Source organism: Balaenoptera physalus (genome assembly GCF_965194825.1).
Source record: "Balaenoptera physalus genome assembly, chromosome: 8".
Lineage (NCBI taxonomy): Eukaryota > Metazoa > Chordata > Mammalia > Artiodactyla > Balaenopteridae > Balaenoptera > Balaenoptera physalus.
The window spans coordinates 104265814-104337902 of record NC_138887.1 but is presented as its reverse complement, the minus strand read 5'-3'; the positions used below and the strand labels follow the sequence as shown (position 1 = coordinate 104337902).

Genomic DNA, 72089 nt, shown 5'->3' with positions numbered 1-72089 from the left:
GCCTGTGAGCCACAACTACTGAGCCTGTGCACCACAACTACTGAAGCCCGTGTACCTAGAGCCTGTGCTCCACAACAAGAGAAGCCACCGCAATGAGAAGCCCATGCACTGCAACAAAGAGTAGCCCCTGCTTGCTGCAACTAGAGAAAAGCCCACATGCAGCAACGAAGACCCAATGCAGCCAAAAATAAAATAAATTTTTTTAAAAAATCATATGATCATCTCAATTATGTAGGGAATAGATGTAGGGAAAGAAATTGACAAAATTCAGTATACTTCTATGATAAAAACTCTCAAGAAATTGGTTATAGAAAGAATGTACCTTAGCATAATAAAGACCATATATGACGAACCACAGCTAATATCACACTCAGTGGTGAAATGTTGAAAACTTTCCTTCTGAGATTAGGAACAAGACAAGAGTGCCCACTCTCACCACTCCTATTCAACATAGTACTAGAAGTCCTAGCCAGAGCAATTAGTCAAGAAAAAGAAGTAAAAGACATCCAAATCAGAAAGGAAGAAGTAAAACTGTCTCTGTAGATGATATGATCTTATATACCGAAAACCCTAAAGATCCACCAAAAAGCTGTTAGAACTAATACACAAATTCAGTAAAGTTGCAGGATACAAAATCAGCATACAAAAATCAGTTGTATTTCTATATACTAACAACGAACTAAAATAAAACAATCCCATTTACAATAACATCAAAAATAATAAAATTCGTAGGAATAAATTTAACCAAGGAAGTAAAAGATCTGTACACTGAAAACTATGAGACATTCATGAAAGAAATTGAAGACATAAATAAATGAAAAGATATCCCGTGCTCATGGATCAGAATTCCTGCTGTTAAAATGCCCATACTTCCCAAAGCCACCTATAGATTCAATGCAATCCCTATCCAAATTCCAATGTCATTTTTCACAGAAAAAGAAAAAAAAAACCAGTCCTAAAATTTGTATGGAACTACAAAAGACCTCCAGTAGCCAAAGCAATCCTGAGAAAGAAGAATAAAGCTGGAGGCATCACAACTCCAGATTTCAAACTTTTCTACAAAACTACAGTAGTGAAAAACTTATGATACTGGCATAAAAATAGATACACAGACCAATGGAACAGAATTCAGATCCCAGAAATAAACCCATGCAGGTACAATCAAATAATATTCGACAAGGGATCCAAGAAGGCTCAATGGGGGAAAGGATAGTCTCTTCAGTAACTTGTGCTGGGGAACCTGGATAACCACATGCAGAAGAATGAAATTGGACCCCTATCTTACATCACTCACAAAAATTAACTCAAAATGGATTATGGACTTAAATCTAAGACTTGAAACTGTAAAACTTCTAGAAGAAAATATCAGGAAAAACTCTTTGACACTGGTCTTGGCAACAATTTTTTGGATATGACACCTAAAGCACAAGCAGCAAAAACAAAAATAAACAAATGGGACCCTGTCAAACTAAAAAGCTTGTGCACAGCAAAAGAAACAATCAGCAAAATAAAAAGGCAACCTATGGAATGGGAGAAAATATTTACAAACCATTTACCTGACAAGGGGTCAGTATCCAAATACATAAGAAACTCATACAAAAGAAAAAAAGGATATGATTAAAAAACAGGCAAAGGACTTGAATAGACATTTTTCCAAAGAAGACAAACAAATGGCCAGCAGGTACATTAAAAGATGCTCAATGTAACTAATCATCAGAGTAATGAAAATCAAAACCACAAGGAGATATCACCTCACACCTGTTAGAATGGCTACTGTCAAAAAGACAAGAGACAATAAGTGTTGGCAAGGCTATGGAGAAAAGGGAACCCTGTGTACTATTGGTGGGAATGTAAATTGGTGCAACCGCTATGGAAAACAGTATGGAGGTTCCTCAGAAAATTAAAAATAGAGATGTCATATGATTCAGCAGTTTCACTTCTGGGTATACATGGGCAGGAAATGAAATCACTATCTCAAAGATAGTGTTCATCGCAACATTATTCACAACAGCCAAGCCATGGAAACAACTCAGGTGTTCATCAGTGGATGAATGGATAAAGAAAATGTGGTATATATATAGAATAGAATATTAGCCAAAAAAGAAGGAAATCCTGCCTTTTGTGAAAACATGGATGGACCTTGAAGGCATTATGCTAAATGAAATGTCAGAGAAAGACAAATACTATAAGTTCTCATTTATACGTGGAATTTTAAAAAAGCTGAATTAAAAGAAATAGAGACTAGAGTGGTGGTTGCTAGGGGCTAGGGGGTGGGAGAAATGGGAAGATGTTGGTCAAAGGGTACAAGTTTCCAGCTATAAGATGATTAAGTTCTGGGGATCTAATGTACAGCATGGTGACTATAATTAACAATAATCTATTATATCCTTTTTTTGGATTAAAACTTAAAATTATTGGTATCTACAGACCCTATTACTTCTGCATCCATGGAGGAAACTAATCTGCTTATGGAGATCCAGACATTGTATAAAGCTATCATCCCAAAGGTGCCTGGAGTCAAATCTGTTGTAAAAATTGCAGATTTTCCTGGTTTAATATGGATAAGAAAAGTTTTATATGTGTGACAATTTCCTGTAATGATTCATCTTTCAGATTATTATTATTTGCCTGTTTGCTTATGGAGACTGCTTAATAAAGGAAAAGCAAGACAGGAATGGGAACTATTTGTCACCAACCGCATTCCAGCTTCTATGTTGAATCCTTTACACTTGTTGTCCATTTACTATTCACAACAATCCTACCATGTGGGCCTTATTATCCTCTTTTTCAAACTTGCAAGTTGAAGCTCAGCAACATGAGTAAACACTCCTTGTGAGAGGATCAGAATTTTTTAAAAAAATTTATTCATTTATTTATTTATTTATGGCTGTGTTGGGTCTTCGTTTCTGTGCGAGGGCTTTCTCTAGTTGCGGCAAGTGGGGGCCACTCTTCATCGTGGTGCGCGGGCCTCTCACTATCGCAGCTTCTCTTGTTGTGGAGCACAGGCTCCAGACGTGCAGGCTCAGCAATTGTGGCTCACGGGCCTAGTTGCTCCGCGGCATGTGGGATCTTCCCAGACCAGGGCTCGAACCTGTGTCCCCTGCATTAGCAGGCAGACTCTCAACCACTGCGCCACCAGGGAAGCCCGAGGATCAGAATTTGAATCCAGGTCTCTTAGACTCCAAAACCTACGTTTTTCTACTCTTTCCTGGTATGTAGGACATAGGATACTGGGAGAGGTGTTAGAAGACAGTGTGGCCACTTACTAAATATGTGATCTTATCCCAGTGCTGCCCATTAGAAATAGGAGGCTGGTCACATAGGCAATTTAAAATTTTCTAGTAGTCACGTTTTAAAAGTTTGAAAAAAATCAGGTAAAATTCATTTAAATAATGATATTTTATTGACTTACCTCAGTAAAGCCAAGATATTATCATCTCAACATGTAATCAATGTTTTAAAATTATCCATGAGATAGTTTACATTCTTCTTTTCATACTAAGTCATCAAGATCCAGTGTGAATTTTACCCTATTAGCATGTTTCACTTTGAACTGGATGCATTTCAAGGGCTCAATAGCCACATGAAAAACAGTAGCTACCATATTGGACAGTTCAGCCTCAGCCTGTATAATTTCCTCTTTTGTAAAATAGAAATAATAACCTGCCTCTCAAGGATGTCTTAAGCATTACATGAGTTAATTTATCTAAAAATGTTCTTGAAAAAAACAGAATGAGTGTGGTAGCCTGAATAATGGGCACCCCGAAAGATTGTCTTAATTCCTGGAAGCTGTGAATATGTGACCTTATATAGCAAAAAGGCCTTTGAAGATGTGATTAAGTCAAGGATCTTGAGAATGGGAGATTGTCTTGTATTACATATGTGGGCCTGATATAGTCTCAAGTGTCCTCTGTAAGAGCTCTGGAGGCAGGAGATCAGAGCAAGCAGTGGGAGATGTGCTGACAGAAGCAAGAGGGTGGAGTGATTTGAGGAAGGCGTCTTGAGCCAAGCTGTGTAGGCAGCCTCTAGAAGCTAAAAAAGACAAGGAAATAATCCTCCCCTCAGAGCCTCTTGGGCAACCAGCCCTGCCAACACCTTGACCTTAGCTCAGTGAGACTGATTTTGGACTTCTGACCTCCAGAAATGTAAGATAATAAGTTGGTGTTGTTTTAAGCCACCAAGTCTGGGATAATTTGTTACAGCAGCAATATGAAAAAAACACAACGGGCGGCGTAAGTGAAGTGTATCGTTACCATCATGTGTTAATGTGTCATCGTGTAAAATACCATTTTAGGCTTGGCCAGAATTGGAACTTGACTGCGGGTGGTGCAGGGGTGTGGATTAAGTGCGGGTGTTGGGCCATTGCCAGATGGAGGTGTGATTCCCCACCCTCATCCTCCTCTATTTGCATTCAGAAACAAGAGGCGGTAGAGCTACTTGGGGAAAACATATTAGACCCTATCCCCTTCCTTCTGAGTATGAAAGACATAAAGCCACGTGTGGTAGATAGTCCTCCAGCCGAGGGCTAGACTGCAGAACATTTAGGTCCCTGAGAGGACACCACAAAAGGAGAGGAAATCTGGGCTGCTGGCTGGTCATAGCATGAGTGGACTGGCTGTCCGAGGACAGTGCTGGTTTGGAGCAGAGCCCGTGGACTTCTCGCCCAGCCCTCCCAGCACCTGAGACCTCCATGGTGAAACGGCTTCAGACACAAAGAGCTGTACCCCTCTGAGGCCCAGGCAGTCACGTGGCTGGCTGCCTTTCCCGGCAGTCCATTGGGCCTGATGGCAGGGGACAGAGATGGAGACTCCAGGCCAGCAGGAGACTCAACAGGTCCCATTGCTGTTGGCTGGCTGGCTGGCCTCCAGGGCAAATGACTTCTCTCTCTCCTGGCTGCCATCAGCAGGCGAGCAGTGAGGGGGCCTCCCAGGAGAAACTGCGGGGTTCCTGAGGTCCGCCAAGTGAGACTCGGTGGTGTGGCAATCCGGGGTGTTAACAAAAAAGGAAGCATCTTATCTTTTGTCATAAGATTGTGGGTTTGTGATACTTGGGTTAGTTTGGGGAGGTTTTCAGTCCTATGTTTGCATCAAGAGCTAAGAAATGACCATGTGTAAGTGATTTGATGGGATTAGTGTACCTAAAAAATAGAGATTTTACAGTATCCATCGACAGTGGTACTTAAAATGACAACCTTTCCAGGGGAGACTGTTCTTGCTTATCAAGGAAGGTTCACTTGAGCAGACCACCTGTATATTTAAGAGGGGACCCCCTGTGGCATGAGGAAGGTGGCGAGGCTGCTCATGGGCAATCCTGCTTAGTATAGGGATTGTCTCTGAGAAGGGGCAGAGAAGTTGACAGAGAAGCAAGATAGCTCTAGAAGGGAAACACAGGGGAAAGGTGGGAGAGAGGACCTCAAGGACTGTAGCGTGTGCTGGTAAGCTGGCCCCTTACTGCGGGCTGTCACCGCCATCTCCAACACCCTCTCCCCAGGTATTAAGCTTTTAGTGTCCATCGATAATTCGAAATATCAGGGTGAACCTCAAGAGTGAAATCCTGGACTTTCTGCCAATAAGCCTAGGGGAAAGTTTTGCCGTAGGGCAAATAATAATGGAGAAAGCAAAAGAACTGTGAACATCTTTGCACCGTCACCATGAGTTTGTGGAGCAGTTATACAATTGATACAAATAATGTTCTACTTTCCGAAGCACTCAACCCTCAGTGAGACAGTCAGTGTCACCATTTCACTCCTGGCTCAGGCACTGCACCGTCTCGTTGTCTAAAACCTCAGACAGGGTCATCTTAGGAGAAAAGGCTGGGAAATGCTCACATAACCCTTTTACTGCCGTCTTTTGCAAACAGGACTCCACACAAACATCACTGTGCTCGTCAGACATTTGCCAAATTTCTGCATAAATAACCATTACCTGAATCTCTAGCAGCTGGGAAAGAAATCAGATTTCATAGGTTCAGACTGATAAGGTGGTCAATCCAGGCTGACTTTGTTTTGAAACTACATCCTCTTATAGGAGCTGTGAGAGTGTAAAAGTGTGTTAAACGTGGCACCAAAAGCCTGTTAGACACAGCTCTGGGCTTCACAGAGGTGTGAGCGGAAAGAAATTTTCTCAGTGCACCGCCATAGAGCATTTTAACACCCTCCGTCTCTGTGGATGAAATACTGTCATCCTGTTTGGTCTAAAGCCTCTCTGTGTTCTTCCTTAATATTCAGTTTTATTCAGAGGAAATTATGCACGGTAATTTTAAGAGGGAGCTATCACTGGAAGAGGTCAGGTTGGAAAAATTAACTGCTCCAGGCTGCTGGCGCTCTTTATTAAGGAGACAAAGTGTATGCAGATGAAGACAAAGACAAGCTTCAAGTCTGAGGGAATGCTTAGAGCAGGTTGGTACAGAGACTCGAAAAATCTTTTCTGATAGGAGAATGACCATTATGGAGCTGCCACAGTGCCGACCTGCAGGCGGGGTGGGGTTATAAATCTCTCTTTGCAGCGGCCCCGACTTCAGTCCAGGACTCCTGGTGCAATTAAAGAAGCTCTGAATACACCCATTTGCATGAAATGAAGTGAAAGAAGATTAAGTAACTGGAGGAAGAAGGAGAGGGAAGGAGAAGGGAATTGGTGACAGACAAGGCCTACAGGAGAGTGGCTTTCCATCTACTTCCTCTACAGCTGTCTTCCAACTCTTCGCTGATATTCAGCGTTAATGATTCAAAGCAGCCCCAGAGTGCAAAAATCAAGTGAGGGTGGGGCTAAGCTCTGCCACCTGGTCCCAGTCACCTAGCTCGGTGGGTGCTTTCCACCTGCAGGCGAGGGTCTAGGCTTGCAGCAGAATGACTGGACTGGTGCTATAGCCTGCTGGTGGACACAGAGGCTGGGACATTGAGCCTACCCCATCAGGGCCACTTGTAATTCAGGTGGTCAAGTCACAGGTTTCAGGGACAAAGCTGAAGATGTCAGCAATGGAACAGTCAGGAAAGACATGAGGCACGAAGAGTATGCCGTGTAGCGAATACGGCCAAGTTCGTCCTGGTGCTGGTGACAAATGTGGGACATGGAAATAGTTCTTTGTTCAAGTGTGACATGATGCAACCCACCCCAGACCCTCTGAATTTTAACTTCCTTAAAACTCTAGATCCGATTTCTCAGTAAGAGCTAGGTGCTATATTGGGTTGGTTGATGAGCTGAGACCCATCAATTTCAATATCCCCAGATTATGGCAAAATCGTTGAGAGGCTCCTCTGACTGATGGGCTATTCTTTTTCTCTTCCATCATCACAGCATGTTGACTTGCCGTAATTAAGTAACTTAATGTTAACAGCAAACTTCAATGATGTATATCAGCCCTCAAACTCACTGAGATCTCACTGAGGAAAAAAGAAGACTAATGTTTTTTTTTTTCTTGCTTAACACAATCCCCCGGGGAAATCAGAAGCTAAGGAAAATTCCAACAATGAAATTAAAAACTATTCCCTCAGTGGATTAAGTCAAATAATAGGGAACAAAAATGGCTGTAATTTAACTGCAAGGGACATTTTAGTGTCATTTCAGAGTTGACAATGCTCGGACACAATTGGCCTTCAATAAATGTTGAAAGATAAAGGGAGAAAGAGAGAGAGAGAAAGAAATTGAGAAATGAGGGATGGATGTGGGACATGGAAAAATGGAATGATGACTCAAGTGTAGCTCTGAATTTTTAGGAAGGTAATGAAGAGAGAGACTAATATATATATATATATATAGGTATGTTGGAAAACTATCTAATTGCTCGCAAAAACTTTTGACATGTCAATAGTTACACTGACATAGACCTAAAAATCAAGGGGACCCTATAAATATTTTATTACTGTGGGAGGAGTCTCCCAATATTGCTTGCAGTTATGATACTGAGTGCCATCTGGAATGGGAATAAGTAAGGCTTATCTTAGGTAAAGATAAAACCTACTAAGAAAAGTGTTCTCCTGAAACTCTTGGATCAAAATGAGAAAACAACAGTACCCCATATTCTCAACCTTTAAAAAAAAATACATATATATATATATGTATATACAGTTTTAAATTAAAAGATTCAACTGTGGAAATCAGGGCTCACTTAAGACCCTTCCTGGTGATTAAATTAAAGCTGTCTATAACACTTGAGAAACCTATCTTTCTAACTTATATATGTATATGTTAAATAATGTTGACAGGTAATTGGTCCTAGTCCATAGTATTGTAGTTCAGGGGTTAGGATTATATACACTTTCATCACTCTGCCAGAAATTCTAAGTGAAGGGTGTGACCTCATTCCATAAATATTAATCAAAACCCAATTAAATATAAAATAATGAATGATGACAATCTCAAGTTCCTCTTTTGAACTCACCTGAAGAAGAGAAGAGTGAAAAAACTGTAAAAATAGAATATAAAGACATTGGACCAAAGGAAGGGGAAGGTGGGAAGAAGGAAATAATGGGAAAGGCCTTGAGAGGCGATGAAGACTAAAAGAAATTCTAAGGAAAGTCATTGATTAAATGGCCAGAGCACCAACCCAGAAGATGGCTGGCATGACGCCATCAGAAACATATATCGCCATACCCCAGAGAGGCAAAGCTCTTGCATCTGAAGCACGAAGTCTTATGTCCAAAGCCTTTACTCCCTCCAGTGCTCTTTCTCAGCCACATCTTCTACATAATACAGACTCTGCCCTCCAGAGTGTAGGGACCTGAACATTCAAACTGGGCAGGGAGTGAATACCAGGGCTCATTCAACCCAACCTGCTTCCACAAACCCATGAGGTTCAGACAGGGGCTTCCGGTTTTCTTTCCCAGCAACACCTTTCACTTGCCAGTTCTGGCGTATATATCCTTAGACACAATCTCTCTCTCCTTTTATTCTATACTAACCAAGACTACTTCTCTTGCTTCCTCTCTCTTAATTTTTAAGGGTTTATATTCTATCACATCTTAGATGATTAGCTGTGGATTATAATTTGAGTATAAAGAAAGAAACCAAGGTATTTTGATAGTTGTTGCAAGTGACAGACATCTAACTCAAACTGACTTTAGCACAAAAGGATCTTACTGGTTCTCATGTTGGAAAAGTGCAGACCTTCAGGTATGGCTGGATCCAGGGGCTCAAACCACATCAAATCATTAGAACTCAGTTTTCGTCTTCTTTCTCATCTGTATTAACATCATTTTCAAGATGTTCTCCATATGGGAGCTCCCAGCAACTTCAAGCATCTATCTTCCTTATATTAATAGCTAGAAATATCTGCAAGAGCTTACCTTTCCCAATAATTCCATTGAAAATCCCAGGATCGAATTGCATACCGGTCACTGAACTAATTAATCAGTGTCATCAGCAAATGGAAAATGACTGGCCATGCTTGGGTCACATGCAAATTTCTGGACCTGCTGGGGGCGGTCAATCCCACAGAACTATAGAGACTGGGAGTGGTGTTGTGACCAGAAGAAGGGGAAGGAGTTTGGGGTATGCACAAGCAATCAATGTCCACTATCTATCCTTTCCCTTCTTTTTCTTTTTCTGTTCATTTCTGGAAACGTAATAAGGTCCTTTCCTGCCCTTTTCAGGAACCACTTCTCCTACCTCCCGTTCCAATTGGAAGATGAATTTCTCAGCTACTTATCAACCTAAGCGGTATGCTCCTCATCCCCTGCCCCTCTTTTCCTTCTCCCAGAGCTTTCAAACCAAGTGAAAATATCCGGTCCCCCCGTCCCGCCCAGCACTTGCTGTCTGCTTTCAAGTTTCTCTAGATAACTTGCCTCTGCTCAGGTAATTTTTTCTTTTCTGAATACATCTGCTTTCCTCCAAATCATCTCACATCATTCTGCTGCCTGGTCCCATGCCTCATAATGCTTCCCTTTGCCCCGTTCTATCAGCATCTTTGAAGTTCTGTGCCTAGAGGGCTTTTAACCTGCTAAACTGTGCTGACCTTAACACATAGCAACACAACTATTTGTTGAACTATTGACCAAAAAGAAACAGTGTTTTTAAAATCCACAGGAAATTGGGGGATGGTGGGTAATTGACTACAATAAGTGATGGTAAAAATTGCAAGATTATTGCACGTGGATAAATGTATGAAATTATTTTGCTTGGAGTTCCAGGGTTTAGTAATTTGGTGGTGCGATAAGTATCCTGGGAGGTTATAGGGAAAATGCTGAATTTATCGGTTGGGCTTTCCCTCACAAAATATGTAATACTAAGGCTGCAAATTCAAAAGTCTACAGAAGCCTGACAGTTTGACATAAATGAGAACTGAACTGGATCTCAGACAGTAGAGAGTGATGGGGATGATTGGGTGAAGTGAAACGTGCACGACCCTTCTAACAGTGGTGTGTAGTGGTTTTAAGCACAGATTCTGGAACTAGACAGTCTGAATTCAAATCCTGGTTCCACCATTTTTCACCTATGTGATCATGGTCTGAATATCTGACCTCTCTGTGCCTCAGTTTCCTTATCTGTAAAATGGACTTTTTGGTTGTTTCCACTATGTGAGTACTATAAATAAGGCTGCAATGAATATTGATGCATAAATATCTGTCTTGAGTCCCTGTTTTCAATTTTTTTGGGTATAGACCTAGGAGTAGAATTGCCAGATCATATGGTAATTCTATGATTAACTTTTGGAAGAACCGCCAAACTGTTTTCCACAGCTGCTGCACCATTTTACATTCCCGTCAGCAATGGCAGCTCGGTCCAATTTCTCCAACGATATGTTCTTTAACTGAATTTCTGCCATTAATGGGCACACTCCATATCTGTACACCCTTACTTCACATCTCACGTTTCTGGGAGAGAAGATGTAATGGTCCCAGCTTAGGATGGGTCAGGGGCACCCCTGTATCAGTAGACAATGGGGGGAGGGGGAGGGATATGATATATATGTGGTCATATGGGGGAGACATTGTGTGAACAGTCAACCCAGGAGGTTTGTACAATACTCAGTTTTCTTTTTTCTGAAAAGGAGATAATACTACTTAATATGCTATACCTGTGAGGATTAAATAAGAATGCACATCAAATTTTTTGTAACTGCCTACCACTCAATGACTGAAGGATAGCAGCAGTGTCAAAGTATGCTTTGTGGACGTGCATAGCTATTCTCTGTCAAGTGTCAAGTAAACCCAGCTTTCCTATTACAAAGGAAACTCTCTGTTGTAGATTTATAAGTGAATTTATCCAGAGCAGTTTTCGAACCTATTTTTATTTTCAGCCTATATCACCTTCAGGGGAAACATGTTTCATTTCTTTACCATGTGCTTTGTAGAGTAGTAATTTGTTGTATTTGTCCGAAAACCTCCCCTTTTGAGCTCCTGAGACAGCTTCTTGGTTCTACCTCAGTGGCCCCCGAGACCTACTCCACAAGGACTTGTTCACATTTCTGTATCCAAGTGAACGGGAACGTTTGCACAGGCCTTGGGCTTTCTTCCGAGTTGCATTCCAAATCACCTGTTCTCTTTACGTATCTTCACAGATAAGCTGATAGCCTTTTTGGCTTTATTGAAGTGTCAGAGTAAAATCACTTTTTACAGCATTTGAGTAAGTTGCTGCCCATGAGAAGGACAGAGTTGCTGAACGGTTGCTTGGTGGGTCGGTGCCACCACCAGGTGTAGGCCTTCTTCCTGTTACTCGTCACCCAGCACAGGTGATCCAAACTCATGTCTCAGTGAAATGACAAATCACCTTACCTGCCTGTTGAGTTACTCTGATCGCAAAACACAACTCATGAATGCAAGAGTCTACTGATTCAGAATTTAGTGAATGCATGCACTTTTTACCCTCTTTGTTCCTTTTCAGATTAGGGGTACAATTAGGGACATCTGAAAAGAGATTTTTCTCTATATAAAACTACAGAGAGCCGACTCATGCTCTCCCTTGGGTCCCACCGAGTTAATCACATTAACCCAAACTCTGAGAACTACTACCGTGATGTGATCCAAGTGTGACAACCGTGTATCTTTCCCACATACAGCCGCCTCCCAATTATCTGCACAAACGCAGGGGTACGGTGGTGCAGATAATTCAAAACAGCAAACAGTCCAAAAGCCATTTCTGCTTGGCTTGAGAATATATTATGCAAATGTTGACAGCAAATTTACTTTCCTTATTACATTTTGCTTGGATTCATATTAAAAAATTGTTTGCATTCTCTATGAGTGTGTGTGTGTGTGTGTGTGTGTGTGTGTGTGTGTGTGGTGTATACGGAGGTGGTAGGAATGGCATCCCTGGAATTCAAGAGAATCATAAAACCTTGGCACTCAAAGGAGCCTTACAAATCACAATGCAACCTCTTCCTTCTTTTATTTAGAGGCAACCAAGACCCAGAGAGGTTATGTGACTTATGTGAGAACCGAAAGTAAGCTGGTGGCAGACCAGCAACCGGACTTACCTCTCTCACTCGCTCATTCCAAGGGGAGAAACACACACTGTTGAATCGAAGCCCGACTGAGCTTTCTGGCCTTGTCAGGAGGAGCCCAAACACAGAAGCAATCTTGTTAGCGCTTCCAAAGGGCGAAGCGATCTGCATTCTCACTTCCGGAGGCATAAAACTTCCTAAAAAGGCTGGATCGGGAGGCTCCACCTCCATGTGGACTAGATAACACCTGTTTTCCCAAGGCAGTTAATAGTCCCAGTGAGCTCTGGGCCTCCTTAGTACATGCTGTCGAGATTTGAATTTCTCGGCATCAGCCAAGAGCTCTCAAGGAGGATCACCTGTCTTCTGTGTGAGCTGGGCATAGGGAATTGCTGGGAGGCCACAAACATTGGAATAAGTGGATCTATACCTCCGAGAGTGTGGCGAGGGAGAGCAAAGCAAGCGCTGTGCTTTGACTCAGGACTCCAGCAGCATATGCCAGCCTGATGGGTAACCTGGGGCTTGGCTGCCAGTGAGTTAAGTTGACCTTGAAATAACAGCTAAAGAGCAAACATGAAGCAGATAGGCAGGGCTCCACCTCTGGCTAAGGTCCCCAAGAAGTACAGCAGTGAGTCTGGAGAAACGACATTCATAAGATCAGCCAGCCAGCAAACATCAGCTCAGGTGCCCCTGGGGAGGTGGGTGGCTGCAGGGGACCGTGCTGAGCTGTGCTGGGTTGCCACGAGCAGCACACTGATGTCCAAAGCGACTGGTGTCTGTTCCAAGGGTCATTATCAGCTAATGGCTCTTTGTAGCTTGGAGCAGACTGGCAGTAGCTCCTTGAGGTTCTCCTGTGTGGGCAGGTGTTCTTAGTGCCTTCGGTCCTCCTGGAGCAATTCAGCAGAAGGCACTGGAGCACCTGGAGGTGCTCAGAGGCTGGCATGACACTGGAGGCTGGCTTCCAATGGGAATGGAACCCAGAGACTGAGGAGAGGCTCTGGGCAGGGATACAGGCAGTGTTTGCTTGGGCTTCCGGGCTGACATGTCGGATCTATCAATACCACTTGCCTGTCCCGTGCGCTTTTATTTTCTGCCAAGAATGAAGACAAACATTTACCTTTGAATGAAGAATAATGTCTGAAGCTACTTACTGCGTGAAAATTCTTTCTTTTAATCAGAGATGGATTTTATTAATGTTTTATTTAATGTTTATTAATTCTTTCTGGGCAAAGCCTTTTTCTCTGCTCATGGTAACATCTGCTTCAAACTGCTAGGGTTATCAATAATAGCAATGTTATAATACAATAAGTTACTAACAATAATACACAGTAACAGTATAACTTTAGTTTATGAAATGTTAACATTGATGAAATCGTTTGCATAGAATTTCCCATTTAATTCTCACAATAGCCGTGTAAAGTAGGTAAGAGCATTTTATTACTCCAGGGCTTCAGCAAGGTAAACTGGCTTATCCAAGGACACAGTGGACTGGAGAGTGGAACCCAGATCTTATTCTTTTCCAGGTTCTATGGCTCTCCCTTTCACCCAGTAAGTAGCTTCTGCATTCAAAGGTAATACCAAATACCTGGAGAGAAGATTAAATGGCTTATGATAAGACAAGGTGAAATCTACAACCTCAACCCCAGTGCTGGGCAGAATGCTCAGTGCATGGTGGGCAGAGCAATGCTGCATTACACATGCTGCCCTAGATTACACCTGCCATTTGGATTGAGAATCTTCTATTACCAGCTCAGAGAGGACAAAGAATACGTACTAGCCTGCAAACAGTAATTTCAGGATCATTAGAAAGAATTGAAAATGCAAATTTTTAGGTCCTATCCAAACCTACAGAATCAGAAACTCTGGGGTAGACAAAGCAATCTATTTTAATAGGTCCTTCAGGTAATTCTGATGCACACTCAAGTTCAAGAGCCACTGGCTTAGACCAGGGGTTAGCAAATTTTTTCCATAAAGGACCAGATAATAAATATTTTAGGCTTTGGAATACACACAATCTCTATCTAGATTATTCAAGTCTGCCATTGTAGAGCAGCCGTAGAGAATATATAAATGAATGGTTGAGGCTATATTCTAATAAAACTTTATTTAGACTAATAAGGGCTCACTTGGTTAATGGTATTAATGCACACTAGTGTGAGTATACCTAAAGAATAAATTCCTATAGGTAAAATTGATTTTTTAAAGTGTAAAGTGTTATTTTAAAAATTTTAAGAAGTCTTATTTCAGTTCTCTGACTCATTTTTAGTCTAAGATACCTAGCATCTCAGTATTACAAGGACACCTAAATGTGTTGTTTTCCCTTTTTTAAACAAAATTATATATATATATATTTTGAATTTCTTTTTTTTTGAATTTTATTTATTTTTTTATACAGCGGTTCTTATTACTTATCTATTTTATACATATTAGTGTATATATGTCAATCTCTATCGCCCAATTCATCCCACCACCACTCCCACCCCCACCACGCTTTTCCCTGCTTGGTGTCCATATGTTTGTTCTCTACATCTGTGTCTCAATTTCTGCCTTGCAAACAGCTTCATCTGTACCATTTTTCTAGATTCCACATATATGCGTTAGTATACGATATTTATTTTTCTCTTTCTGACTTACTTCACTCTGTATGACACTCTCTAGGTCCATCCACGTCTCTACAAATGACCCAATTTCGTTCCTTTTTATCGCTGAGTAATATTCCATTGTATATATGTACCACATCTTCTTTATCCGTTCATCTGTAGATGGACACTTAGGTTGCTTCCATGTCCTGGCTATTGTAAATAGAGCTGCGATGAACATTGTGGTACATGACTCTTTTTGACTTATGGTTTTCTCAGGGTATATGCCCAGTAGTGGGATTGCTGGGTCATATGGTAGTTCTATTTTGAGGTTTTTGAGGAACCTCCATACTGCTCTCCATAGTGGCTGTATCAATTTACATTCCCACCAATAGTGCAAGAGGGTTCCCTTTTCTCCACACCTCTCCAGCATTTGTTGTTTGTAGATTTTCTGACGATGGCCATTTTAACCAGTGTGAGGTGATGCTTCATTGTAGTTTTGATTTGCATTTCTCTAATAATTAGTGATGTTGAGCAGCTATTCACGTGCCTCTTGGCCATCTGTATGTCTTCTTTGGAGAAATGTCTATTTAGGTCTTCTGCCCATTTTTTGTTTGGGTTGTTTGTTTTTTTTTAATATTGAGCTGCATGAGCTGTTTATATATTTTGGAGATTAATCCTTTGTCCATTGATTCGTTTGCAAGTATTTTCTCCCATTCTGAGGGTTGTCTTTTCGTCTAGCTTATAGTTTCCTTTGCTGTACAAAAGCTTTTAAGTTTCATTAGGTTCCATTTGTTTATTTTTGTTTTTATTTCCATTACTCTAGGAGGTGGGTCAAAAAAGATCTTGCTGTGGAAAATTATATGTATTTTTAATATTGTATCAGTTAGGTTTGCTGCCTAACAAACTACCCCAAAGCTCAGCGACTTAAAACAACAACCATTTGTTATAGTTCCTGATTCTATAGTTCAGCTGGATGATTCAGCTCATCTGGGCCAGGTGAGGCTGATCTTGACTGGGCTCGCTTATGTGTCTGGTCAGCCAATAGATTATCTGGAGATTTACTTGTCTAAGATGGCCTCACTCACGTGTTAGGAGGTTAGCAAGCTATTACCTGGGGTAATAATGGTGACTGGGCTGGAACAAGCCCCAGCTTGTTCACATGGTAAGTGGGTAAGAGAACTAGTGAAAGCCCACAAGGCCTCTTGAGGCCCATGCTCAGAACTGGCACAAGTCACCTCTGCTATATTCTATTGGTAATGCAATTCACAAGGTCAGCCCAGACTCAATGGGTGGAGAAGTAGACAAGTCCTCTTGATGGAAGGATCTGCAAAGGCACATTACAAAGTAATGTGGACTCAGGGGAGGAATAACTGTGGGCATTTTTGCAAACAATCTACCATAGAGATGTTTTTAATTTTTAATATTCTGCTTTTAGAAAGTTCTGAGAAAAACTGCGTTGATCATGAAACTAACATATGCATGACACTTTGGCTTTCTCTATCCCCACTGGTACATCTGAGAGAGAATTATGTTGAACTTCACACCTTATGGGACCTTAATGACCTACCCAGTGCAGTGAGGAGAAACCCAAGTGTGTGGGATTATTTTTAGTCTCATTTGACAGTATGTGAAGCTAAAACTATTTTGGAACCATTATCCATATCCTTTATTCTCTCTCTCTCTCTATCTCACACTGAGATACAGTGTATATGTAATAAATTTCACCCTTGTTAGTATGCACCTCTATGAGTTTTGACAAGTGCATACAGTTGTTCAAGCCCCAGCACAATTAAGATATAGACTTATTGCATCACCTCAAAAAAATCTCCCTGAAGATCAGCTTGGTGCTTTGTGTCCACCTAGAGGGGTGGGATAGGGAGGGTGGGAGGGAGGGAGACGCAAGAGGGAGGAGATATGGGGATATATGTATATGTATAACTGATTCACTTTGTTATACAGCAGAAACTAACACACCATTGTAAAGCAATTATACTCCAATAAAGATGTTTAAAAAAAGAAAACTCTCCCTGAGCACCTTTAGTCAACTGCACACTCTACCTCCAGCTCCTGGGAAACCCTGATCTGTTTCCTGTCCCCATAGTTTTACCTTTTCCAGAACATCACATAAAATAGAATCATACATGATCTAATCTTGTGGTTCTGGCTTCTTTTCCTTAGCATAATTCCATTAAGATTTATCCATGTTGTAGCATGTATCCGAAGTTTGTTCTCTTTTATTACTGAATAGTAGTCTTCAGGAAATTAACTCAGGCCAAGTTCAGAGGTAGGTTCTAAACATACAAACATGTTCTTTACTACTCTAAAGCCAATGGAATTAGTATAAGAGCAGAAATAAAAAGCCCATGCAGAAAAAAGTCTTTGCCTTGCTCTTTAACATGCTATTTTCATAGTTTTCTCCTCCAAGCGGTTTCTTTACTTTGAAGTTTTTATTAAGTGCCTTTTAAAACAAGATGTAATTTTAAAGATCACCTAATACAACCTAGTTATTATTTTTAAATAATTATTTACTTTTTATTAAATTATCACAGGTGGATAATTTTTAAAAATCAATTAGTGCTAAACGACATAACTAAAAACCACAATCCCCTGCCCCACCATTTCCTGACACCCCGCATGCCAGCTCCTTGACTTTCAATCTTTTTATTTGTTTCTTCTGGTTTTAACCTTCGTATTTCTAAATCATTTGCTTATACTAATAATGTTTCAATTATCCTTTCTGACATTTTCTATTGATTTCATATTATGTTAGGCAAAGATTTAGGTATCTTACATACTTTCTTTCCCCTCCATCCAGACTCGTAATGTAGTTACATCACAATTAAAGGTTCAATTGACTTTTGTATTTACATTACATTATTATGACTATACCACCAACTGTACTATGATTCGTTCCTTTCTTGGACATTTTTTTCCCTGATGTTAATGATTGCTTCATATTTTTCATTTCCTGTTTTCTTTGTAAATATCTAATTTTTCATCCAACAACCTCTCAATACAATTTTCCATGCTGACATACTAATCAGATGCTCTATCAATTACTTCTTTTTCCTGGAACTTTCTCTTCTTTTGCTCCAGTCTTGACTGGTTGCTCCCTGGACTTGCTGCTTTAATTCTAAGAATTCTCTTTATCTCTCTCTTGTGCTGGATCCCCAAACACCTGCTTCCCATATTTTCTTATGCTTGTTGTAATCCTTTTTGTGGAGTACATTTTTTAGTAGTGTCCTGAGAATGATTAATGAGAGGGAAAAAAATTTAGGTCATTTTACACCTGAAAATGTCTTTATTTTACCCTCACAGTTGATAGTCTGGCTGGATACAGGTGGAAAATAATTATCCTTCAAATTTTTAAGACATTTCCCCATTATCTTCTAATTTCCAACAATGCTGTTAAGAAATCCAATGCCATTCTGATTCCTGACTTTTTGTATGTGACTTAAAAACAAATCTCTAAAAGTCTTAGTCTCTTTATTCCTGATGTATTGAAATTTTACAATGATATCCTTTGGTGTGGGTCTTTTTTTATCTTTTGTAGTGATATTTTGGGGCTCTTTCAATCTGGAGACTCATGTCCTACAATTTTCTTGTATTATTTCTTTGATAATTCTGTCCCCATGACTTTCTTTGTTCTCTCTTTCTGTTACATCCAGATGTTGGATCTCTTAGTTTGAGCCTCTAGTTTCTAATTGTTTCTCCTATATTTATCACCTTCTCTTTTTGTTATACTCTCTGAGAGATTTCCTAAACTCTTTCTTCTACCCTCTTATTTAAAAAATTAAAAAATTTTTTGTTGTAATATTTTTAATTTTAAGAGCTCCTTTTCTCTGATTATTTCTTTCATTGTTCCTGTTCTTTTCCCATGGATGTATTGTTTCCACTATTTCTAATATTATCAGTTATATTTATTTTTTGAAAATAATTTTTTGCTACCTAACTTGTCTCTATTTCTTCTTGGTTTCCTTTTTTACCCGTGTGTGTGTGTGTGTGTGTGTGTGTGTGTGTGTGTGTGTGTGTGTTTTATTTAGTGTCTTTCATATTGGAGGATTTCTTCAAATGTCAAGAGATCCTTGGTTGTCAGTTTATATTTAAAAAGGAGCTATTAAAGAGCTGTTTGGAAATTCCATCTGTAGAGTTGAGCTTGCCAGCCTCATTGTAGGTTGGTGGAGTAGTAAGCTGCTAGATTTTCATTGGTGGAATTCACCACTATCTGTATCTCTAGGTATTATTTTCTGGGACATTCAGTTATTCCAGAGAAGAATTCTACAATTTATGTTGTTCCCAGTGTCCCGGCAGCTGAGTGTGGGGCAGGAGGTGAGGGTTTCACTGTGTGTTTAACTTCCTTTTTAGACTAGTGTCTATTCCAGACCTTCAACTGGGCTGGTGTCCCTGAGTTTGAAGGTACTCTGTTTCAATTTCTTCTTGGTCCAGGGTATGTGAGAGATAGTCACCTGGCTGTTCAGGATGGGATGAGGCTTTGAGGGGTTCCCTCTGCTCCTTATATAGACTTTTAATAAATTGCCCCATTTTAGCCCCTCCCCTCACTCCTACTTTCTGTGGTATTGTGTCTTTTTAAAATTATTTATTTATTTATTTTGGCTGTGCTGGGTCTTAGTTGTGGCATGCAGGATCTTTAGTTGCGGCATATGTGCGGGATCTAGTTCACTGACCAGGGATCGAACCGAGGCCCCCTGCATTGGGAGCGCAGAGTCTTACCCACTGGACCACAAGGGAAGTCCTGGTATTAAGTGTCTTAAAAATCCTATCATTAACCAACTATCTAGGCTTCCTCCACTCTGCTGCATCATTTAAACTCCTTCATTCATTTTCACATATTATAGTTTGAAGTTATAAATACTTCCTGATTTCATGGACTATGGAGTCTGTGTTTTGTTTCTCATCATCCTTGTTGGTTGTGGGTGATAGCTGAGGAAAAAGGCGGGGCAGAAAAAACTTTGCTCTGCCATCTTAAAATTGGAAATCTCTGATAGCACATTTTCATTTTGATAGATATTCTCAAATTGCCCTCCATACAGTTTGCACCAATTTATATATAAACTATATAAAAGTGTCCCTTCCCCATATCTTCACCATCTTCATATATTAGCTTTTTAATCGCAGTCAATCTTAGTGAAAAAATGGAGGTGGCACAATTTTAACAACATATTCTGTAAAGGGCACTGAGACTTCATTCATTCTAAATATAGTCATTCAGTAAAAACATGTCCTTGCATACAGATGTTTGTAGATAAATTACTATAAACCCCTCTTTAGAAAATATCTCAAAGCTCACTTTTCTGACAGTAGAAAGCCAGTAGGGTGTCTACTGTCAGTACTAGGAGAGTTATATTTATATATGAGAATTTGCACATGAGTGGGCTTATTCGTATATAATGAAGGGCCCAGGGATGTGGAATCTTAACTCTGGATCCTGTGCCATTATTCCCTAGTTTGCCTTCTTGGAGTTTCCTCCAGGGAGGCAAGTAGAGGTGGTGGAGAGGTGGGAGATTTTTCCTGCATTATGCTTTCTTTTCAGGCTTCTGCCTTCTTAGCTCTTAGTTTTACACAGTATGTGTCCTCTAAGCTGTTCAAGGTGATATAGAATCTCTTTGACAGGGAACATTTCATAAATAGCGCAATAGCCCAGCTGTTAGACACTAGGCTAAAGGGAAAAATTTGGCACAGAAGCTAATCCAAATCTCTGGACTGCCATCACCTAGGGTGGTGGAAGGTGCTGCTTAGAAGAGAAAGATCTGACTAAGAAGTTATCTATCTTCATGTCTGAGAAATGAGAGGGGATGGGATTTTCTATTTAATGGCCAGTGAGGGTCCTTGTCTATCTAGAAATGTAGAGATAAAATCATAAAGACACTAATGTAAGGTATATCAGAAAGATTTGTCACATTGTAGCAAAATGAGTACACCAAACTGTGAAAGCACTTTGCCAGTATGTGGAAGACCTGCTTCTTTCCCCTTTATTGACATTTTATGGCAACTTTTTTTTTATTGGGGTATATTTGCTTTACAATGTTAGTGTGTTAGTTTCAGCTGTACAACAAAATGAATCAGCTCTACGTATACGTATATCCCCATATCCCCTCCCTCTTGGACCTCCCCCACCCCACCCCCCCAAAATCCTACCCATCTAGGTCACCACAGAGCATCGAGCTGAGTTCCCTGTGCTATACAGCAGGTTCCCACTAGCTATCTGTTTTACACATGGTAGTATATATATGTCAATCCCAATCTCCCAATTCATCCCACCCCCTTTCCCTGCGTGTCCACACGTCCGTTCTCTACATCTGCATCTCTATTCCTGCCCTGCCAATAGGTTCATCTGTACCATTTTTTGAGCTGGAGGAATCAGGCTCCCTGACTTCAGACTATACTACAAATCTACAGTAATCAAGAAAGTATGGTACTGGCACAAAAACAGAAATATAGATCAATGGAACAGGATAGAAAGCCCAGAGATAAACCCATGTGCCTATGGTCACCTAATCTATGACAAAGGAGGCAAGAATATACAATGGAGAAAAGACAGTCTCTTCAATAAGTGGTGCTGGGAAAACTGGACAGCTACATGTAAAAGAATGAAATTAGAACACTCCCTAATACCATACACAAAAATAAACTCAAAATGGATTAAAGACCTAAATGTAAGACCAGACACTATAAAACTCTTAGAGGAAAACATAGGAAGAACATTCTTTGATATAAATCACAGCAAGATATTTTTTGACCCACCTCCTAGAGTAATGAAAATATGGCAACTTTTATACCTAATTCCCAATCCCTAGCTCATATCTGTGGCTGTGGTGGGGAAGTAATCTCAGTCCAGGGGAGGGGTTAAGGGAGTAGATATAGAGGGTTCCTGTTGAGTGCGGCAGGTTACCAACACAAACATCATGACATCATCTCTTATTTTAAAAATTTTTTGTTTTGTTTTGTATGAGTCTCACTGACTTATCTTCTAAGGTTTACTCTCTTCAAAGATTTAAATGGGTCTTTAATGTTCTAAAAAACTTTAAAAAAACAAGCAAATGATAAGGCTGGTTTCATTTAAAGGTGAGTTATGGTTCTGAATCTACTTCACTGCATTTCATCACCCTCATAAAAAGGCAAAATGGGAATAAACCTCTGGCTTCTTCAGAATTAGATGAGAAAACACAACCAGACATTCTGCCAGACTTTTCTAGGTGGGATATAGACAGGGATGTCTGCCTTACATTTCAGTGAAGTTTCTAAGCATGATTTTTAGTTTTCCTAGTGAATGCCTAACACCTGTGGGTTTCTAGTACCATACTGTATTTCTACCTTATTTAAAAGACACCCAGCAATTTCATCAATAAGAGTTTTTTGTTGTCACTTGACAAGGGAACAATACGTTGACAGACTAAGGCCACAATAGCTTCTATCAATCAAGCACTTTGGGAAATCAGAAATGACAGTGAAACCCACTGCATTAAATAACCCATCGTGCTGGGAATTAATCAGAAATCTGGTGCTGTTGAAAATAAATGAGTTTTTAACATATTAGATTTGAGAAGTACTTACAAACTGTGGATTAGGGGTCTGTGCAGAGGCGGCTTCTGCTTCATTGGGAAATCCACAGGGGGTAACTGCTGCTAAAGGAAACAGGAAAATCTGCTCCTTCCCCTGGGGAGAAGGGAGAGGAGGTTACTCAAGTATGTGCCAACTGTCTTGCCCATTCCCACTCTGGCCAGGCCAGGTCTTTGCTTGAGGCTCTTACCTTCTCTGAGTTGACTTTGATATCCAACAAAAAATATTTGTCCTACTTAATCTCTCACTCTCTGCATCTGCTTTTCATCTTAGACTTAAATTACCTGAAGGACTTCTCTGGTGGCACAGTGGTTGAGAATCCGCCTGACAATGCGTGGGACACAGATTCAATCCCTGGTCTGGGAAGATCCCACGTACCACAGAGCAACTAAGCCCGTGCACCACAACCACTGAGCCTGTGCTCTAGAGCCTGCCTGCCATAACTACTGAGCCCATGTGCCGCAACTACTGAGCCCGTGGGTCTACAGCCCATGTCCACAACAAGACAAACCACCGCAATGAGAAGCCCGCACACCACAGTGAAGAGTAGCCCCCGTTCGCCACAACTAGAGAAAGCCTGCATGTAGCAGCAAAGACCCAACACAGCCAAAAATAAATTTATAAAAATCAATAAATAAACAATCTGAAGTTATAGAGTAAATTATTTAAAATATGGTGACACTCAATTTCATAATTAAATTCATCCATTTATTTTGTTTGGGAGACATTCAATTAATGATCTACAACAGGCAGCAAGACCTGGTCTGCTAAACACTAACAATCAATTAGATTTCATTCAAGACAATATACCAATTAGTAATGGAGTGCCTACTATGTGTGAGATGCTAGGCTATCTATTAGGAATACAAAATTGCCAAAGCTCTCCCAAGGATCTTAGAATCTTGTGCACAAGCTGGATCTGAATACAAAGCAAGATGTCCTAAGTGCTCAGATGAAGTTTCAAATTGCTATCGAATGGCAGAAGAGGGGCAGGAAATTCTAGCTTGAGGTGTTTGGGAAGACTTCACAGATAAGGGAGCATTTGGAATGGGTGTTGGAGGACTGATCTAATCACAATAGGTGAAGGAAGGGTTAATAGCATTCTGAGCAGATGGAACAGTATGAACAGACACTATGATGGAGTTTTGAAAGTAGAGGACAAATATAGTTAACAACACAGTATCATGTACTTGAAATTTGCTAAGAGGGTAGATCTCGAGTGTTTTTGCCACCCGCAAAAAAAAGAAAAGGAAAGGAAAGGGAAGAAAGCAAAATACGTGAGGTGATGGATATGTTCATTAGTTTAATTGTAGTTATTATTTCACGACGTATGGGCATATCAAAACATCAAGTTGTATACCTTAAATAGATACAATTTTTATTTGTCAATTATACATCAATAAAGAAGGGGGGAAGAAAGTGCAGGACACTTGAAAATTGTAATTCATTCATTCATCCAACAAGCATTGAATGACTACTCTAGCTTAGCTACTGTATAATGCAGTTGAAGTGTGAGGTTGAGAGGCAGGAATATAGTAAGTGATGAGGCAAAGGAAAAGTTTGGGACTACAGTTTGAAGGACCAAGAGTTCATATGAAATGTTTAGTTTTATTTTGTTTAATATTGTTTTCATAAGTAGGGTTATACTGATCCTATTTTTCTGTCACTTGATTTTTTTTCACTTGACATGTCTTGGAGATACTTCCATGTCCATATCTGTAAGACCATCTTATTTTTTTCTATTTCTGTATCATATGTAGAAATGGACAATAATTTATTCAACCATTTTTCTTATTGATGAATATTTAGTTTGGGGAAAACTATCTTAAGTATTTTCTTTCATGAAAAGAAATCAGCCTAAATGCCATTACTATGTTATAGAAATTTTTAAAGGAAGGTATATCAGAACCAAGACTGGATAATATCAATCAACCAGTCAATCAGTCAACCAATCAATATTTGCAGAGGACTCTATCAGAGTCGTGTCAGGAAGTAGTACATTCAAACTAGGTAATTGGGAAGAGTTTAACAAAGTCTCATAAAGTTAATGATTCTTAATAAAGGCACTATTTACAAAAGTATAGGCATGATTTAGGGAAGCTAACAAAGAATGGTATTATAACCCACAGGCTAACATCAAGAAACTGTCACCACCTCTAGGCCAGACTGGCAAGAAGGGGGAGTGGTTATCAGAACCTAAGGCAAGTAACTGCACAGAGAGAGGCAGCTAGCTCCTCATGGCCAAAGAGAGATCCATGACATAAAGACACCTTGGTCTTACTTTCCTCCTGACATTGTTTCCCTGGGTCTTCCATTGGCCCAACAATTAAGCAGCCAGAGGGCAAGGTGATGCAGTCCACAGAAGTCAGCCTCTGGGTCACAGAGCAGGATGGAGAGAGAATCTGAATGTACATTCAGAAAATCTCTAGTATAAAGACCAATTAAGAGATATCAAAATTTTTGTATTAAATAATTAGAATATAATATTGTTGGGCTGCACCCTGCAGGCCTGCAAGCCCTGTACTTGCCAAGCTTCTTTTTTTTTTTATGGCTACGTTGGGTCTTAGTTGCAGCATGTGGGATCTTTCATTGCGGCGGTCGGGCTTCTCTCTAGTCGAGGCCTGCAAACTCGTTAGTTGTGGCGCAGGCTTAGTTGCCCCGCAGCATGTGGAATCTTAGTTCCCTGACCAGGGATCAAACCCACATCCCCTGCATTGGAAGGCAGATTCTTTACCATTGGAACACCAGGGGAGTCCCTTGCCTGGTGGATGGTGAGGGTGGGGTTATTTGTCTGAAGCAAGGTCCTGGAGCAACACCCCACCGTGTGCTGCTGTAGCACGCAGGACATCACAGCAGTCCTCGCTCTCCAGGGTTGGGGGGGAGGAGAAATTGCCAGTTATAGGGGTAATTGACCTCAGGTTGGCTCATTAGTTACCAGGGAAACCAGCAAAGTGCCACGCCCCTCACCACCCTTTTGATAAAAACAATCACTAGCTGAGGCCTGGGGTCAGTATATAGGAAGGTCAGTCATGAGAATAGGGTGTAGGTGAAGCAGTCATTGATCGGGCTGAGGATGTACAGAGAGCAAGAGAACAGCCGTCTTGAGTGGCTGACCATACAAAGATGGAGAGTGTTCACCGGGAGTTTTAGGATAAGTACTTGTTGGGGAAGAAATTAACTAGTTTTGAGGGTCAAAAACAGGAGTTCTAGGACATTCTACAGTCTACTTGACTAGTATCCCACAAAACAGGTCTTCTGAATTTTTATCTTTATTCTTGACTTTTCTCCTGAGTTCCAGACTCAGATTTGGGTTGATTGCTGGCTATGATTTCTGTGTCAAATTTAATACGTCTCATTCATGCCTCTCCAAACCTGTCCCTAACCGCAATCCTCTTCAACTATTCTCTCTGTCCCCTGACCTTGAACTCCTCTATTTCTCTCACCTTATTATATGAGCTATCACTTTAAGTTTCTTCCTCAACTAGATCATTAGATCATTGAACTCAGGACAAGGATGTGGCTCCTTTTTACCCTCTGTAATGTCCTGCGTTGAGCTTGTCTACCTCCATCTTGGGGAGAACTAGGAACTTTCTCTCCTAAAGCAGGCCTAGTCCGTGGGACTCACCCTAGTTTGTATGACCTCAGTTATTCCCAAACCATTCCGTTTTTTAGCCATTTCCTCACGATATTATTTGAGGGCAGGGACCATGTTTATTTGTGTTGATATGTCTCCGGGTGTCCCATTTTCCAAGGAAAGAACTTAACGCTCAGTAGGAGACCAGTGGCTGCTGTTGCTGTGTTTGCTCGCACTATTAATTGTGTCTGGAGTAAACCATGTCTCAGCTTGGGCACCATCTAAGCTTACTAGACAAACTTCAATGGAAGAACTAAGTTTGGAAGTGTTATATTAAAGATGGACGCCTGTTGTGTCAGGGCTCCCAGCTGGGAAAATTGCTTTCAGTTCAGCCAGTATTTAACTGCTTTGTCAGCTGACATGAATATGCAAAGGAAAAAAAGACCACTGACAAATCACAGGGTGGCTTGGTGATTGTGCATTAACAATCAAAGTTCGGATGTAACGAGTCTTCAAGTGCTGCAGGTATCAAGAAAAGCTCTTAAATTGTTCTGATCTCGTTGAAATGGCTGTTAGACAAGACTGAAAAATATATGATTGTAACTATCCCTTTGTGGGTCTTTTCTATACTCATTTGAAAGAGGAATGGCAGCTCATAAAGAACTGCAACTTCCTCAGGAGCCAGAAGGTTTAATGCAGAATTAAGGATATTGCAACCTTGTAGCTGAAATCATAGAAAGAAAATTGAATTATTCTTCCCATATTAAATGCATATATTCCTGAGTGTTTCTGCCAAAATGACTTTGCTAACCCATGGAGTGAAATACACTTCGTTTCACATGGGGGCATTAAACAAAGCTGTGGGCTCCACTGCAACTGCTTAGAAGGGAACAAAAAACATCAGAATGAAAAAGCACTCTCGATGTATGGTTATATCAGCCCTAAATTGTATCACAGCTGCTTCTGGCACCATTAGATAGAACACTGGGTAATTTATAGAAGTCATTTTTAACAATTTGATTGTTGGTATATATCTGCTGAATTGATTGGTTGCGGAGACAGATCTTTATTTTTATAATAGCAATAACATCCTTTGCAGATTACTGCTCAATTTATTCCTGATGCTAACATTACCAAGCAGTGCCTATCAATTTATGTTGGAAAAACATGTTCTTACTTCTTAATTATCTGTTTAATTGTAGAGAGACTAGAGTCCTGTGATACCCTGATTTGCCAGCACTGGGGAGCCTGCCAGAGTCTCTGAGAGTCTTGCTGTTTGGCTTCTAGAGGGCTCTTTGCAACCTCATGATATTAGCAACCTTTACCCCTGTGTATAAGGAGGCGCTTGTGCCCTGAGTCACAGCCGGCAGCACAGCCTGCTCTTCTGCTACTCAGATGAAGTCTCCAGAAGCTGGCAAGTGGCTCCTCCATTGATCTACTTTCCCGTTGATCTACTCTTGTCAGCTCTTGTCATCAGGAATCCTGGTGATGACACCCTCCATCAGGCCCCCCTTCAGCACCATGGGCCTTTCAGGAGAGAAATTGATGGGAGGGCAGGACTGCCCAAATTTTGTGACAGCTACCTGCAAAAAAATTATAGGCCTCATTTCTGACCAATGGATTCAGAATGGCAAAAATGGAAATTATACACATTTAACCAGTCTCCTCTTCACCCCAGCTGCCACCACCACTAAATAGAAGCATAAATCTATATAATAGATGTGCATTAGAAGGCAACTACTGTAATTAATTCACAGCATTGATATTTGCACACTATTGGTGACATTTATTTTTAAATTAAATTATTTTTACTATGGTAAAGTATATGTAACATAAAATTTACCGTTTTAATCATTTGTAAGTGTTCAGTGACATGAAGTACACTCACATTGTTGTACAGCCGTCACCACCATGCATCTCCAGAACTTTGCACAAACTGAAACTCTGCACCCATTCAACAGTAATTCTGCATTTCCCCCTTCCCCAGCCCCTGACAACCACCAGCCTACTTCTCTCTATGAATCTGACCACTCTAGGTACCCTGTGTAAGTGGAATCATACAGTATCTACCCTTTTGTGTCTGGTTTCTTTTATTTAGCACAATATCTTCAAGTTTTGCCCATGCTGTAGCATATATCAAAGTTTTATTCCTTTTAAAGGCTGTATAATATTCCACTGTGAAACAGCATGTAAGACATTGACCAGCTTAAACTGGTTTTGCCTCCTTAAATAGGTTGTTGATTCATCAAATTGAAACAGCACCAGCTTCAACTAGTTTTGTCACCTTAAATAGGTTGTCGATTAATCAAAACTTGAGTTATTTTACAGACACAGCACTGTGCATGTGCAAGACGGGAACCCACATCTCCAGAGTGACCCTGGAACCAAGAATCTTCAGTCTATGGAATTTAAGGAATAGAAATGTTGCCACCAGAGCTCTTTACGCAGTGAGAAGTCGTTCAATGCGGAAAAGCTGGCTTCCAGCAACACAAGTAGCTTAGGTGGACTCCTTCAAAACTAGCTAATCAGCTTCCAAGTTTGAAATTCCCCTAATCGCTTAAATTTCACCCCGAACCCTGGATCCAGGAGACAGGTTTGAGTCCTGTGTCCTTGGTAGTTGACCTTGCAATAAAGCTCTTTCTTTTCTCAAAAGTCAGTGCTGTAGTATTAGCTTCTATGCATGTCGGGCAGCAAGCCCTTGATGGGTAACAATTGTTTGAATAGGCCATATTTTGTTTACCCGTTCATTTGTTAATGGACATGTGAGTTGTTTCCCGCCTCTTGGCTATTGTAATTTTGTGTAGTGGTATGCTTTGATTCCTTTCTCTTTATCTTTTCTGTATCTACTAGAGGTTTTTTCTTTGTTACCATGAAGTTTACATAATACATCTTATAGTTATAACATTCTATTTTAAGTTGGCTATTGTGAATAATGCTACTGGGAACGTGGGCGTACAAATACCTGTTTGAGTCCCTGCTTGCATTTCTTTTGGTCTTTGCCTACTCTTCAGATGCACTGCTCATCTCCTCCACCATGTGACTCTACCCCGACTTTCATCTCCCTGTGATTCAGTGCCTGCCAATGCCTTTCACTGCAACTACCTGGATTTCACTCCTTCTCTTTATCTGCCCTCCCTGTGTCCCCTTCTTCAGCTCACAGATTCCAATTTCTCTCCCAAGCCTCCTTTTCACCATCAGCCTTCAATGGAAGAGGCATTAGCCCAGGGCTGGACTTTTGGAGGAGGGATACTCCCATTTTTTTCTCACTGATACCCAATAGCCTAGTTGGGTCCCAGTCCCAAGCCTTCCACAGCTAAAAGTTATAATCTCTGATTTCTACCCAGCAGCCATCATGAATACGTGAAATTCATCCCTGATTTTGAGACTGGCTGAAGATAAAGGCTGAGCACAGCCCAATCATCAAAAGCCAGAACCATGATAATGACCTCAGCAGCTTTGGACTCCAACAGCACTGTGGCAGGAGGAAACAATCTTTGTCCCAAGTGGGATCCAAACTCAGGTAAAGAAAGCCCTCTCTCTGGTAAGGGGGATAGTTTGCTTAGGTCCAGCAGCTTTTTCAGGGATTGTAATCACACCTTTTCTAAATCACTTTGGTTTTTTATTCTTTTCATCACAATCATCATAATTTTAGATCACTACCATTTGTTGTATGCTTACTATATACACGGCACATAATAAGAAATTTACTTGAATTTTTTCTCTTTCTATATTTTTAACAATCTCCCTGTTAATAGGAGGCAAAATACTCTTTGGAGCCAGACTGGCAAGTTCAAATCCCACTTACTAATGGCTTAAACCTCTCTCTCCTTCAGTTTCCTCATGCAAGAGGGGATAATAGTATGTACCTTAAAGAGTTGTGAGAATTGAATGAGATAATTCATGGGGAGCATTTAGAATCGTACCTAGCACATAGTACTTGATTAAGGTTAGTTATTATTTCTCCATCTTAAGGACCAAGAAACCAAGGCAGAGCAGGTTAAGAAACTTGCCCAAGGCCACACTTTCTAGGTCTGTTGATTCTTAGGTGTATGCTCATAATCTTTCTCAGGTTTATAGATGCTTACTCCATTGCTCATGGAAGAGAAAACAGAAACAAGCTGTATTTCAGCCTTTTATATATAAAGATATTGTGTTAATCAGCCTACCTCTACTTCAAGTTGCAAAGAGTAGATAACAGGGTTAAATAAAATTTCTGCATCTAATTTTTACTGACCTAAGGCAAGTAGATATCTAAAAGGCTGATATTTTGATAATACCTTCCTTGTACAAACACACATAAAGCATGGAGATTCCTTATCTCACCCTATGCTAAATATCTATTCTCAACATTCCCAGTCTTTGGAAAGCAGACTATTAATCCTTTCCCCTATCTCGCCACCCTCATCACTCTCCACAAATTGGTACATAAGAGATAGTGAATGTAGATGGCAGTTCAGAGCTGGAAATGATCTCTACAGGTATTCCTTATGCAGAAAGCTGCCCATTCTCCAAGAGAAAGGACCAGATGAGTCCTGCTCAAGTGCATTTCCAAGTCATCAGAGTAAAACCCTTTTAAAATCTGGACCATTTCAAAATCACTTTTAATAGACTTATTTAATTCGGGGGAGCTTTACTCAAGTCAGAAGCAGTTTTACTTCTTTTCCCCCTTTCATTAAACCTCATGCTGTGGTTGATATCAATTTGTTATTTACAAATGGGCATGGCCCGTCTGATCCTATGAAGGTAATATGGCAAATTTCTGAATGTAGATAGTTTTAAACTGAAGCATCATTCTGCTTCAGTGATGGGTCTCTGGACATAGATATCAATTCATCTTTGAAAGATAATGCCGAGTAATTGGGAAATTATGGAATGGAGGTGAACTTCTTTTCTTTGGAGATACATGTCTAGATTTTATGGAAACTTTTCTTGCAGAAAACAAGGTCTTAGACTAGAACGTGTCATGTAAAGTTTCTTTCAATGGCCACATTTTCTGATTCTATAGGAGAGATGCTGTGTGTGTATATTGGGGGAAAAGATTATGTCTAGGACAGGGATTGGTAAACATTTTCTGTAAAGGGATAGGTAGTAAATATTTTAGGTTTGCAGACCATATGGTCTCTATCACAACTACTCAAGTCTGCCATCATAGCAGGAAAGCAGCCATAGACAAAAATGAATGGGCATGGCTGTGTTCCAATAAAACCCTGTTTACAAAAATAGGTTGTAGGTCAATTTGGCCTATGGGCCATAGTTGGTGGGCCATAGTTGGTCAGCCCTGTACTAGATTCTATGCTGAGCACTTCATATGCAGTATCTCAATCACTCAGACTACTGAACATCAAGATAGAGTCTAGTTAAATGCTAACTAACCTAACCTAGTTAAATTATATGAACACAGATAGAGATTTTTCTCATGTATCCAGTAAGGAACAGTAAAAAAAAAAAAAAAAAGACTGGCCCCAGACTTTTCTACAAGAGTATTCAATGCCAGAAGAAAAGTAAAGGAGGAACATCATCAGAGTTCTAACAGAAAGTGACCTGTGAACATTTCATTATCCAAGAAGCCTTCAAGTATCTATAAAAAGCTACACATGAAATAATTCAAAGAATACAGACCCATGAGCACTTCTGAAAAAACTGCAGATAACAATTTCACATTGAGGGAAATCAAAATAAAGAACTCAGGAACGGACATTCCATGATAAAAGTGTAGTGAGCATTTAATACATTTGAATATAGGGTCAAATCTAGAGCCAAAAGTGGATTCCAAACAACTATGGGAATTATGCACAGAAATTAGAGTGAAAGCTACAAGTGTGGATAATATAGGAACACAGCTAACACAAACCAAAAAGTGGGCAAAGAGCATTGGAAGAAACTATGAGCGCTGATGTCTAAAATAGAAAAATGTAATGACTTTAACCTCCTAATATTTCTCATATTCTCTTTTTAGCTTTGGAGGGATCTTTTAGACAATTGTTTCTATTGTACTGAAGGAAATATTTATTTGAAGTTCAACAATTCTGTTTTACATCTACTAAAATAAAGTAAAATTAAGTTTAATTCTTTTTAAAGTAGCATCTATAGTATGAGCTCATTTTTTAAAATTCTATTTTTCTAGTTCCATATTTGCATTTTTAAAAGGTGCTGTGGGTAACAAAGTGTTTGGTTGAATAGAATTTCAAAGTGAAGGGATCTGAGTTCTCTGTAAATTTCTAATCCTTTTAAAATATCCATATTAATTTCATTTATATCATGTGCAAGTAAGTTCTTACAAAATGGAATGATTTTCATAAAGAGAAAAATAATAGAAAAGAGAAACATGTTAGTAGTAGTTAACTTTTGGTGATGATACAAAAGATTGATTTCTCTTTGTTCTTTTATATATATTAAAACAATTTTAAAGAAACCAATATGGATTTGTAAAAACATAGAATATATTGCTATAGAAGCCATAGAAAGAACATTTTTAAAGAGGAGAGAATGGTCAACAGTGCCAATTTTAAAAATGAAAAATATTAAGAGACAAACATTAGCAACAGGAAAGTCATACTTGACCTTAGTGAAAACAATTTCAAGGGAGTAGTAGAAGCAGAAGCCAGAAATTAGTGTGTTTAGAGTGAATGAGAAGTGAAAAAGTGAAGATTCCGTGTTTAGGTGACTCTTTCCAAAACAAGTCATTGTTCCTCGAAATCACCTCTTGGGATAGACGCTATTTCCTCTATGGAGAAATTGAAGTTTGTTTCTTAACCAAGGTCATATTGCTGGTCATTAGAGAGCCAGTATTTGAACCCAAGTCTGTCTGACTCCCAAACCTATTCTCTGTCAGTATACCATGATTGGTTTGAAGTTTTAGTTAGAAGAGAAGATGGAGGATATGATTAGAGAACAGAAGGGACGAGGATGCCTTTTGAGGTGCATGTGCAGCCCACAGTTCCCCCTCCTGAGAACTTCCTATAGTCCGAGGAATGGATGATGATGGCTATGGACGTACTGCATGGTCCTGCCATCCAGGTCATACCGAATGGGTTAGGTGGACAATCAATGAACAATCCTGATTGGACTGGAGTAGAGCACACACGAGCCTAAATCTTCTGGGAATTATTATCGGAGCTACAAAATACTAGTACTTTTTTCAGACAGCCACTTGAACTGGGGAGAGTTAAAAATGGGCCAAGGTAGCCGTATTTGTCCATGTGCACATGGCTAGGCAAAGAAAGCTGAGTAAGAGGCAGACCGAGAAGCCAGAGATGGGGAGAGAGATGGAGGGGAGGGGGGTAAAGAGAGAGAGAAATCATGTGAGGAAAGTGAAGGTGAGAGGCCAGTTGGCTCCAGAGAGAGAAAGGGACTGAGTGAGCTGGAAGAGGAGCTGCTTTGACTCAGATGGTTTTTCAGTTCTCCTTCTGGAAAGTTCTAGCTGCACTTTTTCTAATTGAGCTAGTTTGAGTGGGTTTCTGTTACTGCTAACCAAATAGTCTTGAAGAAGGCAGGAAGGTAAGAATTTAGTCCCATCAAGGGAAGACTGATGGAGGTATGAAAGCTAAAGGATTACCTGACATGGCCATGCCCCTGGGCCTGCTACTTATCAGCAAGTCATTGGATAGACTTATCCACTGGAGGGTTCCAACGCTACTTAATAAAAATATCTACTGAGAAATATAGCTCTGATCCCTCTTCACAGGTGCTTTCCTTCCTCTCTGACTGGGCCAAGAAAACCTCAGAGCACGGAATTTTTAAAAAGGATATAATAGGAAGTATCTGTAATCTAAAGGCAGCTATGCATTGAAGAGAATGAGGTGATGCCATTTGCAGCAACATTGATGGACCTGGAGATTGTTGTGCTGGGTGGGGTGAGTCAGACAGAGAGGGACAAGTATTGTGTGGTGTCAATTATGTGCAGAATCTAGAAAGAAGATAATACAAATGAACTTATTTGCAGGACAAAAACGGACTCACGGACTTAGGGAGTGAACTTATGGCTGCCAGAGGGGGTGGGGTGGGGGAAGTAAAGAGGGGAGGGATAGATTGGGGGTTTGGGATTGACACGTGCATGCTGCTATATATAAAATGGATAACCAACAGGGACCTACTGTAGAGCACAGGGAATTCTTCTCAGTACTCTGTAATAACCTAAATGGGAAAAGAATTTGAAAAAGAATAGATATACACGTATATACATGTATCTGTGTAACTGAATCACTTTGCTGTACACCTGAAACTGGCACAACATTGTTAATCAACTCTACTCCAATATAAAATAAAAAATTTTTTTAAAGTATAACTACTCTCATTCCTCCCAATCCTGGCCCTTTCTCTGCTTTATTTTTTTCTCTTTAGCACCTATTATTTTCAATCATACTATGCATTTCACTCATTTACTTAGTTCATTGTTTGTCTTCCTCACTCTAATATAAAATTTCTGACTATTTTGTTCACCATTCACTATCCACAACACCTGGCACACAGTAAAAGCTCAATGAATATTTGTTGAATGAAAAAAGAAAAGGCAGCTTCTTGAAGCCCTCCTGAAATGGCAGTGATGACTCCTTTCTTACAGGGAACCTGTGAGGATTCCCATCCTGCTGTGAAACTGACAGTGTGAGCCATACTCCAATGCTTCCCCGTCTTTGAGGTCTGTATGTTCCCTCCCAAGCTCCCTTACTGCTTCTTGAGTTGAGTTTGGAGAACATAGGTTTTCCATGACTACCCAGTCTCAGTCTTTCAGGCAGCAACTGGAGGAAGAAGAGACGATAGAATTCTGGTGCCAAATCTTTATAATGAAGAATTGGCTTTAGGGGCCCAGGTCGTTCATTCGTTAATCATCCGTCATCATAGTTCTCCTGAAAAGTCACATGTAATTAATCGATTGGTTAGAAGAGTAATGATAACAAGATCTTAAGTTTAAACTGCAACTAAGTCACTTAGCATTATTCTGGTTCAAGGTGACAGCTGTTAATCTAGTCATATGCTTTCTAAATTGCCTGCTATTAATCTATATATCAGCATCCATTGCATCCAATTATTCATCAGCATATTTGAAAATCTCCTCACAGGGCATGACCCATCCCACAGTAGGCTGTAGGCACCATCCTCTTACCAAAAGCTTGGAGTATTTTCTTTTGTCTGATCCTCTCTAATAAGGACCCAGTGGTGTGGAGTTTCCAGTGGAGAACTGATAATTCAGTGTAGTGGATGAACTTCAGCTCTCAGATGGAATGAGACACAGATGCTTTCCCTTGATGCATTTTATACCCTCAGCCAGCACTTTGCGCACATTAGATTGCATCCTCTGAATAACGAGCATCTAGTGTCCAAGCCAATGTGTGCAACTTGACGGATGTAGATTTAAATGCTACAATGCATTACAAAGTGCTACATGTCACCCCAGGTTGTGTTTGCCTCCATCATGGCTTAGGCTGATGGGTTGCAACATAACAGAATGTGGCAAGCTGGGTGATGTATAGTGCAATGTACGTGTCCTGCCTGCAAAGTAGTGTGTTCTCAGTGGGAGCAGCACATCACAACAGAAAGCCCTGCTCTCCACTGATCCTCCATCTGTCAGTGGGCTGGGGGGAGCTGCCTCGCTGGGGGTAATGGACTCTCTCAACACCGTAGAAACCAGTTTGAAGTTGCATTTTACCCAGTTAGATCAGCAAATGCTTTCAGAAAGCAAAGCCCATCAGCCTCAACCTAAAGCCACCTCAGGGAATGGATGAGCCTGGGATTGCATATCTGTGGTTAGAAACTAGGGGTGTGCTGGAGATCTTGCCCTTTGCCTCAACGTGTGAGGGCAACTTCCCAGATAGCCTCTGAGGTGTTTGCCAGGTAAACATTTCACTCTGAATATGACCGAGTCACTGATATCAAAGTGTGGACACAAGGCTACTGTTAGCCTAGAGGTCTCCGTTTTGTAAATTAGAAAAAGGTACCGCTTTTTCTGCCAGGTGCCTAAATAATGGGCTGCACGTTCTAACAGTAGCCACTTGCTAGAGCAAGCCTCAGTTCTTGGTCACTGGAGAGGATCTCTAGCCAGTCTCACCCTGGAAGACTTCCTCAATCAGGCTACCCTTGTGTCTTGCCCGTTGGCATTGCCTCTTGAACATGCCTAGTTCCAGGCAGGGCCCACTTCAGAGAAAACTTACATGGAAAGTGAAGGAGATGTTTAAAATCACAAGCTGTTCAGAACACTTGCCTCCTGAGGGCAGGACCAAAGCATGACAGTATAGTTCACCCCAGTGAAGAGAAGTCTGTGGGCTCTCACTGAATGCAAGTCATGATTAATGAATGAGGTTTTGGTGTTTAGAAATAATTGGCTTTCTTAATTATGAAAGTAATGTCTATTAAAGAAAAATAGAAAAGTATAAAGTAGAAAATGAAAGTCATCCATAATCCTACCATCAGAGCTAACAGCTGTTAATGTTTTGGTATGTTTTCTCCCAATTTTTATTATAGACATACAGGTGCATTAAAAAAAATTCTTGAGCTGGTATATATAAAATACATATTGTTATATATAATTATATAATGATTATGTTATTATGTATTATAATTATATAATATATAACAGATATATATTATTGTATATAAATATATATATAATTTGTGCCCTTCTTTTCTCCACTTAATATAATGTTATTAACATTTCCCCATGATTTACTTTGCATAAATTACTAGCACAGGAATTACTAGATAAGAGGGACATTTGTAAATCACGCAATACATGGGGTCAAATTACAAGAATATTGTCTGGCTTTGAAATCTTAACAACCTCGCTGACCTCGCTGGCCAGTGAAGAACAATCCACCCCCTTCCTCTGAGAAGGGCCCAGGTTCATTACTGGAAGCAGCCCACAGTGGCTATAGGCTGAGAGGGCTGCTTCCACCTCATCCACTGAGTCACTGGAACAATAAATATGTCCACACCCCAAGGCTCAGTTTCTACTTTGATGACATGAGCTTAAAAATGACTAACCCCAGGGCTTCCCTGGTGGCGCAGTGGTTGAGAATCTGCCTGCTAATGCAGGGGACACGGGTTCGAGCCCTGGTCTGGGAAGATCCCACATGCCGCGGAGCAACTAAGCCCGTGAGCCACAACTACTGAGCCTGCGCGTCTGGAGCCTGTGCTCCGCAACAAGAGAGGCCGCGACAGTGAGAGGCCCGCGCACCGCGATGAAGAGTGGCCCCCACTCGCCGCAACTAGAGAAAGCCCTCGCACAGAAACGAAGACCCAACACAGCCAAAAATTAATTAATTAATTAATTAAATTAAAAAAAAAAAAATGACTAACCCCAGAACTCCTAAGATCTCGTTGAGCGGATCGCCAGACACCCAGGATGGGCTCCCAGACTTCCTCACACTTACTTTCCACCATTCTTGGCTTTCCCCAGAAGTAGGTCTTTTCATACACTCAGTTGTACAGGTTGGGGAAGGAGGTTGGTGAGTGGAGGGTCAAGAGGAGGAGTGAGGGCTGAGCAACAGGGGGAAAATGTTCCGGAGGCCTCGTGCTCTGGTCCATTTCCTGAAGTCTTCCTCAGTTCCCAAAGACTTTTCACAGGAGAAGTCGGGAATAAAACATAAACTTTTTCATTAAACCTGTTCAATGCAGTAGCCGCTAGCCACATGTGGCTATTTAAATTTAAATCAATGAAACAAATTAAGATGGAATACAAGAAAATATCAGTTCCTCAGTCTCTCCAGCCACATTTCAAGTGCTTAATAGCACACGTGTCTGTATAGAACATTTCCATGATCCTAGAAAGTTTTATGGACAGTGCAGCTCTAAACAATTCTTAGAGGAGGGTAAATGCCTATCCTTGGGATTCTGGAGCCTCTACCAGAACTTTATCAGGGAGAAATTTCTTTAAAGACTCTCACTTTCTTCTAAAAGCTCAAGTGACTTTTTCATTCTATAATATAAAACACACACATTTGCTTTAATGTGAAAAAATGATTTTAAACACATTGAATACAATTGACAAACCAGAAAGGCATTTGATTTATCCTGTGGTTTTGCATATTGCAGCTGGAGGAACACAGCTCTTTTTTTTTTTCTGATGGTGATGTTTTTATTTTATTAAAAATTTTTTAAAAAAATTTTTATACAATTTTTAAAGCTTACTTCCCATTTATAGTTATTACAAAATATTGGCCTGTGTTGTACAATACCGCCTTGAGCGTATCTTACACCCAATAGTTTGTACCTCTGACTCCCCAACCCCTATATTGCCTCTCCCCGCCCTTCCACTGGTAACCACTAGTTAGTTCTCTGTATCTGTGAGTCTGCTTCTTTTTTGTTGTATTCACTAGTTTGTTGCATTTTTTAGATTCCACATATAAGTGATATCATACAGTATTGGTCTTTCTCTGTCTGACTTATTTCACTCAGCGTAATGCCTGCAGGAACACAGCTTTGGGGGCACTAAGGGTGTGGCTCCCCTTTGCTTGTCACCAGTGGTGAGCCTTCCTGCCTTCCAGAAGAGAAGGGGCTGTCACAACAAAGTGATTCGTAATTAGGCTCTGAGAGTGACGCCTGTGCCTATCTCTCACAGAACTTCTCCCCAACCCCCGACCCAGTGAGATACTGTGACACACCGGGAACAAGTAGGGTTATTTCAGAAGGTCTTACTCATTTTTTAACTATGCTGTGACAACCTGGCCAGCTGAGTAGACGCAGATTGAACTGGTTGACCAGATAACAGACTCCCTGTCTGATCACTAGCTTTCTGTCCTAGGATGCTGTTCTCAGAGAGATCACCTCAAGGCCAGTTGCTGAGATTCATTAGTCCTAGGCCAGGGGTTTTCAAAATCACTTGGAGAGGTTATTAAACATGTAAATTTCCTGATAAAAAGAACCTTGAGTAATTATATTGCATGTGGCCCCTTAACAATATTTACTGAGCACCTACTATGTTTTGGGCATAGTAGCAGGCAATGAAAATACAAGGCAAATGATCATTAATTTTTAGAATCCTAAGATTAGAAGCTACCTCCAAAGGATATATAATGCACATCTAAGGCTTAAGTGGCTTCAGTTTTAAGCTACAGACTGACCCCACTTTCCATGCATGAGATCAGGTCTTTTGTTAATGCTTTGGTCTATATTTTTTCCAAGGTAGTGCTTTCATCTAACAAAGGCTGCTTAATGATTTCCAACAAAGAAGATGTTCAGAATGATATGAAGAAAAATGAAAATTTGTGCAGAGCATGGAGGGGGTCTGTACTGGGATTCGTGGCCTCTCTGCAGTTCTAAAGGCTTCGAAAGAATTAGATCAAGTATCTGTGTAGCTTCCTGTTTTAGAATCTAAAACAACAAAAAATTTGTATGTAGTTCAAATTCCCCATTCTGTGGTTGAGGCTTATTTCTTCTTTGTGCTCAGAAGAAATGGAAATGCTGAATTTCCATCCTTGAAAAAAATTAAAAACTTCTCAGAGTTTTAAAAGTCTTTATTCATATATTATGCAGATTTACCACCCAGGGTAAATCATCTCTTTTTTTTTTTCACCTTCCCCCCAGGTGTTATTTTCTAACTCGAATCACTCCTTTTGTTTCTGGAACTCCTCCAATTTACCCAGGCCCACTCTGGGGTAAATATGCTGGACAAAATAAGGTCCCAATCCTAGCTACAGAGCTGGATTCCACCAAAACTACCTCAAGGCCATCCAATTTCAACTGGCCCATTGGTTTTTCTCTAACCTGGAGCCTAACACCTGTTTTTCTGTTATTGTCACCTCTGATCAAAACCCTCTATTAAGATTCTCTTAGCATTCAACTGTTGCAAATATATAGGAATTATTATTACAAATATTTGTTTCAATTAATTAGCGATGGCCTTATGATGAAGCCTGACTGTATTTTTCTATTGTAACCATGTGGTAGCTCTAGCCCCAGGGTGATGCACAGCCTAGCAACACTCCTTAACGATCCTCTTAATTACACAGTTGGGGTAACCATTCTGTCTAAAAAATCTGCTTCGTAATTACAAAATCACCAGCCCAGCCAGCCGTGTTGACCCATCAATCGCTTGCATTCCGCTGTGTCCTTAAATTGTGCTCTGTCTTCTCTCCAAATGACAGGGAAGCTTTGGAAGCTGGTGCATGTGGGGTGCAGGTGCTCCTGTAATAAACGTCTCTGCTTCTCTCTGCCCAGGGCTGCTCCACCGCTGGGCTTCTTCCTTTACCTCCTGCCATCTTTTCCTCGGCAATAACCTCAGAAACACAAAGGAATTCATCCCCTTTTTCAAATCCATCTACAGAAAGCTAGTTGCAGTAATTTAGCATAAGCCTGAAAAGGTAATGATGGCCCCATAGGTGGCCTGGCTTGGTTCCTTGGATGCGGAAGCTGTTGTTGAAATTGTCCCTTCATTTGTTCCTGTTTACTAACCAGGCTTGTGTCATCAGGTCCAAAATCAATGTGTATCCCTCTGTTATTCTGTGTGTTGCATTGAGTTGTGATGATCTGTGGACATGTTAGTCTCCTCCATTGTACTAGGAGTTCTGGGATGTAGCATCTAGTGCAGTGATTGGCCTGTAGCATAGGCTCCATGCATCACTGTGGTGAAGTGTTGGCAAATGAAAAACCTGGCAAGTTCTTAATTTCTCTATGTCCCATCTTTTCACTTCGCAGACTCCTACTGGTAAACTTGTCCTGACTGCAGTGTACATGAGGAAATCTTTGGGCCCAAGGTAACACACGTGCATCTTGAGGGTCTGGTGAGTGGAGGTCCTTTTGGATCTCATAGAACTACCCTTTGGCTGTATAGTGGGAATTCCTAGCATCTTCGGTATCCTCAACGTGTTCTTTTATTTCATCCAGGGAATCATCACTTCCTCATACTGTAAAAATATTGCTCGTCTAGGTGCCCTTTGGGAACTGGTGGCACCAAGAGCCACGGCATGGTGGATTCTGAGGACTTGTGCCCCCATCAGCACCTCTTCTTACTGAAACCCTGCCTTCTAGAGCAGTGGAGACTGGCTAGGAGTTTTTCTTCACGTTGTGTGTGACATGGTTTGAACTAAAAGGGAAGGCTTAGAGCAACAGGGACCCTCATTCATTGCTGGTGGGAATGCAAAGTGATACAGTCACTTTGGAAGACAGTTTGGCAGTTTCTTGCAAAGCTAAACATAGTCTTTCCATACAATCTAGGAATCGTGCTCGTGGGTATTTACCCACTTGATTTGAAAAGGTGCGTTCACAAAAAACCTGCACGTAAATGTTTAGAGCTGCTTTATTCATAATCGTCAAAAACTGGAAGGAACTAAGATGTCCTTCCATAGGTGAATGGATAAACTGTGGTACATCCATATTTTGCAGTAGTATTCAGTGAGGAAAAGAAATAAGCTATCAAGCTGCCAAAATGCCCAAAGGATCTTAAAGCTCCTAGGTGAAAGAAGCCAGCTTAGAAGGCCACACCTCGTATGATTTCGTGTTTATACAGTTCTGGAAAAGGCTAAACTATACAGCCAGTAAAAGGATCAGTGGTTTCTAGGAGCTCAGGTGAAAGAGGGGTGGGAGGGGTGAACAGATGAAGCACAGGGGATTTTTAAGGCAGTGAAATTATTCTATAAGCTTCTGTAATAGATACATGACATTATGCATTTGTCAAAACTCGTAGAACTTTGTATAGCACAAAGAGTGAAGCTTCATGTATGTAAATTAAAAAACTATTTAGGGGGTTGAAGGGTCCCAGGAAGAAATGCAGATTATGGCAAGAGAACCTAAATGTATGAAACTATCTCACTGAAGGGGGCAGGGGAAACGGTGCTGCCCTGAGTAACTTTGGCGATTGGTGGAATCTGTAAAACTAAAGAAGAAAGGCACTGCAAGTAGGCACTGTTTTCTCCAACATAATAAGAAATACGGTCTTTGGTCTCCATATTTGGTCTCCATCCCAATTCCTGGCACAGAACTCCTAAAACTCTTGGAATTTCCTAAAAGATAGAGTGAGAGGGACCTTTTTTCTTTTCTTTTTTTAAAATATTGATTGATTGATTGATTGATTGATTTAGGTGCTTCGAGTCCTAGTTGCGGCGCACAGGCTCTTCATTGTGGCGCATGGGCTTCTCTCTAGGTGAGGCACTCAGGCTCCAGAGCACGAAGGCTCAGTAGTTCGTTGCCCCGCAGCATGTAGGATCTTAGTTCCCCGACCAGGGATCAAACCTGCGTCCTCTGCATTGGAAGGTGGATTCTGTACCACTGGACCACCAGGGAAGTGAGGGACCTCTTTTCTTATTTATAATATGCCCTGTTCGACCATGCCTTAGTTTATGCTCACAAGGTCATTCTTGGAGGATGGGGGGCTGGTTGCCAGAGGAACCAACTATGTGATTAGAGAGTTGGAACTTTCAGCCCTACCTGCCCTCCGCCCTCCTTCCAGAGAAGGAAGAGGGGCTAAAGATGGAGTTAATCACCAGTGGCCAATGATTTATTCAATAATGCCTATGTAATGGAACCTTCATAAAACCCCTAAACCATGGAGTTTGGAGGGCTTCCAGGTTGGTGAACACATCGAGGTGCTGGGAGGCTGGTACCCAGAGAGGGCCTCGAAGCTCCACAGTTCTTCCTTCTACCTTGCCCTGTGCATCTCTCCCCTTTGGATGTTCCTGAGTTGTATCCTTTATAATAAACTAGTAAAGTAAGTACAGTGTTTCTGTAAGTTCTAAAGCCATTAAGGTAAATTATGGAACTGAGAAGAGAGTTGTGGGAACCTCCTATTTGTAGTCAAGTCAGACAGGAGTGCCAACGACCTGGAGACCCACTGCTTGTGACTGGCGTCTGAAGTGGAGGGCAGTCTTGTGGGACTGAGCCGTTAACCCCGTGGGGTGTTTGCTAACTCCAGGTAGTTAGTGTCAGAATTGCTTAATATAATGGAAAACCCTGGAATGGAAGAGAGTTCCAACTCCCTTCCAAACACATTTGGCAACAGAAATTTTCTGTGGGTAGAGGAAATAGTTTTTCTTTTAGCAGGAAATACACAAGATAAGCCTGGAGCATCTTATAGTGCCAGAAAGTAAGAAAATGCATACACACACACACACACACACACACACACACACACACACACACAAACTAAAACAGAACACACTCATGGAGCTGTGTCAAAGGGGAGCAAAACTCAACTGAAAAGCTCCCAATGGCCAAAGCTGGGACAGTTTGAGCAACGAGATAGATAAAGCTGTATTGGATTATAACCCAAAGTAGAAAATAAGTATCCATGATTCATACTGATATAATACATGATTGTATAAAATAAATGGGTGGGAAAGGGGAAATCTCCCATGCCAAAGAATTCCAAATAATTTATGTAGATACTCCACCTTCTAGGAAAGGGAACATACTTCCCCTATTTTTAGGTGTCACACATTGTAACTTCCTTCCAAAGAGAACCGTACGGAAAGGGGCAAAAATAACTTTACAGTGCAGAAAACTAACAAAAACACTACCTCAGCCAGGTGATCAAGCTCATCATAATTGTCATAAATCATGTTGATAGTGTGTACTCTTGATATGATGTGATAAAAATGGTACTTACTTCTGTGGTTTTCCTCCCCATAACCTATAACCCCAGTCTTACCCTGAGAAAAACATCCAATTCCAGTAGGGTGACATCCTACAAAATACCTGACCAGAAGCCCTCAAAAATGTTGAGGTCATCAAAAACAAAGTCTGAGAAACTGCCACGGCTAAAATGAGCCTAAGGAAACATGATGACTGAATGTAACGTGGTACCCTGGATGGGACTCTGGGTCAGAAAAAGGCATTAGAGAAAAACTAAGGAAATCTGAAAAAACTATGGACCTTAGTTAATAGTACTTATGTATCAATACGGGTCCATTAATCATAACAGATGAATCACACTAATTTAAGGTGTTCATCACGGGGAAACCGGGTGCAGGATACACAGAAACGCTGTATTATCTTTTCCATTGATCTCTAACTCCAAAAAGGTGCTAAAAAACAGTCTATTTAAAAAGGAGGAACAGGCTCTGTGGTCATCAGGGCTACCATCTTGGTCCTCTTTTCTTTCGCTTCCACTCTCTGGGAAGCTTACAGCCCCTCTGCTTTGCCCTCCTTTACCTTTGGATAGGATGGCAGGGCGAGGGTGGGTTTACTCTTTGCCTCTCCGTATCCACTCATCACCCTCTCTCTATGTCTCCAGAAGTTGCCCACTATGAATTGCACCAACTGCCCTCTGACTTCTGTTGCTTGATCCACTCCCTGACACCCTGCAGCCCCACCAGCCTGTAACCCACATGAGAACATGAGAAACTTTATCCTCTGGCACTCTGAAGCCCTCCCTAACTGCCCAGTGTGTGCAGACCAAGTTGAAGCAGGAGGATGAGAGATGTACTTAACCTCTGAGCATAAACTAATGGTGAATAGCCCTCTCACTACTTACCAGGGTCTCCATTTGAAAAATGGGGGGATTGCCATAGGCCTACCTCATTTCTCTCTGTAAGAATTGCTAGTGATAACAAAAGTGAAGTCATTAGTAAACCCAAAGAAACATACAATAACATTTTGGTAATCTTTTCTCCTCATTATAAAAGTAATATATCTTCCACAGTGTTAATTTTTTATAGTAAGCATGTCTTCATGCATTACTATGGTAATTACAAGACTATAAAAAGATAAAAATAAAAGTAATATATGCTTATTTTCAAAAATTTGAAAACTATTTTTAAAATTTAAAGAAGAAAATAAAAATGACCCACAATGCTGGCATGTTGAAAGCACATGAGAATCCTCAGTTCAAATACTGGCTCCATCATTTTGTCTGTAACTTTGCATAAGTCACTAAGCTCCTCTGAGCCTCATTTGTCACAGCTATAAAAGAGGAACACTAATACCTCCCTAGCAGGATTGTGTCAAGAATTAGGTGTAATATACGCACGGCCTGTGGCATAGTGCCTCATGCAGAGTATTTATTAGTAAGGACAGACCTGGGTTTGAATATCTGGCCTTGCCAGTTACCAGCTCTTTGACCTTGGGAAAGTTAGCTACCATCTAAGTCTGTGAAACAGGGAGATACAAATGATAACTATTTACTAGGGTTAAACAGGGTAATTCATGAAAAAAGAATTCATTGCTGTGACGAGCCCATGGCCAGTGCAGTGCATTACAGCTACTGTCTTCATCTTCATCATCATCATCATCTGTATAACTTTATCATCAACAACAGCAATCATCATCTTAGGAAAGGAAATCAACACTGAAGACACAACCCACCCCCCCCCCCCCCCCGCTCAGGTCTGGTTTTTACTACATTTTAAAAATGGGGTTTTTACATATTAAGTGAGACCTGGGAGTAGGGGGGAAGGGGCCAAACTGGGCCCATTCGCTATCCCCAAATTTACACTTTCAGAGATGTATTTCTTTAGTCCAAGGATAATGCAACAAGGATAATATAGGTGCTCACGGGTTGCTGAGCTTTTAAAAGGACTGCTCCCTAAGGGTATGGGGCCTGGGACACTTCCCATCCCTACATTCTCAGACCTGTGAAACCCGGTAAGAACAAACAGTAGCAATAATCTTACATTGAAGGGAAAAAAAGGAATTTGGTGTGAGTAAGAGAGAGGAGGGAAATGGGGGTGAAAGTTGAAAAAGAGGGGTGATGGGGGGATGTTAGGAGAGGCTGTCTTTTCTAATTTATCTCAGCGATGGGGGAAGGTTTGTCAGCTTTTTCTTTATTTTATTTATGTTTGTTTGCTTGCTGAAGAATCCCACATATTGTATCCTATGAGCCAGGCACTGTAAATAGCCCTTTACAGCTATTAAATTTGTTACAAACATACCAATTTACAAATATAATCACTTGATTATATGTAGGCTTAGGAGTCTCTGACCCTTTTTAAAGCAGCAGGCATACCTGTTCTCTCTCACCACCTCTTTTTTTCTTGGGGTCAGTGAGACAGCATTTGTGCAGCCAACTGCACACCACACGTTCATTAATTCTTTCAAGAAAGATTTACTGAGCACCTGTTCAGTCAGGGACATAGCTCACACTGACCTCTTAGAGCTTATATTCCAGTAGAAAGAGACAGACTACAAATAATTAGTTATAAATAATTATTCTAGGGAGCTCAGCATTTCAGTATGAATAAGTTCATCACATGGTCTTTCCGAGAGCAGCTTTTGATAGATGAGAGGGTGGCAGAGGGCCTGGATTTGGGGAAGAGGGTTATACGTGGACATGTCAATTAGAGGAAGATTCAGGTGGGGTGATCAGAGGTCTGGGCTGTTGTTCACATCACATCTTTGCCTGGGGTCAGCCCAGGGTCCCCCGCTGAAGACTGCAGGGGCTTTGGCATCTTTAGGAAAACAGGCTCTGCCCGACCTCACCACGTTTCTCCGGGAACTCTCAGATGTGGGAGTGTGGCCGCACAAGCTCCAAGAATCAGGGCAGTGCTGAGTCCAAAGGCTGGATGGTTTGGGGACTTCTTATCTCATTATCTCCTATGGGGATGGTTTCCACAAGCCAGGGGGGAACCCAGGATGATAAATTTTCTTAGGAAAATCATATTAAAGTTCAGTTTGTTAAATCAGCCTCCTGATATTATTGACGGTGGGCACTTGTTGTAGGCGCAGAACCAGGAGGTGATAAATCCTTTAGGCTGAGCCTACAGATGGTTATCCTGACTGAGGGTAAAATCCATGAGGAAGTCGTTTAAGGAATGGGCTTATATGATAGCAGGCTGGTAGTGTTGCTTGATCAGATTGCAATCATTATTTCCCCCTGGTCTGTGTGTCATTTCAATAACAAAGCTTTCGACATGGTTGAAATTTTCCTCATCTCCTGGCGAGAGCAGCAGAAACACCTGTTACCTATGTCCCTTCCTGCGTTCAACACCCAAATTCACCAGCTTATTGGGCCAAAGTGTTTCTGGGAAATTTGGGGGGAACAAGACTGGGGAAGAAGGTTTTATGATGCTGGAAATTAATACAAGCCCATATGATGTAAGTGCTTCTCAGAGAGCCTTTGGTGCTAAGGAAAGCATCCTAACAGCCTGAGGGGCATTAAATTGGGGGAACATCTTGCCTTTTGGGAGACTTCATGGCAGATGGGACATGAGGTTAAGCCAGTGAATGTTTTTTAGGAAGCAGTGTAAGGACTGGTATTTGCCCCATTTATTTAGTTACCCAGTAAGTAAGTGCTGAGCACATTCTGTGTGTCAGGAACTGTGTAAAATACAGAGGAGAGGCTGCTTGGACAATCATTTCCTCTCTCAAGGAGCTTAGGAGCTTAGGATCTAGGGCAGTGTCAGCCAAGTCTGCCCCTGCTTGTTTTTGCCCAGCCCAAGGACTAAGAATGGTCTTCACATTTAAAAAAATTGAATTATAGCTGATTTACAATATTGGATTAGTTTCAGCAAAGTGATTCAGTTATATATATTTTTTCAGATTCTTTTCTCTTATAGGTTATTACAAGATATTGAATATGGTTCCCTGTGCTATATAATAAATCCTTGTTGTTTATCTGTTTTATATATAGTAGTGTTTATCTGTTAATCCCATACTCCTAATCTATTCTTACACCCCCTTCCCCTTTGATAACCATAAGTTTGTTTTCTCTGTTTGTGAGTATATTTCTGTTTTATAAATAAGTTCATTTGTGTCATTTTTTTAGATCCCACATACAAGCGATATCATATGATATTTATCTTTGTCTTACTTACTGTGGTATGATAATCTCCAGGTCCATCCATGTTGCTGCAAATGGCATTATTTCATTCTTTTTTTATGGCTGCGTAATATTCCATTGTATATATATGCCACATCTTCTTTATCCATTCATCTGTCGATGGACATTTAGGTTGCTTCCATGTCTTGGCTATTGTAAATAGTGCTGCTATGAATATTAGGGTGCATGTATCTTTTCGAATTAGAGTTTTCATCTTTTCCGGCTATTGATATATGCCCAGGAGTGGGGTTGCTGGGTCATATGGTAACTCGGTCTTTACATTTTTTTAACGGTTGAAAAAAAAAGACTGTTTCATGACGTGTGAAATGACATGAAATGCAAATTTCAGTGTCCACAAATAAAGTTTGATTGGATATAGCCCTGCTCATACATTTATATATTGTCTGTGGCTACTTTCTCACTACCATAGCCGAGTCGAGTATTTTGGACAGAGACCTCACGGCTTGCAAAGTCCGAAATACTTATTATCTGACCCTTTAAAGAAAAAGTTTGCCGACCACGACTAGGGGACACAGATAAGTAAGAGGAAGCCACCTCACAATGTGATAAGTGCTAGAGAGGGTAGTGCCTTTACGACTCCAGGACAGCAAAGATACTGAATTGGTCGTTAGTAGGGGTTATTGCTGTTACAAAGAGCTGACTTAGCAATGAGAGAGTGTTTAAAATAAAGAGAAGTTGGGGCTGGCTGGTGGTGATTAATAATACAATAAGTGAGAGGACATCAACCTAGTGAGAGATGCTGGCGAGTGGATTAAGGAAGGGGACGGACTTGGTTTGGGGGCTTTTTGAGAGCAGAGCCTGAGATAAGCACTCGAGTATAAGGACTTTATTTGGGAGATTATATCAAGGAACAGGAGGGAGAAGATGGAGGGAGTGAAATAGAGAAGAAGAGAAAAAGCTAATAAAAGGTATGTTTGGTTACTGCTGGGGGCAACTGGGGCTCAGCGCTTCTGGGAACACGTTGAGGAGCAAGCCTCAGAAGTGCCCCGCCCGCCACAGGACGGGACTGCGGGGGATCACTCTCTGACCCTTTACTGGCTAAGCTGGCAGCATCGCCTCTGCGCTAACCGGCTGCACCTGCTCATGGCGGCTGAGTGTCTGAATCTTGCGGAAAGCCCTGAGTCAGCAAGGTATAGACCCCGTGCTCGGAGTGGGGTGCTGCAACACGCGTGGCTCCGTCTACCAAGGCTGTGCTGAAATCAAGTGACCGAGGAGATGTGGGCGCCACGTACCACGAACATCTCCTGCAGAGATGTCCACACAGCTGAGGAGGAGTAGAATTAAGCTTGGGCCCGAGGCTGTGATGCATTCTGCTGGACTCGCGTCTCTTGCTGCTGGTTACTCAGATCCGCTGGCTGGCCTCCCAGCTCCTGGAGAAGCCTGTGCCACGTGTGCTGGAAAGGTATACAGCTCTGGGGGTCGGAAGGCCTTGGTTCCATCTGGGCCTACCTGTCTTGGTTCCTCTATTAGGGTTCTCCATAGAAATAGAATCAGAGATAAACACACACACACACACACACACACACACACAGAGGAACAGATTTATTATAAGGCATTGGCTCATCCAATTACGGAGGCTGAGAAGCGCCACGATCTGCTGTCTGCGAGCTGGAGGCCCAAAAAGGCCAATGGTGCAATTCAGTCTTACTCTGAGGCCTGAGAACCAGGGAGCATGTGGTGTAGATTTTAGCTTGCCTCTGAAGGCCTGAGAACCGGGAGAGCCGAGGGGCAGAAGATCGATGTCCCAGCTCAAGCAATCAGGCAGGGAGGGCCAAATTCTTCCTTCCTCTTCTTTTTTCTTCTTCAGGCCCTCAGTGGGTTGAATGATGCCCACCTGCGTTTGGGAGGGCAAACTGCTTTACTGAGTCCATTGATTCAAATGCTAATTTTATCCAGAAATACCCTCACAGACACACCCAGAAATGATGTTTAGCCAAGTTTCTCAGCACCCTGTGATCCAGTCAGGTTGACACATACAATTAACCGTCACAGTTTCTGACTGACCTGGTGAGCTATTTATCTTCCCAGCGGGGGGAAGTCTGCCTCTATGGAGAAGATGGGTTCTCTTGGCCCCATGAGGTGTCTTATTACCCACTGGATACACTGACATTTTCTTACCTCTTTGTTGATCAAAGCTTCCAGCTTCCAAGCACTAAGGAATTGTAAGCAACCATGAAAAACTATAGGAAGGTTCCTGTCTCTGACAAACAGACCAACCTTTGACCAGGACTTTTCTTTGAAATAAAAAATAAAGAAAGAAAGAAGCTGTGGGACCTTCCTGAGCCCCAGATCACTTTGTTTCTTGGGGAAAAAAAAAGACTATGTTTAGGTGGCAGATGGTAAACCTCTTCACGTTATAGGGGTCTCGCTTTCCTGGGACCATTGGAAAGACACTTTTCATATTTCCAAGCACTTGATCTTTGATTGCGTTTGCTACTTGTGCAATATCTGGGGAGGAAAAAATATCCTATTGCTCTTAAATATACGCAAAGTATCTCACCTTGGTAGAAGGCAGTTTTCATCAAAGGGAGAAATAAGCAGGGAAGGGAGGAGAGGAGGGGGAGAGACGGAGAGAGCAGTGAGGCATCTCAGGATGCCATCCATACCCTGGGCTGTCAAAGAAGAGGCAGGCGCAGAGAGAAATGATAGCAGGAGGGGATCGTCAACATCTGGAATTCACCCCTCATCACATCTTGGTTCAGTCTAGGTGAAGCTGTTATGAAAAGATCTATTCCGCTTAAATCCATTCATTTTCACAACAGCTGAGAGAGGCACCAAGTGTAACCAATCCCATTTTGCAGATACAGGAAGTGAGTACCTAGTGTTCTATGACAGAGGGGCTGGAGAAGGAATCCAGAAACATCCATTCCCTGGGCCAGCTCTGGCTCGAAACAGTCTGGTCCCCTGGGGTCCCTTGCAGCCCTTCCTTTGCCAGTTCATCCCTTTACCTCTAATGGCATTTCCTTCTCCAAGGTAATTATGAGCAGTAGTTCTGAGGTTCTGCTGTTTGGAGAAAGAATTTTTTTTTGAAGGTTGAAACTCTCAAACTCCAGAGTCAATCTCTTCAACTTCCCTCTTGTTTTCAACACTGAAGGGCAGAAATGCTCACTGTTCTTAAAGACAAGATAAATCAAAGGCAAGAGTTAAGCCCACAGTTACCCATCTGTCATAGAAAAGATATTCCCACCATTGCTGTATTTGGAGTTTGCAGTAGGCAGCATGTGTCATGTCAATTGCTTCGCATTTCTTTCATACTCCCTATGTTTGAGAATTTGACAACCTAACAAATATGTTTCTCCCCAATCACAAAAGTCAGTTTGATATCCTTGTTTCTCCTTAATAGATAAAGGCCCTAAGACAGAGAAATGGTAAATGACTTTTCTTGTGGTCTTATTAAAGTCAGTGAAGAGGTCAACATTTGGAATTATAACTCTGGAACTCCTTCTAGATAGGCTGACTAACTAACACGCACAGTCCAATCCTGGGCTGCCCGGACTGTAATAAACCAAAAAAGGATAGTAAACTAGGAAAACACATTCACTGGGGGATCTGGGTAGTATATCACAGCATCCGTCATAGGGCTCTTCAGGCAAACACTGATGATTCCCACAGAAGAACAGAAATTACGTGAGGATGGAGAAGCCAGCAGTCTCAGAATCCCTACTTCCTCTAGCCCCTCTAGACAGTGCTTTGGCGAGAAGCTTGTTACACTCATTCAACAGGCTCTGGAAGATGCAAAATGTAAGCTGAGAGATGGAAGCTCAAATCTTATTGCTGGTGGCTACACAGCCCCTAAGCCTGAAACAAAGAGATGCCCACGAGCCATCGGGATCCCAGACACAGCTTCAACTGTTGATTCTACATGGGAAGGACTTGATTCAGAGTAAGATGTCCTCGTTGTCTCTCAAGAACCTGTGCTTGCAGAATTCAGATTGGTTGAACTCAAAGCTACCCTGGAGTATAGTAAGCAGCAAAGGGCAACTTCAACAAGATTTCAGTTATGAGTTGAGCAGTGCTGGGGTACCACCCCCCTCGTGACTATCACAGTCAGGGCGACTTGAGGTTCTTGAGCTAGCTGCTCTGAGAGCTTTCTGCTCAGTGACTGGAGCCCAGATTCCAGTAGCAATGTAGCAGATGCTCAGGAAATGGGATGACCAGATGCACAAAGAGACAGTCTTATCACCCCTAGGTTGTGGTTATCTTTTCCCAGTTCTTCACTCCAACATTTGAAGACTGGTCTATATGAGGAGACCTGGGGATGGGAATGAAGCTCTGGTCTCACAGAGCTCCAGGTAGGATGGTTATGGTTGAAGAAGGTCCAAATTAAATCAAGTCTGGAGGCTGACTTACTGTTTTCCATGATGACCTTTCATATCGTGAGTAAATAGAGAGTCTAGTACATTGTTGCAACTGAGCCCAGCCATAGGCTTGATCTGCTTGGACTATCTTGGGTTCAGTAGGTAAGTTCCTGTGTAATATCCCTGTAGAGAACCTTCCCACTCATTTTTTCAACAGACATCTTTGTGGACCCACTCTAGACTAGGCATGGCATTTGAAACTGCAGGTACAAAAGGGCTAATTAATAAATGGACCTTCCCTTGAAGACATTATGGTGGGCTTTACAGTAGTATTTCCTGGAATCATTATGTCAACCATAGTATTGGATGGGGCAGGGTTAGGGTAGAGTAGAAAGGATAATCAGGGACCAGGGTCAAGCCCAAATGTCCTTGACTATTTGCTGTGATCTCTAGTGTTTCTGCTGGGGCAAGAGCCATGTTCTGAACCTTAGGCTTTTTGACTGGGGCCTTGATATCCTATCTGGTACCTGTGACACTCTCCTACCTAGTGTTGGGCTTTGATGAGTATGGACTTCTGAATCTTGGTAATGCCATTTTTATACTTCAAGCATCTCAGCATCATAGAAACTTCTGCTGACATGCCTCACCCAGTGGGCTAGACCCCCCACTTATTTATGCCATCCCAGACTAAGTCTGAATTTGCTATAGCCCTTTGGGCTTGGGAATTGCCTCATTCCCTTCCTTCCATCCATTCTTCCTTCCTTTCTTCCTTTCTTCCTTCCTTCCTCACTGGGGCTAAGACCACTGGCTACCATCCCTTGAGGACCATTCAGACAGCAAAGTTAACACCTCAATCCCAGCCCTACTTACCTGTGGCTTCTTCCCTCTCATCTTGTCCTGCAGCTGAGAACCCAGCAGGCCTTTAGGACAAAGTCCAATTGTTATGACATTCTCCAGATTAAACCTTTACCAATGAAGACCTCATCCTTGGTGTCTTCTGTACCATGCCTCCCCCCCTACTCTCCCATCGCAGATTCCTTGTGTGTACTGGGGAGGACAGCAGCCTGAAATTATGTGGCTGCTTTTGGACACTGGTTGGGATGATGATTCCGAACCCAAGTGGGAGGTAGAGTTGACCCGTGATGATCAGTCTCGAGAACCTCCTTTGACCCTCTCCTCCAGATCATTGTTTAGATCATCTTCAACATAAGAGTTAAACCGGCACTTCGGGGGTGACAGACCTGGGTTCTAATGCCAGCTCTGCCTTCCTCTGTGACGTTGGACGTGGTTATTTAGCTCTCTAAGCCTCAGCTTCTCTACTTGGAAAACAGTGCTAATCCCCTCCCTCAGAGAATTGTCAAAGTATTTAAATGAGATGGTGTGCTCATAGGCTTAGACCTCAGTAAGAGTTCAAAACGTGGCAACTATTATTCTCTTCTACTGTGACGTTTATTGTTTCTAAGGCTTCTCTCTAACTAAAATCTGAAAAGAGATTCATCCCTGTACTTGCCCACAAATCCAGGACATAGCCATATCACACTTTCTTTTCCCTCCCAACTCCTGTCATATTATGCAATGCGAAACAATTCGAGATTAAAGTGATGAATTAACTGTTAACTGCTAAATATTTAATGTCAAGAAAAAGCCATTTAGGAGTATAACCTTTAAAAATTGTGACTCACTGTATTGTACACCTGTAACATATCATACTGTACATCAACTATACTTCAATACAATTTTTTTAAGTTAAAAAAAAAGCCATTTAAAACCCATAAAAATTCAAGCAATAAATCTAAATAGTATGGTGGAGAAATGTTATATTAACATAGGTTTTGCAGTACTTTAATATTGTCTTATATCAGACGTTTGCTAATCGGAAATCGCACAGCACATTTACTGCATAAATTTATGAACATGTTTCCAGTAACCTCATCCATTTTCTCTGTATTGTTTTCTCTTGGCATTTATAGCAACTTCAGTTTGTCACCGCACAAGGGTAAGTGATTTTTAATTTTTTTTCTTCCAACTTTGGCCCTTGTTTAGTGGAATACATTCATGGCCAGCTCACTTTCTTCCATCACCCTAAAAAAAAAATCAGGTTTTTTTAAAAAAAAGTAAGTGATCGGATGTAAGGCAGGACTGGAAAGGAGCTAGAACCCGAGAATGAGATGCACTCACTTCCCATCTCTGCCAATAATTCTCTCTCAGAATCCAGGTTGCTAATTTTAATGTATTCTACTGAGGTTTCTGTGAGGGTAATAATACCTGCCACAAAGCAATCCTCCAGAGATACAGAGGGAGTTAATGAAATAATAGCAATGTGAAAATGCCTATGATTATAGAATATTCCTTGGATTAAAGTGGTAATAAATGAATGTAAATCAAATGAGAACTTCTGGGTCTTTCCTCACATTGTCTGCACTTCCCAGAATGCTTAATTCCCTTCTTCTCTGCCTAGCCACAGGGACGCCATATATAGCTACATAGGTTGTGCACTGCACAACTCTGGAGGCTCCATTCACACAGACCACCATGTGATCAGCTGTCCATATCCTCATGTCCCACCCCTGGGAGACCTTTCCTGATCCCCTCAGGCCTCATGGCTCTCTTTCTTCGGTGGATACTCAAAAATGCTACCAGGGGTGCCTCAGACAGGTGCCTCTGCCCCAATCTCATCAGAAGATCATGCCCCAAAGAACCCTGAAGACCTAAGATGAGCTGCCAAGAGTGAACCAAGAAGGGAGCTTAAACCCTCAGTGAAGTTGAGCTATCACAGTAAAACACATCAAGGGTTCCTGGGCCAAGGAGGACTCAGCCATTGCCACAGGGAAGTCAAAATGGGTGTTCAGATGCAACCAGCCCTTCCATCTGAAGGGAGATCAGCTGATGGTCCAGAGTGACGTTCTGCTGAGAATCTCAGGATACTGCTGCTGGAAAGTCCCTACCTAGGAGCTAGGATAGAGAAGGTCGTGTGCACTTCTTCCAGCCTCCACGTCCATCCATGGGAGCCATCAGGAACTGTGTTTAGTTGAGATGCAACTAAATCTCACCTTGCTTCAAAAAAGAGCCTAGAACCTCTCTATTAATATCATTCAGGCCCCCAGCCCAGCTCCGGCTGTAGACCATGACCTGTCCAGTTACCCATGTCTTGGAAGCCTGGCTGATACCCCTCACCATCACTGCTCTGTCCCACCGTCCAGGCCCATGAGGCAGCCTAGAACAAGGCACCTTTACTAAGAGTTTGACAGTCGTCACATGGTACCTGGGATATGTTTTGGACATGGTACTCCACCAGTTCAGCCTGGAGGACACTGGCCAGGCTGCACTGATCTTTCTATACCCAGGGGCCAGCACAGTAATGAATGCACAGTGAGTATTCAAAAAGCACTTGTTGGGACTTCCCTGGAGGTCCAGGGGTTAAGACTTTGCCTTCCAATGCAGGGGGTGCGGGTTTGATCCCTGGTTGGGGAGCTAAGATCCCACATGCCTCTCGGCCAAAAAACTAAAACATAAAACAGAAGCAGTATTGTAACAAACTCAATAAAGACTTTAAAAATGGTCCATATCAAAAAACAAAACAAAACAAACAACAACAAAAAAAACCCCAAAAGCATTTGTTAATAGTGTCATGCATGTAAAATGAGCAGCTTTAAATTTCCTAAAGTAATAAAAGGAGCATAGCTCTATTGTCATTTATTTTTTATTATCTTGTGTTTACATGCCTCTGGTTAGTAACCTGAACCCATTTCCATGGTGAATGTGGCAGGACTATGTGATTATGGGTCTGAAACTTTCTCTTCCTTTTGAAAAAGCTATGTGATTACCAGAACTATAACTTTATCTCCCTTTGTAAATTGTTTCTATTATTTTGTAGCTCACCTGTCACGCCAACAGCCTCCTGACTGTTTTGTGAAAAGTTCTTATAAATGTCTAAAGAGAACTAGGACAGGAAATTCCTAAAGGTCAGAATCTGGAAAAGAGAGGTAACATTTCTATGGGACTATAGGACTTCATTGAACTCTTTTTTTTAAAATTTATTTATTTAATTTATTTATTTTTGGCTGCGTCGTGTCTTCGTTACTGCGCGAGGGCTTTCTCTAGTTGCAGCGAGTGGGGGCTACTCTTCGTTGCAGTGCGCGTGCTTCTCATTGCGGTGGCTTCTCTTGTTGTGGAGCACGGGCTCTAGGCATGCGGGCTTCAGTAGTTGTGGTGCACAGGCTTTATTGCTCTGCGGCATGTGGGATCTCCCCGGTCCAGGGCTCAAACCCGTGTCCCCTGCCTTGGCAGGCGGATTCTTAACCACTGCACCACCAGGGAAGCCTCACTGAATTCTTACAACCCCATTTTACAGATGAGAAAAACTAAGTCTCAGAGTGGTAAGTAACTACATAAGATAGGGCAACTCTTTCAAAGGTGAATTTGATTTAAATCCAGATATATCTGACTCCAGGGCCCATGCTTCTTTCACATGTAGTGCTTCAGAAGAAGTTGGGTCGGAGGATAACACAACAATGAAAGTATCATAGATCAAGGAAGTAGGTGAGAAAAATGATATCCTACACAGATGGATTGTTTGGTGATGAGGGAAGGCAAAAAAGTGATAACATTTCTGCAATATCTGAACTTGATTTTATCCACGAGAAGGGCAAAGATCACATCTCTCTCATTTACCACTGTCACTCTGCTGCCTAGCATAATATCTGCTTCCTAATTTGTGCTGAATGTGTCAGATAAATTTCTAACCTATGACATGAGGCTTTTTTGGCAATTAGATCTCAGCAAGAGTAATCAAATACACCTTTATTGGTTTTAGCTACTATGCTTGCAGATTGTTTTATGAATATGTAATCAGTGGTGCCTCATAGCTTACCCTCAATCTTTCCTAGGTGGCAATTGAGAAAAGTGATTTCTGAGCTGTTTGGTTTGGATAATCAGGGACCATCCAACGTGATAGTCACTAGCTGTGTGTGACTAATTTTAAATAACTTCAAATTAAATAAAATTAAAAATTCAGTTCCTGAATTGTGCTAACTACATGTCAAGTCTCAAAGTCACGTGCGGCTAGTGGCTATCACATTGGATAGGGCAATTAGAGAACATTTTCATGATTACAGAAAGTTCTTCTGGATAACAATGGTTTAGAGCACAGCCTTTGGTGTCAGGCAGACTGGGGCTCAATCCTAGTACACTGTTCAGTGGTTGTGTAACCATGGACAACTAATTAACTGACATCTGTAAAATGGAAATAGCAATAGTATCTGCCTCAGCCTGGGTTCCCAGAAAACAAAGCCTAAGACAGAGACCTATGTGCAACTACTTTACTGGGGAATGTCATTGCAGAGAACAAGAGTAAAGGATGGGGCAAATGGGTAAGTGAAGAAGGAAAGGCAGGAGAGCCCATTGCAGATGTACGTTTGAGCGGGCCTCGGCGATAAGCAACTAGCTACTTGATTCTGCGAGGCTTCCTGAAAAAAAATGTATAATGTGCAACTCAGATTCACTTGTCTGGGGAGTAGTGAGGGATGGGAAACATTTATCTATTGGTTCCTACTCCCTTTGCTTCCTTTGTTGAGGGGTGATTCAGATATTCATCTCTGAACAGTCTAAGCTTTGGTTGTCTTGTCCTTGCCAGGCAGTGGTCCCTGCAATCCTCACTCATCATCACTAAGATGCCCTCATTGCACCCCTGGCGTTGCAGACTTGGTCTTCCCTACTTGAGCTGTGTGGCAGCAGCTCCTGGTGGCAATCAGGGTCCATCCCCCTTGCCAGTATAATAGTTCCTTTCTTAGTCTCCTTGTCCTTCAGCATGAGGATCCCAGAGCGATCAGGTGCAAGTTCAATGACTGAATCCCCTGGCACAATCCCCCCCCTCACCATGTAGTCCAGCTATTGGGGAGACAGCTCCATGTATCTTCTTTTGGCTCAATGCGTATACTATAGCCTGGAGCAAAATGTCACAAACCGACAGGGTGTTAGCCCTGAGATGGAGCCTAATTGGGGATGACAGTCCTCAATACAGTATTCTTTTAGACTGGGTGCTTCTGAATAACGGGGTACCTAGTCAGACACCAGAGGACCCTGTGGTCCTGTATCCATTGTTGCACCTGTCTTCCATAACAGAGGACCTTTTCTACTAAGGCAATGTTGTACTGTATATTATGTTAATAGATTCAACATTCTGCAGATCAATAATAGTGGCTCTAGTGGAGGCACTGTGGGCTGGAAAGGCAAACACCTATATGCAGTAAGTGTCAGTTCTGTTAAGGGCAAATTTCTGCTCCCTCTAGGGTAGAAGGATCTGATAGCATCAACCTGCCACCACGTGTCTGGGTGGAGTCCTTGAGGAATGGTGCCAGATCAAGGGCTCAGGGTCATTGTTTGCAGATTGGACATTTACTGTTCAGCCTTGTGGGAGGGGACCCATGCACAATCTCCATCCCTGCCACCATGGTTACTGTTTCTAGATTCATTGTCCACCCCTGGAATGGCTTAGGAGGAGACTGGCTGACATCCACGGGGTGAGTCATCCTGTCTACCCACCTGACTGTTGAAAGCCTCCTCTGCAAGGGATGTTCTCTGTTGGGCATCAGTGTGAGACACAAAGATCTACGCACTTTCTATTTATCCCTAGAGCTCCATCCGCATGTCTTTTCCCCAGACTTCTCTGTCTTATATCTTCCAGTCTCATTCCTTTCAAGTCCCTGACCAACCATCCAAAGCTTTCACCACTCCCCAGGAATCTGTGTTTGGCCATACCTCAGGCTACTTCTCTTTCCATAGAAAATGGAACAATTAAGTTGTTCCATTAAGCTCACTGCTCTGCCCACCAGGAAAATTTCCCTTTACCACTGGACTTCAAAAATCCACTTTTGGATAAAATCCAGCACTAACATATAACGCCAACCCATCTGCGATGCAAACTCTTTCTTCCTCTGTTATTGGGAAGTAGGGGCACCCTCCTCCCACTGCATAAAGTCATCAGTGTGAGCCGAGGAACAAATGCTGGTGAAACATGGGGAGAATGGGAGCCAGGCCAACTAATCACAAAATCTGCTTGTGCATTCCGAACCTGCTGATAGGATCCCAAATGTACTGTTCATTATGCAAACTGACTTTATGACTTGATGGTTCTGGTAGTGGTGAGCTCAGAATGGTTAGTTTGGATTTCATAGCCGTTTGGCATCCCGGATATTAGATCTCTATAAGGTCCCAAGAGCATACCAGGAACTATTACTAAAAAGGAGAGCAATTCTCTGATTCAGACGGTACGTTCTTGCTCCAGAAACCTGCTATAATCCTCATGTCAGGGTTTGCCCGACTCTTCACATAGCATACTTCTTTTTTCTTTTCTAAATTTATTTATTTATTTATATTTACTTTTGGCTGTGTTGGGTCTTTGTTGCTGCACGCGGGCTTTCTCTAGTTGCTGCGAGCAGGGGCTACTCTTCATTGCGGTGTGCGGGCTTCTCATTGTTGCAGAGCACAGGCGCTAGGCACGCGGGCTTCAGTAGTTGTAGCACACAGGCTCAGTAGTTGTGGCTCGCGGGCTCTAGAGGGCAGGCTCAGTAGTTGTGGTGCATGAGCTTAGTTGCTCCACGGCTTCTGGGATCTTCCCGGACCAGGGCTCAAACCCATGTCCCCTGCATTGGCAGGCAGATTCTTAACCACTGCGCCACCAGGGAAGTCCTTCACATAGCACTCTTACCCACCAGGGATCTCCCTAGCACTATTCAATCTGCTGGTCATGTCGCCCAAGCAACAGGGCAATTTGCCCCACAGTCCAGACTTGTTGCTGAATTGTTTTTGTGTTCCGGATCCCACTTGAAAATGGAAGCCTTTCTGGTCACCTGACAAATTGGTCAGAATAGTATTTTCAAGTGCAGGGCATGCTGCTTCCAAAATCCAAAAAGGTTCATCAAACATTGTGCCTCCTTCTTAATGATAGGAGGTATAAGATACAAAAACTTGTCCTCTACCTCAGAACAGATATCCAGGGACATCCCAGACTCTATGGACTTCTAAAACTTTTATCACCAACTACATATTTACAGGAAACATAGAGGAACGTGCCAAAAGACACCACAGGGATGCCATTAACAAAATTCAACCTGCAGGAAAAATGACCCAGTTTCTTTAGCAAATAAATTGCAAGGGAAAAAACCAGGCAGATGCAAGGGGAACTGATAAATTAGAAGAGACTTTAAAAACACATTAACTAATTGCAATGTGTAGGTTTTATTTTTATCTTTATTCAAACAACCAACTTAAAACTTTTTTGTGACAATTATGAAACAACTGGAAATTTGAAAAACGACTGAGTATTTGATGATATTAAGGAATTACTAAGTATTTTTAGATGTGAACATAATATTGTAATTATGTTCAACAGAGGTATTGTGTTTTAGAAGTATATATGGAATATTTTTGAGTGAAAGTATATAATGTCTGGGATTTGTTTCAAAATAATATGGGAGGGGGAAAATGAATGAAGTTACAGATGAAAAAAATTGTCAGTGAGTTGATAATTGTTGAAGCTAGGTTAAGGATACGTGGTGATTTGTTATATTACTCTGCTTAATTTTGTATATGCGTGCAATTGTCTATGATAAAAGTTTAAATTTTTTTTAATTTAAAATTTTAAAAATCGTTAGTAAGTAATTACATTGGTAGTGCTTCAACCTGAGTCTTTGTAGAGTTTATCTCCCATGCACTGGCTCACTTACAAGGGCATCTGGGACATTTGCCATCCCATTCTCACCAGATCCCCTTAGTATGATGGTACTGATGTCCTGGTGGAATGTCAGAACAATCAAGTCCTTGCAGACTCTATTAGGGCAGAGACTAGAAAAGTTAGCACAGTCCTGGGGCAAGGCAGTGAATGCGCTTCTGTCCCTCTCACGTAAAATCAAACTGATTCTGACCCTCCCCATACTGATCTGGATGGGGAAGAAGGCATTTGCCAGACCAATAGCCACATATCAAGAATTAGGGGCTGGGTTGATCTGCTTTAGGAAGGCAACCACAGCTGGCACAGCAGCCGCTATCTGAGGCTACCACCTGATGAAGGTTTATGGCTGTCATCCACCATGATCTATCTTGGATTTTCTGTTTTCTTTTTTGTTTTACAGCATCCAGATAGATGAACTGAATATGAATATTACAGGAACTGCTACCCCTGCATCTTTTAAGCCTCTGATGGTAGCACTAATCTCACAATTCCCTCTGACATCTATGATGGTTTTACTGTCTTGGCCAGAAAACTGAGGGAGGAAGACAGTGACAAGGGCTTCCACACTGTCTTTCCTATCATTCCTATCATAGCAGGCTTTTATTCTAGAGGTCAGAGAACTAACAACAGGAGTCTTCTAACTTCTGACAATATCCATCCCAATGACACCTTCAGGGACTTTCTCATAGCAACCCATGCTGAGCATAGGAAGAGAGGCTCCAGGGCAGAAAGCATGTGACTGAGGGCAGATATCACCAGGGTACATCTGTATGAAGCTGGTTGGACCCTGTGCAGGACTGGTCACTGAACATTGGCTAGATTATCCGATAAGTGAGGCTCAGAGGATTTGAAGTGGTATACAGAGAGAGTCGTATACAGTCAGAGCCATGTCGAAGGATTATTGGGAGGATTAAATGAGAAGACCATGTAACGCTGCATTGCACATTACATACTTAAGTGCTCAAAAACTGTTAGCTACTCTGTCATTACTGTCATTATAATTATTATTATTTCCCTGAGGAATAGACCTTTTATTTAGGGAAAGAGCAAGGTGCAGAAAGCTTACATTATTATACCACTACCTCCTATATCATCTCTGGGATACTTTTCTTAAGAATTCATTTGCTTGCTTGGCCCCATAAGGCATGCAAACATAATTTAAAACTATAGTAGCAATAGCCATTTTACCTCTTCCACTAGAATCTTTTGTGGTAATAACAAGTTATTTTTTTTTCCAGCTATCTTCCCTCCCTTTATTAATTAATTTTTTACTCAGTAGCCATGCTGGATACTTCTCATTCCTTAAATTCTCTTTTCAAAGGCCTGTTGTGATTTCATTACGACACCTGGATTCTGAGCTATCCTTATTCTGAATCTTGCTGACTATCTTATCAGGTTCATAAAACTTACTTTCATGAAGTGGAAAATCCTAGAAATTTTCAAACTAGTCCAGAGGGAAAAAAATAAAAAGTAGTATATTTAAAAGAAAGCAAAATGGGAAATAAGAAAAAAAATAAGTATAGAATAGAGAGGAACAGTATACAGCTGAAATGGTAGATATAAACCTAAATAAATCAGTAATTGCTGAATAAAATGGACTAATGTTTTAGTTAAAACACAAAGATTTTCAGGCTAGATTTAAAAGATCCAAATATTTACAAAAACACATCTAAAATGTGAAGCTATAGAAAGATATAGATAAGGTATAGAAAGATATAAGATATAGAAAGATATATAAGGTATAGAAAGTTAAGGGATGAAACATCTGCTTCCAGCCAAGATGGAATGACAGGGATCAAATTCAATTTCCTACCAGAAACGAACAAGTAAATATCACAATAAAGTGAGTCATGAACTTTTTGGTTTCCCAGTGCATATAAAAGCTACATTAATACTATACTGCAGTCTATTAAGTGTGCAATAGCATGGTGTCTAAAAAATGACGTATATACTTTAATTAAGAAAATACTTGATTGCTAAAAAATGTCAACCATCAGCGAGTCATAATCTTTTAGCAATAGTAAAATCAAAGATCACTTATCACAGATCACCATAACAAATATAATAATATTGAAAAAGTTTGAAATATTGTAAGAATTACCAAAATACGACACAGAGACATGAAATGAGCAAATGCTATTGGAAATAGGGTGCTAATAGACTTGTTCAACACAGGGTTGCCACAAACATTCAATTTGCAAAAAATGTACTATCTGCAAAGTGCAATAAAGTGAAGTGCAGTAAAACAAGGTGTGCCTGTATATAAAATTCTGGAAAAAGCAAGCAATAGTGACAGAAAAAAGACCAGTGGCTGCCTGGGAACTGGTTGAGGAGAATTCAGAGAGAGTCAAGGGAAGGGAGAGGGGCACAAGGAAACTTTTGGGGGTGATAGACATGTTATTTTAATGCACCAAACTATACCAGGCAAACACGAACTGAAATAAATCTGGGTTAGTCATACGAATAATGGGTAAAATAGACTTTTAGTAAAAAAAAGCCTTGTTAGTGGTAAAGATGATCACTTCTTAATGATATAATTACAGTTGCTGAAAAGATAGTCAATTTAAATTAAAAAACATTTAATAACATTGTCTCAAACTATATAAAGCAAAATGGACAAACCTAAAAAGACAGATAGATAAATCCACAATCTTAGCAGGCGATTTTAACCACTTCTCTCAAAAATTCACCAAAAAGCTGACAAAAATCACAGTAAAAATATGGAAGACTAGAACCATTAACAATTTATCTTACAAACTTTGCCTAATAGCACCCAGCAACACAATAAAGAACATCTTTAGCATGATTATGCTTTTTAAGAACCTATGGAAAATTTATAAAACTGACCATGTGCTAGGAAAAAAAAGAAATCTCCACGCATTTCTGAGTACTGAAATCATGTAGAACAGTGTTGCATGTTGGGTTCTCCAGAAGAATACTCCACCCAAAGGGCAAGGGAGCTGGGGTACTTAAATACCAACTGCTAGCAGTCACTGGTTGAAGGCTGCTCCCTGGGTTTGAGGGTGGGGAGGTATTGATTTCCAACACTTTCTATCTGGGTTGTGAGAGCCAGAGAAAGCACTCAGGCAAAGAAACGCAGGGCGGGCAGTAGGAGGTGGGATCAGTGTCCACTGAAGTGGTAAAGGCAAGGGGGTGGGGCAGAGCACCAACCACAGTTGGAAAAGGGGTGGGTTGAGGAGAGTGGATAAATAACATGCCAGAGGCCCTTTCCAAAGATATCCCAAATCTTGACCTCTATTCCCCTTAATAAATTTGCCTTCTCTTATATTGCCTGAAGATGGGCGATACGCCAGTGCTGGCCAAAATGTTTTTTATCACCCCTTTTGCATGGCCTATGGCAATGGTCTAGCACTGCAGTTTGGAATGCAAAGGTATTTTGCACCTATAATCATAAGTTGGGGAGCCTGATCCAAAATTCTGAGACAGGAAGAGTCCCACATTTACATCCTATTACAAATCCTTACAATTCTTCACCCTTCCCTTGAGATAACTTGGGCAAATCTCTTTGGAACCCAGAATCCTATTAAAGCCTATATATGTTGGTGGGTAGGGTGTTGATTATAGGAGAGGGAATACGAGTTTAAATATCTTTGGAAAGTACTGGAGCGTTAGTGATATTTGAAGCATATGGCCCAAGTTCTTTTGTTATTCCTCAAAGGGTGAGACAAATTTTCGTGAGAAAGGAAATCTTCTAAACGCTGGAGTTGATTGTAGTCTGTATTCTGTAAGATATCCATCTGTGCAGCAGCTCTCTTGCCCCCGGAAGCTCAAGTCTTACGTGTCATCCTCCCACTTGCCCATGTAAGTAGCTCAGAGAAAATTTCCATCTCAAGTCCAAAACCAAAAAGTTGGAGAGATCATTTTCACAATCTGTTCAGACATCAGCAGACCAGAACAACCCCATCCTCCAGAACTGTTGGGCGAAAATAATGCTGCCACCTCCAACTGAGAGCTCACTTACATTCGAAGGTCTCCCAGTCCTAGCCCTTGGCGTTGGGCAGTTAAATTTCTTCAGTGACTCTCAGATACGTCCCTCCATTCCCAATTCCTGCCTTCTTAGATGAGGATTCCATATGGCTTATCTGAACTACAGTCTTCGGGAAGATTTTCTTGCCTCCCACTGCTGTCTACCCTGTGTGATCTGTAGCCAGGATAAGCCACTTAAGATACCACTTTCATCATTTTATTCTTTTGTGCAGTACCTACTCTGGCTATCATTTTTTTTTATCCAAGGCCACACCCTGACTTTCAAAGTTCTATCCTTCTTTTTTTTTAATTAGACCAATTTTTTTTTTTTTTTGGCCATGCTGTGCAGCATGTGGGATCTTAGTTCCCCAACCAGGGATCAAACCCATGCCCCCTGCAGAGGAAGCGCAGAGGCGTAACCACTGGACCGCCAGGGAAGTTCCCAATCCTTCTTTATCTGTCTGAAATACCCTAACTCCCAATGTGTATCCTGTGCCCTCCCTTATCTGGTCTGTTGTCCAGACTCAGGATGCTTTTCTTTCTCTCACATTGCATATGCTCTTCCTACTCCATTCCTACCTAGTGCTGACATATCCAAATATCACTAAATGAGATTATATGTGTAGAAGAATCTTGTGCTCTACTTGACATAGTCAATCTTCACATGTTGGTCCCCTCTCCAGAAGCCTCATCCGTTACAATTTTGGGTCCCCTGGTCCTATGAAGCTCTCCATTTCAGAGGAATGAGGCAGGAAGGGAAACTGATTTCAAACTTTAATCAACAGAGCCTTCCAAACCAATTAATCTAAGAGCCTATGCTTCTGTGACTCTTTCATTCCATTTTATTTTTTCCATAGCATTTATCATAATTTGAAATTACCTTATTCATGTACTTATTGTCTACCCCTCCCCACTAAGTGTGAGCGCCACTGGATCAGTGCTTGTCTTGTTCAACACTTTATCCCCCAGCACCTGTGCTTGGCATAGAACAGGTGCTCAAGAAATAGTAGTTGAATGAATGAATGAATCTATTTCATGAAGCTTTCTCTTATTTGGTTAGCTGGTATTGATTTCTCACTTTCCTGACTGTTAACTCAGTACCTCGTATTTGCCCTTTCGGTTATATCTAGCGTGGCAGCTTACTAAAGTTGTCTGAACTTATTTTACACATGTATCTCTTATTTCCCCAACTAGACATACTTCTTGTTGGTAAGAATTTAAGCTTGGTGATTGAGATCACTGGTTTTGGAACAAGACAGAACTAAATTTTGATTCCATTAATCAGCTGTGTGACTTTGAATAAATTACTCAACCTTTCTGGACTGGGACAAGGTAAGAACAGTACTTTCCTCCCAGGATTGGTGGAAGGATTCAATGAGAAATCCTATGTTAAAGTGCTTGTTAGAGTGCCTTGGAGATAGTAAATCCTCATTAAATATCAGATACTTTTAATTTGAAAAAATACATACAGAAAATATAATGTATACTTATATACATTATAATATATGTATTAAAAATATAATGTATGTTTTAATATACATGATAACATATATTATTTAAAAACATAGTGTATATTTTTAAAAAGAAAATAATACAACAACAATGTGCTCACCACTCAGAATTAACAACTATTAACATTTCACCATTTTTTCAGATATTTTTAAATAAAAGAAATAATGCATTATAGATAAACATAGATATGTGCCTAGTGCAAAATGTTATTATGACTGTGATGATGCTTTCCACCCAGAAATGCTCCTTGAGGATAATAATCATGTCATGTATTTTTTCCAATCCTTCCTTCTTCTGTTCCAGCCCTTCTAGAACAGACGATGGTATAGGTGCTCTAGGAATACTTGCTGAATTAAATTGAGATGATAGTTTATTCCCTCTGGAGAGATCTGATTTAAAGAGGATAAGAGGCTTCTTGATTGTCAGAGCCAGGAAAAATCTGCAGTGTTTCTAGATCATGTATAAAAGATTTTATTAAGTCTATCAACCCTGTGACAAAGCTGGAGATAAAGTTGCTCCCTGTAAATCTCGGAGGGGCAGTCTCCTTTTGTGAACCAAATCAGAGGTCGCAGGATTCTGTGTGCTTGGTGTTGCTGAGCTGGGTGGCCCCACTGACCAGAACCAGCACCAGAGCAGGAATCAGAAGACCTGGGCCAGCTGTCTCTATTTGCTTCCTAACAAGTCCCCTGGCCTCCTTTGAGCTCAGGCTCCTCACCTTCCTAATGAATTGGTCCAAATGGTTGAGCTCTCGGGTCCTCCCTGTAAATTCTAAATGGTGTGATACTCTTGAGTCCAGTGTGTTTCTGAACAGGCTGGCTCCCTCATACTTTAAAGTTGTATAGTTATCTATTTCCATGTAACAAGATACCCCAAAACTTAGTGGCTTAAAAAACAAGCATGCATTGTCTCCGTGTTTGTGTGTTGGGAACCCCAGCATGCTTAGTTGAGGCTCTCTCACAAGGTGACAGGCAAGGTGTCATCAGGAGTTGCAGTTAGCTCAAGGCTCGACAGAGGGAGGATCTGTGTCCAAACTCAATCAGGTGGCTGTTGGCAGGTCTTAGACCCTTGCTGGCTTGGGGTAGAGACAGGGATTCCTTGCCAAGTGGGCTTCTCCATAGGGCTGCTAGAAACCAGGCAGCTGGTTATCTTCAGAGGGAGAAGGAGGAGAAGGGAGAGAGGAAGTGGGGAGGCTGAGAGGGAGGAGGAGGAGGAGGAAGGAGGGGAGGGAGTACCCAAGGTGGAAGCCACGGTCTTTTTTCTAAATTAACCTCAGGAGTAACATCCTTTCACCTCTGCTCTCTTCTCATTAGAAGGGAGAGAATACATCCAGCTCATGCTCAGTGGGAGGGAATTACCAAAAGCGTGAGAAACAGAAGGTGGAGATCACTGGAGCCATCTCAGAGGACGCCTACTATAAAATGGAAATGGAAACAAGGTTGGATGGAGACACAGACAGGACCAGGAAGAATTTACCTGGTGGGGCCAGTGATGCGGGCACAGATAGGGTGACCAACGCATCCCCGTTGGCTTGAGACTTGTTTTTAGCACTGAAGTCCTGCATCCCAGGAAACCCCTCAGTCCCTGGCACATCAGGACCGTTGGTTACCCTACGGGTGTTCCGATGATCGCTAGTTCTCTGTGCCAGGGTGTGCCCTGTTAGTATGGAGGAGCTGCCATCACGGTAGCTCTCCGCAGACAGAACCAATATCACCCAGGGGACAGGGTCTACACTGAAATGGGCCATGCGTGACTTGCCATAATGAGAGACGTGTCCCTCATTTGGCAGCTTGTGCCTTCCCTGGGAAGACCTTCTTGCTGAATGGTATACAGTTTACTGTGTCATGCAGGGCATTGTTGCTAATGCCACTTTGGCTGGCACTGGGCTGGTGGCTATTGGCGTGTCATCCTGCAGCAAGAGCACCATGCCATCGTGACAGATGGATTCGTGTGCTGGCATGTTGTGGAATCAACAGGTCCATCATGTATGAAAGAGACAGACAGGAAAGGGCTTTCAGAAAGTCAGAACTCAGACGGAAGCCCAGGAGATTTAGGGATATTGTCAAGGCAGTGCTAAGAGCTTTGCACTTTTTTGAGATGAATTTTCTGAAAATGAAACCAAGTAGACCAATGTCCTTTGAAAGGCTTTGCAAAAGCATTTGGCATCGAAGATAAGTTCTACCCACTTTTGTTTTTTTCTTTCTTAGTGGCAACAAATGCCCAAATGGAAGATCATCTCCTTCCCACCATGACCACAATAAATCAGAGCAAAACAGAGAGAGAAAAAGAGGAAGAGAAACAAAATCCTCCAAATCTGATTAGACTTTCAATCCCGCCTCTGCTTTGCCATTTTTTTGTGCCTGTGTGGCTAAATCGGGTGTCAAGTTAATAGAAAATTTATTTGGTGAAATCTCCTTTAAGAAACACTTTTGCCGAGAATAATAAAAGATATCTCATACATTATTACCATTTTTTTTTTAACTTGAGAGTCATCCCCGTTCCACTAGAATGTAATTCGTCTTACAATTGTGACTATAATTCCCGGCGTTTTCCTTAGAAACCTTGGCAAATACACTCTCAGTGAAGAGAAATAATACCAGGAATAGAAAAGGGATGATTGTTAGTTTCAACACAATGTATCTCTTAGTAATAAGAACGGTAGGGGGAAAGGGGTAATAAGGAAAGCACTGCACTAGATGGACCTGGACGTGCTAATAGTTCCAGCAGCTCAGATGTTTGGAGGTTGTATCTGGCTTTCCTTAGGCCACTATGGGGAAAGGAGACAAAGATTACAGATAGAAACCACTAGAAGTTGTGAGAGTGGGAAGGGAATCCCAGATATTAGCCAGGGTGATGCAGTTTCACAGGGTCTGTTAATTATTCTCTCTCACACTTTCTCATGTAGAATCCCACCTTGCAGAGGAGGCAGGGAAGGTGTTATTAATCCCACTTTATCTAGGAGGAAAGGGGTAAAGAGACTTCCTTCACATATCTGAATTCCCAGCCAGTATCTTATCCCTGGACCTGGAAGTCCTCCCTAGAACATGATCCAGAGCTGAATCATGTATCACTCAGTGCCTAAGTAACCCATGTCTCAGCACTTAACACCCATTAAACAGCCCCCTTCACATAATGTTACAAAGGAAAAAATGTCATTTTCTTTTTTTTCCCAAATAAATTTTAATGTTATTTTAGACAAAATGCACAATTCAATAGAAATAGCATTTGACTTAGGTCAGAAAACTTAGGTACAAGTCTAATGACACTATCCAATTATTATTGGGCTCTTTTTCCTTATTGAGGTACAATAGATATATAACATTATCTTAGTTTAAGATGTACAATGTAATGATTTGGCATTTGTATATATTGCAAAATAATCGCCATAAGTCTAGTTAACATCTGTTATCATACACAGTTACAAAATTTTGTTTTTTCTTGTGATGAAAACTTTCAAGATCTACTCTCTTAGCGACTTGCAAATACGCGGCACAGTATCATCAACTATAGTCACCATGTTGTACATCACATCCCCATGACATTTATTTTAAACTAAAATTTGTGCCTTTTGACCCCCCAAATGTCATTTTTCAATCCCCCCTCTTCTACGAAAGATGGATGTCAAGGAAGTTCTTTTATGAGGGTGAAAATTGAAGGGCATAAGAGAAGCTCTAAATTTTTCCATGGGAAAAAGGGAGCTGAGGAGACAGTGATGCTGAACTCCAAGTAGCTGAGAGTCAGCTTAGTGGGAAGGGCAAGCCCCTGGGTCTTAAGGGGAAATTAGAAGGATCTTGATAAAATTTTGCTGAGTGAACTGTAATATAGCTCTCCCCTCTGTCTTATCACAAATCTGTCAAAATGTATGCAACCTCCCAGTGCTTTCGGAGTTTGAGCTCTTTTACATGGGCTTGTTGTCATGCTATTCGGGGGATGCGGAGGATGCAGTAAAGTGCTGAGGTGACCCCAGTGGAGCACTGAGAATGAGTGTGGACACTGCCCACACAGAGGAGATCGCCCTCGGTCACCCTGGCCAGAACTAGAGCAACTCAGTGGCTTGACACATTAGACAGGGTCAGAAATGTTGCTGCAGAGTCATAGATGTGCTCAGGAAATAAGGGCATTCGTTTATTTATTTTAGAGAGTCATTTAGGGTGAAGAACACCCTTGGATACTCTAGCTCAGGAGTAGGAATAAATAGCACAGCATTCTGGAGGTTTGTCACTGGGATGTCGTCTCCTGACTGACCCTAGATGGAGAACAGTGTATCAAGAACAGAATAGCTGGGACTTCCCTGGTGGTCCAGTGGTTAAGACTTCGCCTTCCAATGCAGGGGATGCGGGTTCAATCCCAGCTTGGGGATCTAAGATCCCACTATGCCTCGTGGCCAAAAAACTAAAACATAAAACAGAAGCAATACTGTAACAAATTCAATAAAGACTTTTAAAGTGGTCCACATCAAAAAAAAAAAAAGAATAACTTATCAAGAGCCCTTCCAATCCAGGCTAACTTTCCCTGTTTTCTCTATTTCTTTTCCTGATGATATGTTAATTACATAAAGGGATATGATGAAACCTTGCCCCTACCCATTCAATTTGCCCCCCACCTCTAGCCCAGAATCTACTGAACTCACACTTTGATCACCAAAGCTTAAAGATACCAGATGGTATTAACCTGTACTTTAAAATCAAGCAAGTCAAACATATTAGCAACCAAAGCTTGCAATAAGTCTTTGCACCAATCTCTTACTGAGAAAATAACCTTTTGTGGTTTCTGGCAATTAGCCAATTTGCTGTTCCGTGTGGGATACCGAGACGCCTATATATTCCATTGGCTGGTAGCACAGTACGTTTATTAGGAGTAACAGTCAGTTCTCTACCAGTCCTGAACCACAGCTGGACCAGAACGGAAGAGGTGATACCCCGGAGAGAGGATGGTGCTCAGTAATGGGACGGGACTCACCCTACTGCCCCTCCCACCATGGCCTGAGTAGCAGGAAAAAAAATGGGCAGCCACATGCCAGTGAAACATCTGTGTCTATTGCAGCAAAACCCCGTACTCATTCCCTCTGCTTTTGGACTCATTGCAGGAATCTCATTATGAACTCATTTCATCTCTCCGGGGAGCAAGCTGATGGAAGACACTGTTAAAATTGTATTTCAGTGTCTTGAACCTATTTAAAGCAGACTGCTGGGAGGCTATTATCATTTCTGTCGTTAAAAGTGGAAACAATGCTAACCATAATAATATTTTTATTGAGCACTCAAATCACAGATATTTATTGAATAAGTATTATGTCTACCTAGCACTATTGGAGCTTCAAAGAAGCTTGGTACCTTGCCCCGTCCCAAGAAATTACACCATAGATGGAAGACAAGATGTACCTTAAAATATTTTTAGTAGAGTTGGGCTGTGTAGTGGAGAGATTCAGCCCAGAGATATGGAAGACCTAAATTCTAGTTTCAGCCTCACCATTTATTCCCTGTGTGACATGGAGCAAGCCCTGTGGGCTTCAGTATCCTTATTAATAGAGTGACAGTTTTATCCTACATTATAGATTCGGCAAATAGTTATTGAGCATGTATGTATCAGGCGTCACACGGGGGTTATGGAAATAAAATAATCCATACTTGAGTGGGAACAGCAGAAAAGCCAATAGATAATTATAGTATTCCATGCAAGGTAATGTAATAGAGATTGGTTCTTTCAATCTTTCATGTATTCATTTAGCACCTACTATGTGCTAGTCCTCCTTAAGGGCTTG

The 72089-nt window shown here is 41.4% G+C and overlaps 1 long non-coding RNA gene across 1 annotated transcript; it reads left to right on the top strand.

Annotated features, from left to right (window-relative positions):
* Positions 1 to 19241: 19241 nt before the first annotated feature.
* LOC309666100 lies at positions 19242 to 42073 on the top strand. The gene is made up of 2 exons (XR_014266897.1): positions 19242 to 37095; positions 37411 to 42073. It is a non-coding gene; the product is annotated as an uncharacterized lncRNA (long non-coding RNA).
* The last annotated feature ends 30016 nt before the right edge of the window (positions 42074 to 72089 follow it).